The sequence below is a fragment of the Dendrobates tinctorius genome, unplaced genomic scaffold (assembly GCF_039654945.1).
Source record: "Dendrobates tinctorius isolate UK_male_01 unplaced genomic scaffold, ASM3965494v1 ptg000039l, whole genome shotgun sequence".
Taxonomy (NCBI): Eukaryota; Metazoa; Chordata; class Amphibia; order Anura; family Dendrobatidae; genus Dendrobates; species Dendrobates tinctorius.
This window is the reverse complement of record NW_027361707.1, coordinates 39,795,278-39,867,366: the sequence shown is the minus strand read 5'-3', so window position 1 is coordinate 39,867,366 and position 72,089 is coordinate 39,795,278. Positions and strand designations below refer to the sequence as shown.

Genomic DNA, 72,089 nt, shown 5'->3' with positions numbered 1-72,089 from the left:
AACTTTATTACATTGTCCCAGGTGGGACATCACTGTCGTGTGACGGATCGCTGATCTGTCACATCACAGATCACTGTGACAGATCAGCGATCTGTCACAGGCACTGCTGCAAACTTCCTCATGCCTGCGCTTTGCAGGCAGTGAGGAAGTCAGCTCCCTACAGGCCCCCAAAGGTCCCCGTCGCCATCTTGGATCCGGGGACCTGTAGGGAAAGAGCCCCGCGCAGCAGCGCTGCACATTGCGCTGCCGTGGGGGGCTCAGGGAAGCACGGAGGGAGCCCCCTCCCTGCCGATGCTTCCCTTTAACCCCCGGTACACCGCGATCGTGTTTGATCGCGGTGTACAAGGGGTTAACGTGTTGGGGGCGGTCCGTGACCGCCCCTGACACATTGTGCCGGGTGTCAGCTGTGATAATCAGCTGACACCCGGCCACGATCAGCGGCGCTCACCACGTGGGCGCCGCTGATCGCGCTAGACGTACTATCCCGTCCCTGGGAATAAAGTCACAGGGCACATGGATGGGATAGTACGTCTTATGGCAGAAAGGGGTTAAAAAGCCAACCCTCGACCCAACCGCTATGTCCAGCTATCGCCCAATATCGTTGCTCCCATTCGCTTCCAAATTCCTGGAGCAGCACGTCCATGCTGAACTTTCCTCCCACCTATCATCTATCTTCCTCTTTGACAATCTACAATCTGGTTTCCGCCCCATCACTCCACTGAGACAGCCCTGACCAAAATTACTAACGACCTACTTACAGCCAAATCAAATGGACAATACTCTATACTCCTGCTTCTAGACCTGTCCTCTGCATTCGACACAGTTGACCACTGCCTCCTAATACAGATCCTCTCCTCCTTTGGCATCAAAGGCCTTTCCATATCCTGGATCTCCTCATACCTTTTCAATCGCACATTCAGCGTCTCCCACTCCCACACCACCTCCTCATCCCATCCTTTCTCTGTTGGAGTACCCCAAGGCTCTGTTTTAGGACCCCTACTCTTCTCAGTCTATACACTTGGTCTGGGGCAACTCATAAAGTCCCACGGATTCCACTACCATCTTTATGCTGATGATACCCAGATCTACCTCTCTGGCCCAGACGTCACCTCTCTGCTGTCCAGAATCCCAGAGTGTCTATCAGCCATATCCTCCTTCTTCTCCTCTCGCTTCCTCAAGCTCAATGTGGACAAATCTGAACTCAACATCTTTCCTCCATCTCTCAGATCTTCCTTACCTGACCTAGCTATAAAAATTAATGACATCACACTTTCCCCAATACCAGAAGTCCGCTGCCTCGGAGTAAACTTTGACTCTGCCCTGTCCTTCAAACCGCACATCCAAGCTCTTTCTACCTCCTGTCACCTCCAGCTCAAAAATATTTCCAGAATCCGTCCTTTCCTCAACCCTCAGTCTACTAAAATGCTTGTGCATGCCCTCATCATCTCCCTCCTCGACTACTGCAACATCCTTTTCTGTGGTCTCCCTGCTAACACCCTCGCACCTCTCCAGTCTATCCTTAACTCTGCCGCCCGACTAATTCATCTCTCTCCTCACTACTCCTCCGCTTCTCCCCTCTGCAAATCTCTTCACTGGCTCCCATTCCCTCAGCGTATCCAGTTCAAATTACTAATACTGACCTACAAGGCCATCTATAACCTGTCTCCCCCATATGTCTCTGAACTAATCTCCCAATACCTTCCCTCATGTAATCTCCGGTCCTCCCAATACCTCCTTCTCTCCTCCACAGTTATTCGATCCTCACCCAACCGCCTCCAAGACTTCTCCCGAATAGCCCCTATTCTCTGGAATTCTTTGCCCCAACAAGTCCGACTATCAACCACATTTGGATCCTTCAGACGGAACCTGAAAACCCACCTCTTCAAGAAAGCCTACAGCCTGCAATGACCCCGCTACCTCCTTCTCTCTCACCACTACCGGTGATCTCACCTTAACCAACACCGAAACTGCTGCAACCCACCAACCTACTGTCTCCTTCCCCACCATCCTGTAGCATGTAAGCCCGAAAGGGCAGGGTCCTCTGTATCAGTCTGTCATTGTTAGTTTGTTTACTGTAAGTGATATCTCTAATTTGTATGTTACCCCTTCTCATGTACAGCACCATGGAATCAATGGTGCTATATAAATAAATAATAATAATAAAAAAATAATAATAATCGATGAAAACCTGTTTGACATATAACTTGTGAAGGGCCGCTCCTTCTCATTTGAGGGGTTTTCGCAGAACGAGGGTAGAACAATTTCTTGGTTGGTACAAAAGGCGTTCTTAATTTAGGATTATACGGTCATCCCAAATCTGAAGTTATGGGTCCCGAATGGACAAGGCCTGAATCTCCCCTACATGTTTTCCTGTAGTACCAGCTACTAGAGTTGAGCGAAACGGGTCGAAAAATTTCAAAAGTCGCCGACTTTTGGCAAAGTCGGGTTTCATGAAACGAAACCCGACCCTAGGATGAGGTCGGCCACGAGGTCGGCGACTTACGCGCCAAAGTCGCGTTTCAAAAGTTTGTTTTGCGCTCTTTTTCAGCCAATCAGGATCCACGGACACTGTGGGCAATGTGATGACATAGGCAGGGGTCACCACCATCTTTCAGAAGGGCATGCAAGTGATTGGCTTGCTTTGGTGGGCGTCACAGGGGTTATAAAAGGGCGTGCACGCCGACCGCCATCTTACTTCTGCCGATCTTAGCATAGGGAGAGGTTGCTGATTCTGTAGGGAGAGCGTTAGGCAGGGAAGAAGAAAAAAAAACTGCTTCTGCTGCTAGCGATTTTGCCTGTACAACACACCAGTCACTGTGTGTGCAGTGCAAGGGGAGGCTATATTGTGGTGGATCAGCGGTGATGGTTGTTAGGCTGCCTTCTAAGGCTTCCTGACAGCTGCATTGCTGTTTACCCACTGCTCTGCAAACTGCTTTTTTAAAAGCAATCCCAATTTTTTTTTTTGTCCTGCTGAGGTACTGAGCATGCATTTTTTCACACCATACAGCGTCAGTGGGCCTCACACAATCCAAAAGTGTCCATGGTCCACTAGTGTGTGCAGAAATTCAAAATCTCCCTTATCCTGTAGTCACTTTTTTCACACCTGTGCCATCGAGCCTGTGACATAGCGCTCTGATATTCAGTGGGCCTCACGCAATCCAAAAGTGTCCAGTGTCCACTAGTGTGTGCAGAAATTCAAAATCTCCCTTATCCTGTAGTCACTTTTTTCACACCTGTGCCATCGAGCCTGTGACATAGCGCTCTGATATTCAGTGGGCCTCACACAATCCAAAAGTGTCCAGTGTCCACTAGTGTCTGCAGAAATTCAAAATCTCCCTTATCCTGTAGTCACTTTTTTCACACCTGTGCCATCGAGCCTGTGACATAGCGCTCTGATATTCAGTGGGCCTCACAAAATCCAAAAGTGTCCAGTGTCCACTAGTGTCTGCAGAAATTCAAAATCTCCCTTATCCTCTAGTCACTTTTTTCACACCTGTGCCATCGAGCCTGTGACATAGCGCTCTGATATTCAGTGGGCCTCACACAATCCAAAAGTGTCCAGTGTCCACAAGTGTCTGCAGAAATTCAAAATCTCCCCTGTCCTATGGACACCTTGTACCTTGTTTTACATTACTATATAGTTTGTTGGATTTTGTCTACATTTCTACCAAAAATTAGGAAGGCTGGTGGAAGAGGCCGTGGAATTGGGCGGGGGTTGGCAGCTGGTAATGATGGTGTTGGTGGTGGATCTGATGGTAGTGGCAAAAGCAAAATAGGACTGAATGCAGGAGGTGTTGAGCCTGCGTCATCGTCTGGCTCCACAAGGCCTCGAAGGCTTAGTTTTCTAGGAGTTGGCAAACCGCTTTTAAAGCCAGAGCTTCAGGAAAAAGTTTTGTTTTACATTGCTGACTCAGCCTCCAGCTCTATCGCCTCCTCTTCTGAAGTTGTAAAAAATAAAAGCACTGAGTCATCATTGGAGGCTCATGTTCATGAACCACACCTTTCCTTGTGTCCTTCACCCCAACCAAGATTGAAGGATGACGCAGGCCATACTACTGATTACTCCATGGAGCTGTTTTCACATACCATGCCTGGATTATCAAGTGAAATGGTGAATTACCCAGGCCAAGATGAATCTGACATGGAGTGCACTGATGCACAGCCGCTGATAGATGATTCTTCTGGTACATTCACTCAGAGCACTACATTGTCCTCGCAGTGTACAGAGCCAGATTCTGACCCTGATGAGACTCAGGTGCCCCTTCCCGCACACTATACCACCATACACGGTGACACAGAGGAAGGTGCACATGACATTGAAGAGGAGGTGATGGATGACCCAGTTGTTGACCCAGATTGGCATCCATTGGGGGAAGAGGGTGCTGCTTCCAATAGCTCAGATGAGGAGGAGCATCCACAGCAGACATCGACATCGCAACAGCTGTTATCTGGCAGGCCCGGAGCACTCCAAAGACAGGTTCCAAAAATCAAAAGAGTTGCTGGACAGCTTGTCCAGAGGGTCAAAAGATCACAGCGTGCTAGGCCGCAAAATGTCTGCCAAAGTAGGAAGAGTGCAGTGTGGCACTTTTTTGAACAAAATCCTCATGATCAGGCCAAGGTTATCTGTAAGAAGTGCGCAAAGACCTTTAGCCGAGGGAAAAATCTGAAAAATTTGAATACCAGTTGCATGCTTAGACATTTAACCAGCATGCACTTGCAAGCGTGGACACAACACCAAACCTCAAGTGCCACATGTGCAACTGATCACAAAGAAGGTAGTCAGCAACGCTACATTGTTTCCCCCACTGTAAGTCCACCGGTTAGCACAGCAGCAAATGTTGAGGTGTCTTTGCAAGGCCACAGCAGTCAGGGAATCCCACTGTTATATCAACGAAATACTGAATCTAGGCCATCAGAAAGAACACCAACTCCATCATCATCATCAACCCTCTCTCAGTCCGCCCTGTCCACCGCTACTTCCACCATATGCAGCTCTCAAGTCCAGCTCACCCTCCCAGACACTATGAGTAGGTCAAGAAAGTACTCAGTCTCTCATCCGCGTACACTGGATTTGAACGCCCACATTGCCAAACTAATCTCGTTTGAGATGATGCCCTATCGGTTGGTGGAAAGCGCAGCTTTCCGCGAACTCATGGCCTATGCAGTACCACGCTATGACCTACCCAGTCGCCACTTCTTCTCTCGCAAAGCCATCCCAGCCCTCCACCATCATGTAAAAGACCGCATTGTCCATGCACTCAAGCAGTCAGTGAGTGGAAAGGTGCACCTCACAACTGATGCATGGTCCAGTCGGCATGGCCAGGGACGTTACGTGTCCATCACTGCGCACTGGGTTAATGTGGTGGATGCAGGGTTAACAGGGGACAGCGGTGGTGGGACAGTGCTGCCTAGCCCACGGTATAGGAAACAGTTGGCTGTAGGCGTTCAACCCTCCTCCTCCTCCAGAAGCGAAAGCTCGTCCACAGAGCGCAGTCGTACGAGCACTCCATCTGCAGCTGCCACTGTTGCACACGAGGTGTCCCCCTATCGAGCAGCTAGTGGAAAGCGTCAGCAGGCTGTGTTGCAGATGATGTGTTTGGGCGACAGACACACCGCCGAGGTGCTGGCCGAGTACTTGAAGCGACAAACTGAGTCATGGCTGGGCAGTGTACATCTTGAGGCAGGCAAGGTAGTTAGTGATAACTGCCGTAATTTTGTGGCAGCCATAGCCCTTTCAAAACTCAGCCACATACCTTGCTTGGCTCACACCTTGAACCTGGTGGTGCAGTGCTTCCTCAAAAATTATCCGGAGTTAACAGCCCTGCTCCAGAAGGTGCGAAGACTGTGCGCGCACATCCGCCGGTCGCCTGTACACTCCGTTCGTATGCAGAAGCTGCAGCGATTGCTCCACCTTCCCAACCACCGCCTCATTATCGACATTGCAACAAGGTGGAACTCCACCCTGCACATGGTGGAGCGGCTGTGCGAGCAGAGGCAGGCCATAATGCATTTGTGGGAGGATACACGGCCAGGCACTTTGAGAGCAGACATGGAGTTGACAGGTGTGCAGTGGTCGAAGCTGAAAGACCTCTGTAAAGTCCTTCAGCATTTTGAGGAATGCACACGGCTGGTAAGCGCAGACAACGCCATCCTAAGCATGAGCATCCCACTTATGCGTCTGCTCATGCAAACTTTGACGCACCTTAAGGAGCAGGCGTCTGCAGCCAATGTTGATGAGGAGGAAGAGGAGGAGGGAATCCTTGATGACATTCAGCCATTGTCTGCTCAGGGACCTCTCCTGGATGAGGTGGAGGAAGAAGAGGAGGAGGAGGATGATGATGGGGATGATTACTTAGGGGAGGAGGATGCATCTCGTGGGGCAAGTGAAAATGTTGGCGTGGCAAGGTCTGGTACAGGGTTTGTGCGTGACTGGAGGGATGTGGATTTGCCAGAAAGTGCTCCTCCACCCAGCACTCGCAGTGCATCATTGACACCGGGAACATTGGCCCACATGTCAGATTATGCCTTGCAGATCCTAAAAAGGGACCCCCGCATTGCCAAAATGATGAACGATGACGACTACTGGTTGGCCAGCATCCTGGATCCACGCTATAAAGGCAAATTACAAAATATCATGCCACAGGAGAACCTTGACCTAATATTGGCTAATAAACAAGCAACTCTGGTAAATTGGTTGCTTGAGGCATTCCCAGCACACAGCAGCGGTGATGGTTCTCACACGAGCCGTACGGGCCGGGGGCAGCTTGGCAGAGGTGTTCATGGTGCACACAGCAGAAGTGGCGTTGGAGACAGGGGTTTCATGACAATGTTGTGGACTGATTTTTCACGGACCGCTCACACAACTGGTAATACTGCATCGATGGAAAGTGACAGGAGACAGCAGTTGTCAACTATGGTTACAAACTACTTTTCCTCCCATATCGATGTTCTCCCACACAGGTCATTCCCCTTTGACTATTGGGCCGCTAAACTGGACACCTGGCCTGAATTGGCACAATATGCCTTACAGGAGCTCGCTCGCCCAGCTGCAAGTGTGCTATCGGAAAGAGTCTTCAGTGCAGCTGGATCAATCCTGACAGAAAAAAGGACCCGTCTGTCAACCCAAAATGTGGATGATCTAACCTTCATTAAAATGAACCATGCATGGGTTTCCAAGGATTTTGTCCCACCTTCCCCTGATGACACATAGGGTGACAGAAAAATGGCTTGCTTTGGTCCACCTCTTCCTGGGACTTGACCTATTTCGCCTTTTGCATCAGCTGAATGTCCAACATCAACATATGCTACTTTCTAAAACTCCCTAACTGTGCTGCCTCCCCCCCCCCCATGGCCGGGGTCACCACCTAGCGCACGACACCGTGCGAGTGCCGTTGCCCTGGACAGGTGGGTAGGCCGACTCTTGGGCGCGGGCACAGGGTCCCTCATAGTGCAATCAAGTGTCTCTGACGGTGGTGGTGCACACCCGCCGTCAGACACACCGCCGTACTATGAGGGGCCCAGTGCCAGTACCGACGCCCACGAGTGGGCCCCCCTTGCTTGGGCAGGGCCCCAGCATTTGCAATCTTTACCTCTCCCTGCTCCTCCGCTGTGTAGTCTGGGCCGTCAAATCCATACTGTGCCTGACATGTTATCCGGGGATACGGTACCCTTTCTCACCTTTGTGCAATCACGTGGAAGCCATACTGGGCCTAACACCGTCTGAGCCTGCCTCCTGATGTATAGACATATATTTTGAATGTGTACGCTATCCATACATGTTATCCGGGGATACGATACCCTTTCTCACCTTTGTGCAATCACATGCAAGCCATATTGGGCCTAACACCGTCTGAGCCTGCCTCCTGATGTATAGACATATATTTTGAATGTGTACGCTATCCATACATGTTATCCGGGGATACGGTACCCTTTCTCACCTTTGTGCAATCACGTGCAATCCATACTGGGCCTAACACCGTCTGAGCCTGCCTCCTGATGTATAGACATATATTTTGAATGTGTACGCTATCCATACATGTTATCCGGGGATACGGTACCCTTTCTCACCTTTGTGCAATCACGTGCAATCCATACTGGGCCTAACACCGTCTGAGCCTGCCTCCTGATGTATAGACATATATTTTGAATGTGTACGCTATCCATACATGTTATCCGGGGATGCGGTACCCTTTCTCACCTTTGTGCAATCACGTGCAAGCCATACTGGGCCTAACACCGTCTGAGCCTGCCTCCTGATGTATAGACATATATTTTGAATGTGTACGCTATCCATACATGTTATCCGGGGATACGGTACCCTTTCTCACCTTTGTGCAATCACGTGCAAGCCATACTGGGCCTAACACCGTCTGAGCCTGCCTCCTGATGTATAGACATATATTTTGAATGTGTACGCTATCCATACATGTTATCCTGGGATACGGTACCCTTTCTCACCTTTGTGCAATCACGTGCAAGCCATACTGGGCCTAACACTGTCTGAGCCTGCCTCCTGATGTATAGACATATATTTTGAATGTGTACGCTATCCATACATGTTATCCAGGGATACGGTACCCTTTCTCACCTTTGTGCAATCATGTGCAATCCATACTGGGCCTAACACCGTCTGAGCCTGCCTCCTGATGTATAGACATATATTTTGAATGTGTACGCTATCCATACATGTTATCTGGGGATACGGTACCCTTTCTCACCTTTGTGCAATCACGTGTAATCCATCCTGGGCGTGAGAACGGCTGGCGAGCTGTTAAGCAAGCTACAGCACCTGTGGTTTGCACACGTAAGTTTTTCATTTTTTCAGGAATGACGGTTAGGCCTAATTCCGGAACTGCGGTTGACCTGCACTTACTGGGAAATCATTGTTCGCGGGTAATAATTGTAATCAGTGATCCCCATCACTAACGTTGTTCAGCGGGTTATCTGCACCTGTAAGCGACAAACGCTGGCCTTTTCAGTGTAGCGCACATGCAGCCACGGACATGTAAGGGCATGACACACCAGTTATTGGCCAATCTCATGTGCCAGAGCCTCACGTGTCCCTCTAGTAAGCCGGACTCGGACCGCGGGGCATGACGGAGTCTTGTTCGTTAACGGAATTAAGCTTGCAATTTGTGCATCTGTTCTGTAGCTGGCATGGTTGAGGTTTCCCAGGTGGAGTCGAATTTAACCGTAGGCTCCACTCCTGGTGGTGCCCTTCTGGACATTCCTTTAAGGTTCAGCTTTGCAACCATACTGCCCATGTAAAACAAACACTTTGCCTTCATGAACGCTGTTTGGAGGGTCATGACTCGTGGGAATAACGCCGCCCAATCAGTTAACCTGCTAGAGAGATCCTTCGTTGCTCCCAAGCATGACATCACACGCCCTAGGAGGAAGGTAATGCCACTGTGGCGACCGTACTCCTGGGGGCGACACAAGTGCACTGATGCCCAGCCACTGCTCGATGAATCTGCTGGTACATTGACCCAGACCACTACATTCCCCTCGCACGCTACACGGCCTGAATCTGACCCTGATGAAACTCAGGTTACCCTTCCCATATACAGTTCCATCTTACATGGTGACAAAGAGGAAGCTGCAGATGAAAGTGCAGGTTCGGCCCACCCGCCATCAGACACACCACCGTACTATCAGGGGCCCTGTGCCAGTGCCGTCGCCAACGAGTGGGCCCCCCCTGCTTGCTCAGGATCACAGCACTTGCAAGGTTGAAATACTGTGCAGTGAGATGGAAGATGGGGACGACGAGGAGTCCAGACTAGTACAGGGATTCCCTAGCGAGGAGACTTATTTTTTGATTGTTTTCAATGTTGGGACAGCAATTTTTGGGGAGCACTATACTCTGTAGAATGATAGATGGGGCCCACCATACACTGGAACATTTCAAAGGTGGACATCAGACACTGGAGCAGCATTTACAGGGCCCATTATACACTAGAGCATTAGAAATGGGGCCCACTATGTTTGGAGCATTATTTGGGCCCATAAGACAGTGGAGCTTCATCCATGGGGACCAACATATACTGTAGCATTATGTGGAGCTCATCATATACTGTTTCAAACATTATATGGGACCAATGATTCTGTATGGAGAAATAGATGGGCCTCGTCATGAGATGTAAAAAGTGAAGTATTTTTCATTGTACTATACCGCTATTTCTCTGCCGTATCGGAGCATGATGAGTTGTGGTATGTGTTAAAGGGACGCTCTTTCCCCCAGGGCACATGAAAACCTGGAGCCAGCCCTACCCCCCCACAACTTTAGCCAAATAACCCCCATTTTTCAGTGCATAACTTGTATTATGAAGTTAATTAAGGTTGACAAGCTTAAGTAAGAAGAATTGATGCTTTTGGCATTCAAATTGGCACTGTAGGTGTGTTTCCTGTCCTCCTCTCACTGCCGACTTTTATTCCCCATTGACTTACATTGGGTTTCGTGTTTCGGGATGACCCCGACTTTTCCCTATAATCGGCCGATCTTGCTCGACCCGACTTTTGGAAAAGTCGGGTTTCACGAAACGAAACTCGACCCTAAAAAACCAAAAGTCGCTCAACTCTACCAGCTACCAAAAATGCTGTTTTTACGGTATGCTGTGAAATGGACATCTTTTCCCCAGGGACATAAGGCTTCAAACATGGGGACCTAAGGACCAAATCAAGATCCCAGGAGGGGACTGACCACCTGATTGTGGGGCACAGACACTGGTTTGCCCTGACAAACCTTATTACCCATGGGTGAGTGGCCAGAGAGTAGGCAAAGAAAGTGCTTAAGGTCGGGGTCAGACTTGCGAGAAACTTGCATGAGTCTCACATCTCAATATCCGGCACTGCCACTAGTACTCGGGACCGGAGCGCTCAGCTGCATGTATTTCCATGCAGCTGAGCACTCTGGTCCCACGTGCCGGTAGCAGTGCCGGGTATTGAGATGCGAGACTCGTGCGAGTTTCTCGCAAGTCTGACCCCGGCCTAACATCGCTATCTGGACTTTTAAGGTACTGGGTCTAAGCCCCTTATTAAAACCAGCCTGAAGGAAGTCTAAGACCCTTGGGATATCGGGCTTCCCCGCAATAAAGTCAGAACTGCCACTCTAGAAACAGATCTTCTTCCAGATCTTATAATATATTGCAGAAGTAACTGGCTTCCTACTGGCCTGGACTGTGGTTATAACCTGGTCTGACAGCCTCCAAGCTCTCAGGATGTCCTGCTCAGGATCCAAGCTGAAAAATGAAGCCTTTCCGGATCCTGATGGAAGACTGGGCTCTGATGGATGAGGTCTTTACTCCATGGAAGCAGAACCAAGTCTTCTAATGCCATAGTTACCAGCAGCAAAAACCAACTTCTTTTTGGCCAGTACGTGGTGATCAGAAGTACCTTCGCCTGATCCTCCTGTATCTTCTTGAGGATGGCTGGAATGAGTGCTATGGGGGGGGGGAAGCGTATGACAGGGACCGTCTCCATCTCTGACTTAATGCGTCGACGTCTTCTGGATTGTATGATGAGTTCAGCGAGTATAATCCGTCTGTCTTTGCATTTTTCCTGGTCACGAACAGATCTCTCTGAAGCCTTCCCCAGAGATGACAGAAGTACTGGAACACCTCATTTAGCTCCCATTTCGTTGCCAAACCTTTCGTCTGCTCAGGTAGTCCGCCACAACATTTTGAGACCCTCGAGATGAACTGCTGTCAGACTGTCTTCTATGCCCATGAAAAAAATCTCTTTTGCCAGATCCTGGAGCATTCAATGTCTGGGACCCCCTTGGAGACACAGGAAGGACACCGCCGTCACATTGTCCGACAGAATCTTGACGTGCTTGCCCCTTAACAGTGCTCGATTAAATCTTTGGGCTTCCGACACAGTGTAGAGTTCTCTGTAGTTGGAAGACCTGGAACGCATGTCCGATGGCCATTCTACCTGGAGAATACTTCCTACCAGGTGCGCTCCGCATCGCTACTTGCTGGAGTCCGTGGTAATTACCACCCATGAAGAGGCAATCCAATGAATGCCCACTTTTAGGTTTCCTGGCTGAATCCACCAAAGTAGTGACCTCCTTTCTGCCGGGGATAAGGATATTCTTCTGTCAAGGGTAGACTATCGTCGATCCCAGGCTGACAGGACCTCTCTCTGCAGGGCTCGATTGAAACTGTGCCCAAAGAACACAGGGGATACAAGCCATCATGAGGCACAAAACTCTCATTGCGGATCTGATGGAAACGTGACCTTTCAGGAGCTCTCTCATTCTGCTCCTCAACGATTTCTGTTTCTCTACTGGCAAGAAAGATGTTCTGTGACTGGAGTCCAGCAACACCCCTTAGAAAATCTTCCTTCTCTCTGGTTCGAAATCTGATTTCTGTCTTTTTCTGCGCAAAAGAGGGAACCAGTCAGGGGCTGTGATCAGAGGCAGCGGATTGCGCACAGCGCCCTTACCCCTTCCTGCTCAGTCCTGCCCGGATTCTCCATTGCACTGCTGTTATTCTGTGCCCCGCGAGATTCAGGGAAGGCACCACCTGTCTTGCCGAATTCCGTGTTCCTTTTTGGAACGCACACCGACCTTTTGCCCCGACGTCTTGCTCTGACGTCACTGGAATTGCGACGGCCTTCTCCACCGCGCAACTTCCGGTAGTAGCGATGACTTGCCGACCGGTATCGGAGCCGAGAGCCTCCCTGTGGGAGGAAGCGGCTCTTCTGAGGAGCCTCGTCCGCTCACTGATCTCTGAGGCTGAGGGACTCCCACCCAGGGAAGTGTCAGTCCCGGATTCCTTGAAAGGGGGAAGGATTGGACAAGCTGCATGATCCCCCTGGGCCCATCCGGTAAGCAAACTTCCCCTTGTGCATTCCTCCATGCAGAGACAGGAAAAACACTGAGGGAATTGGGGTGGGGAGGGGCCTTTTATCCTCTTGTGTGCTTTCCTGTCCCTGTCAGGAGGAGGAAAACCTCCATGGTGCTGTCAGGAGGAACGTCCTGGAAAAGAACAATTTTACTTTCATCAGTCCATAAAATGTTTCTCCATTTCTCTTTAGGCCAATTGATGTGTTCTTTGGCAAACTGTATCCGCTTCAGTACATGTTTTTTTTTTTGTTTTTTTTTTAACAGTGGGACTTCACAGAAACTTCTTGCTAAGATATTAGCTTCACTCAGGCGTCTTCTGTCACAGTGCTCACAGGTAACATGAGACTGTCTGTGATCATCCGGGAGTTGATTATTGGCTGAGTCTTTGCCTCCTGGCTTTTCTTCCGTTTCCTTTCACGTCTCTCTGGTTTGGCTTTCCATTTTAAAGCACTGGAGATCATTTTAGCTGAATGGCCTATTATTGCACTTTTTCATAAATTTAACCCTCTGCAATCATCTTTTTAATCAAAGTATGCTGTTCTTCTGATCAGTCCCATATTTCTTTGGCTTTCAAACAGAAATACATGTACAGTGCTGTGCAAATTAATTGGGACAAAGCATTTTTTTTAAAGTAAAATCGTAAGTTGGCTACCAGTCAGTGATTCAAGCCAGTTTTAACTGCTTTGAGCTGGTGTGAATGCCAGTTCAAAGCAGTTAAAACTGGTTTGAATCACTGACTGGTAACCAACTTACGATTTTACTTAAAAAAATGCTTTGTCCCAATTAATTTTCACAGCACTGTACAACATGTCCTGGCTTGACCCTTAAATAAGGAAGAAAAGGGGGAAATAGGGGAAGGGGAGTTGTTAATAAAATTGTCCTTTATTATAAATCAAATTAAAATATTAAATTTAAATGAAATTATCATACATCATAAGATGTACATTGGATCATAGTATTTATTTTATAAGCACCACTATGATCACTAGTTCCCAAGTGACTGTCTCAGAATTATGATATGATATCCCAGCCACTGATCCTATAATAATAGGCTGGGTTTCAATTTAATATGGGCATTAAGAAGATCCAATGGCTTGATGTTGGATTGCCATCATTGATGTCACACCCTAAACGTTCCCGTTATTGTATTAAATTCAGAGGCTTGTATTATGCAGCACTTGGATAATTATTATTATGTATTACCTGCAGATACATAATTGTGGCACTGTAAAGCTGTGGGCAGAGAAGTACATCGGTGTCGGCTGGGGGTATCATCGGCACTGCAACTCAAACCACTCTGCTAGTTGCACAACTGCAAACTAAAGAAGATAGGCAATTGTGCCGCCGTCTGGCAATAGTGTAGTAAGTATGAATGCCGGTGATCTCCGATCCACCTGTCGGTGTTAACTACGGGGATCGTCTGCGCTGCAATTAAGATCGCTCTTCTTCACGTCTCGTGTCAGGAGACCATGTGAGGATTGATATTAGCCCGCCAGTCCCTAAATCTCATTACCCGTGTCTCAATCAGAGATCTGACGGGGAGTAGCGTGGCGGTGGATATACGAATAGTGCCTTCATTAGTCTGAGATAATATTCTACTTGGGATGAAGTCACTGACGTGCATTTCGCCGGGGTGGCCAGCTTTCTCTAAGGGCGGCGCTCATAGCAATACGGCAGTGACAATCATAGATATCTACCGGAGACCTATGGTAGTCATGCCAACCCATCGGTGACCCGCAATCACGTGACGGGGGTCACCGATAGGCGGATTTCCGGCTCGCTTGCTGAAAGTGCGTGTTAAATGCCGCTGTCAAGAGTTTGACAGCGGCATTTAACGGGTTAATAGCCGAGGGTGGATCGCGATTCCAACCGCGGCTGTTCTGGGCACATGTCAGCTGTTCAAAACAGCTGACATGTGCTGGAAAAGAAGTGGGCTCACATCAAAAGGTTGTCTGACATTGGCGTATTATTATGCCCAATGTCGGAAAGGGGTTAAGGACCAGGCAGATGTGCGGCAGCTTTGCACAACTCAGAGCCTGTGAGCACAAGCCTGGATTATAATGCAAAAATTATTGTGTTCTCATTTCCAGATGGACAATTATAAGGATCTGTTGCAACTAAGACCGTTCTTTCTATTTCAACGGTAGCACCCTCTGGTCTGGGTGTCAGCTAATTTGCCAACAGATCACAAGTTGGATTCATTTGATATATGTTCTATAGGAGCGTATAAAATCATGGGTATTCATCGTGTATATAGTCCAGCCTGATGAAGGGGCTAGACCGTCTCAGAAACACGAAGCAACGATGAAAGCTTTTATACAATGACCCCAGTGGTACATCACCTCATCATCCATGGCAGCACTGAACCAAACCCCGATTTTTCTCCCTTCCTTGGATTTCTGCCTGGATGTCAGAGTCCAGCAGGTGGAGCAACAGAAAATCAGAATCACCTCATTATTCCTCAGCGCTGTGCCTGCTCTGACACAACACGCTCAGGTAAAAAACAACACTCTTACTACGATCTGCGCAAGGTACGCTTTCCTTTCTCTATCATGTACTCAGATGGACACTTCTATTATTTTTGCACCACCTCAGTTCTCTGCCCGTCATACATGTGACACTTACTGCGCAGGACAGAGTATTTTAGCTTTTTTAAATCTGAGACTTGGAAACATTAAGAAACACTGAAATACACCAGTTTATAGAAGCATTTTTTAATTGAACGATGACACAAAAATTCCTCAGAAATCTTCCCCAGTCCAAACCGATGACTCCCCTTTCCAAAATATAGTATAAAAAACAAACAAAAAATTCTTTACAATTTGTCCTTCAGGTCACGTCTGCTTCATTGGCGCAGGGATATTGGCAGAGGCTTGCTCCAGGAATGCCAGAGGCCCTTGTGGCATTTCGCTTGGCTTCTTAGGCGGACCATTAATCTCCTCTAGGACTTGCTGCCAGCTCCGTAGCTTAGCCAGGTGCTTCTGAATGAGCGCTTCCTTCCTCTGCAGCTCGCTCCTCAGTTCTGTCACATCCTATCAGGAGCAAATGTAGAAAAAAAAAAAGGCAATTTATATTGTAGCAAGGGTTTGATGATGGCAAACAGCAAACAATGCTTCCTGGCAGGAGGAGGTTTGCTGTTATGTCTACCAGGGCTGTGGAGTCAGAGTCGTGGTCGGTGCTCATTTTGTTGGAGTCGGTATAAAATGGACCGACTCCTAAAATATATAATAAATTGGGTACAGTAGTTCAATGCAGAATGTGCTGAATATTTTTTCATATGAATTTGGGAAAGTTATGAAATGTCCTATAAATGGCTGTTCTATTCCTGATTTAAGGCTACATTCACACACAGCGTTTTTCCAGGATACGTTTTTCAGTTGCAAAAGCAGATCAGCTTTTTAAAAAAACCGCATCACGAGCTCATAGATAATGTTTTCAATAGCAAAAGTAGATTAGAAATCTGCTCTATCTATCCATTTATCCATATCACATCTGTACCAAAAAGAATGAAAGCTGGATAGCACACAGACTAACACTCCTTTTTTTAGCACCAGTCAGGTACATCTCATAGCTGCCCAAAAGGACGCCCAGGACAGGCATTGCTCATCTTCAGTAACATCAACTGATAGTTGGAATAAATAGACTGCATTTATCACCACATCTTCTTAAGATGCAGGCTTTATTTTCAAGTGTAGGGGTGTGAAGTATGAGGTTCTGCAGCAGCTGAGGTGTGCAGTATGAAATTCTGCGGAACAGTATGAGATTCTGCCTCCCCCCCTAGGTTTGATCCTGGCTACGCCCATAGTGTGAATGAAGCCTGAGGGTCTAGGGTTTATCTTAGCCGAGATAAGTCATAGTGTGTGTGTTTATTATACACACACACACACACACACACACACAGTACAGGCCAAAAGTTTGGACACACCTTCTCAATCAAAGCGTTTTCTTTATTTTCATGACTATGAAAATTGTAGATTCACTCTGAAGGCATCAAAACTATGAATTAACACATGTGGAATTATATAATTAACAAAAGAGTGTGAAACTACTGAAAATACTGTGTCTTATTTTCTAGGTTCTTCAAAGTAGCCACCTTTTGCTTTGATTTCTGCTTTGCACACTCTTGGCATTCTCTTGATGAGCTACAAGAGGTAGTTACTGGAAAAGGTTTTCACTTCCCAGGTGTGCCCTGTCAGGTTTAATAAGTTGGATGTCTTGCCTTATAAATGAGGTTGGGACCATCAGTTGTGTTGTGCAGAAGTCTGGTGGCTACACAGCTGATAGTCCTACTGAATAGACTGCTAGAATTTGTATTATGGCAAGAAAAAAGCAGCTAAGTAAAGAAAAAGGAGTGGCCATCATTACTTTAAGAAATGAAGGTTAGCCAGTCCGAAAAATTGGGAAAACTTTGAAAGTGTCCCCAAGTGCATTGGCAAAAACCATTAAGCGCTACAAAGAAACTGGCTCACATGAGGACCGCCCCAGGAAAGGAAGACCAAGAGTCACCTCTGCTGCGGAGGATAAGTTCATCCGAGTCACCAGCCTCAGAAATCACAGGTTAACAGCAGCTCAGATTAGAGACCAGGTCAATGCCACACAGAGTTCTAGCAGCAGACACATCTCTACAACAATTGTTAAGAGGAGACTTTGTGCAGCAGGCCTTCATGGTAAAATAGCTGCTAGGAAACCACTGCTAAGGACAGGCAACAAGCAGAAGAGACTTGTTTGGGCTAGAGAACACAAGGAATGGACATTAGACCAGTGGAAATCTGTGCTTTGGTCTGATGAGTCCAAATTTGAGATCTTTGGTTCCAACCACCGTGTCTTTGTGCGACGCAGAAAAGGTGAACGGATGGACTCTACATGCCTGGTTCCCACCGTGAAGCATGGAGGAGGAGGTGTGATGGTGTGGGGGTGCTTTGCTGGTGACACTCTTGGGGATTTATTCAAAATTGAAGGCATACTGAACCAGCATGGCTACCACAGCATCTTGCAGCGGCATGCTATTCCATCCAGTTTGTGTTTAGTTGGACCATCATTTATTTTTCAACAGGACAACGGCCTCAAACACACCTCCAGGCTGTGTAAGGGCTATTTGACCAAGAAGGAGAGTGATGGGGTGCTACGCCAGATGACCTGGCCTCCACAGTCACCAGACCTGAACCCAATCGAGATGGTTTGGGGTGAGTGAAGGCAAAAGGGCCTACAAGTGCTAAGCATCTCTGGGAACTCCTTCAAGACTGTTGGAAGACCATTTCTGGTGACTACCACTTGAAGCTCATCAAGAGAATGCCAACAGTGTGCAAAGCAGTAATCAAAGCAAAAGGTGGCTACTTTGAAGAATCTAGAATATAAGACATATTTTCAGTTCTTTCACACTTTATATAATTCCACATGTGTTAATTCATTGTTTTGATGCCTTCAGAATGAATCTACAATTTTCATAGTCATGAAAAGAAAACTCTGAATGAGGTGGTGTGTCCAAACGTTGGTCTGTACCGTATACATGTACATGTATACAGTGTATTACATATTTACAATTTATTACAGTTTTGTGTTCTAAAGTTGTATTCCAATAAATATTATGTTCTAAATATCTTGATTATTGGATCATAGAAATGATTAAATGTCTGATGTTCACATTGTACTACAATAAATTTTTCACTTAAATATAAGCAATATATGTGGGAGTCGGAGTCGTGGAGTCGGTGTAAGGGAAATTGAGGAGTCGGAGTCGGTGTAAGGGAAATTGAGGAGTCAGAGTCGCAGGTTTGGCTTACCGACTCCATAGCCCTGATGTCTACTATGGTTATATTTAAAGGGGTTTTCTAGGATCTAAAATACATGGCTACTTTCTTCTAGAAAGTGTCATATCTGTCAGCCAGGAATGTCTGGTACTGCAGCTCAGCTTCGTGGAAATTAACGTGGACAGCTGTTTCTGGAATAAAGCAGCCATGGTTTTCTAATCCTTCTGGACAATCCCTGTAGGATATCTCCATGAATAGCAGATTTGCATTTGATTCTTCTGCATCTTATCAGTATGTAACATGAGCTGTTTTGCTGGGAAATTGAAACAGATTTCAGACTATGCGTTGCAGAAAGTGAAATCTACAATTCCACAACACGGATTAACGCGTCAATTTCTGCACAAAAATGATCAGCAACGTACAGTTAGGTCCATATATATTTGGACAGAGACAACATTTTTCCAATTTTGGTTCTAGACATTACCACAATGAATTTTAAACAAAACAATTCAGCTGCAGTTGAAGTTCAGACTTTCAGCTTTCATTTGAGGGTATCCACATTAAAATTGGATGAAGGGTTTAGGAGTTTCAGCTCCTTAACATGTGCCACCCTGTTTTTAAAGGGACCAAAAGTAATTGGACAATTGACTCCAAGGCTATTTCATGGACATTTGTGGGCAATCCCTTCATTATGTCATTCTCAATTAAGCAGATAAAAGGCCTGGAGTTGATTTGAGGTGTGGTGCTTGCATTTAGGATGTTTTGCTGTGAAGGAAACATGCGTCAAAGGAGCTCTCCATGCAGGTGAAACAAGCCATCCTTAAGCTGCAAAAACAGAAGAAACCCATCCGAGAAATTGCTACAACATTAGGAGTGGCAAAATCTACAGTTTGGTACATCCTGAGAAAGAAAGAAAGCACTGGTGAACTCATCAATGCAAAAAGACCTGGGCGCCCACGGAAGACAACAGTGGTGGATGATCGCAGAATAGTCTCTATAGTGAAGAGAAACCCCTTCACAACGGCCAACCAAGTGACCAACACTCTCCAGGAGGTAGGCGTATCAATATCCAAATCTACCATAAAGAGAAGACTGCATGAAAGTAAATACAGAGGGTTCACTGCACGGTGCAAGCCACTCATAAGCATCAAGGATAAAAAGGCTAGACTGGACTTTGCTAAAAAACATCTAAAAAAGCCAGCACAGTTCTGGAAGAACATTCTTTGGATAGATGAAACCAAGATCAACCTCTACCAGAATTATGGAAAGAGAAAAGTATGGCGAAGGCGTGGTACAGCTCATGATCCAAAGCATACCACATCATCTGTAAAACACGGCGGAGGCAGTGTGATGGCTTGGGCATGCATGGCTGCCAGTGGCACTGGGTCACTAGTGTTTATTGATGATGTGACACAGGACAGAAGCAGCCGAATGAATTCTGAGGTATTCAGAGCCATACTGTGTGCTCAGATCCAGCCAAATGCAGCCAAACTGATTGGTCGTCGTTTCATACTACAGATGGACAATGACCCAAAACATAAAGCCAAAGCAACCCAGGAGTTTATTAAAGCAAAGAAGTGGAATATTCTTGAATGGCCAAGTCAGTCACCTGATCTCAACCCAATTGAGCATGCATTTCACTTGTTAAAGACTAAACTTCAGACAGAAAGGCCCACAAACAAACAGCAACTGAAAACCACCGCAGTGAAGGCCTGGCAGAGCCTCAAAAAGGAGGAAACACAGCGTCTGGTGATGTCCATGAGTTCAAGACTTCAGGCAGTCATTGCCAACAATGCGTTTTCAACCAAGTACTAGAAATGAACATTTTATTTACAATTATTTAATCTGTCCAATTACTTTTGGTCCCTTTAAAAACAGGGTGGCACATGTTAAGGAGCTGAAACTCCTAAACCCTTCATCCAATTTTAATGTGGATACCCTCAAATGAAAGCTGAAAGTCTGAACTTCAACTGCATCTGAATTGTTTTGTTTAAAATTCATTGTGGTAATGTCTAGAACCAAAATTAGAAAAATGTTGTCTCTGTCCAAATATATATGGACCTAACTGTACAAATGAGATTTATCATGTCAGTTAGCTGGTACTGTATTACTTTCTGTATTTCCACATGCAAATCCACACGGGACATCAGCCACAAACATGCAAAGTGTGGACATAACCTTTAGTTCCCCCACAGCGCTCCATCAGCCTTACAATGGATACTATTGCCACCTGAGCGACCATGTTGTCTTACAGTAAGGTCTGTTAGGGTACACAGGTAGATAGATAACCCTCCAGGTAAAGTGATATACGGTTTTATTTCTTGGGCATGGCTGGATGGGGCCGCACATGTCTTATATAGCGTGTTATGCCTGTAAGGCTAAGTGCACACGTACCGGAACTCTCGCGGAAATTACCGCGAGAATTCCGGAATTCCAGTCCGCGGGAAAATCGCATTTTAAATTCCCGCAATTTTCCAGCGGAAAAACTAGCATTTTGCAAGCGTAATTAGCTTGCAAAATGCTAGCGTTCTCCAAGCGATCTGTAGCATCGCTTGGAGAACTGATTGACAGGTTGTCACACTCATCAAACATAGTGTTTGACAAGTGTGACCAACTTTTTACTACTGAGGCCGCCTATGCAGCATCAGTAGTAAAAGATAAAATGTAAAAAAAATAAAAAATGGTGTTATTCTTACCCTCCGACGTCCCGCGCATCCGTTCCCAGTAATCCTTTGCGAAAATGCCCGCGATGACGTCAGTTCTCGCGGGATCGCGACGTCTCGCGGTAATTCGCGATGACGTCGTGCGAATGACCGCGAGACTTCGCGATCCCGCGAGAACGGACGCCATCGTGGGCATTTTCGCAAAGGATTACTGGGAACGAGAGCGTGAAGAGAAGCGGGAAGACTGCGCGGGACGCCGGAAGGTAAGAATAACAATATTTTTTATTTTTAAATTCTATTTTTTACAGGACAGTCTCCTCTCCTCCGGACCGTGGGTACCATCCGCAAATGCTCTGCTTACTTTCCGCATGGTGTGCACAGCCACATGCGGAAAGTAAACGGAACAATGCATTCCTATGGGTGCGGGATCGCCGCGATTCCGCAAATTAATGAGCATGCTGCGGTTTTTACCACGAAGCGATTCCACCGCGGTAAAAACCGCAGCATTAGTACAGCATTGCGGAATCCCATAGGAATGCATGGGATGCTTATTTTTCGCGTTTTCGCGGCAAAATCGCGCGGTTAAAACCGCCGCGGAAACGCGAAAAAAACGCCACGTGTGAACTCAGACTTAGTGGCACAACTCCCTTATTGCAGCCCTGTACATACAAGTGTGGCGGTGAATGGGGCTGCAGCTTTGGCCCTTTCATAGCACTAATCAGTACGGGCCCTAAGGACAGGTCATGAATGTTTAAAGGGAATCTGTCAGCAGAGAATGACTATTCTGATGTGGCAAACAGTCCCGTGCAGTTTCCCACCATCTTCACCCCCTCTATTTTGATTGACAGCTCTGGCTTTATAAAGTCAGTAAAAGGGCGCTGATAAAAGTGAAAACAAGTATGTGAAAAGGTGCACTGAACTGTTTGGCCACACCAATGGTGCACCAAGCGCCTGTTCATGGTTGGAACAGTCTTCAGCGCCAACAGTCTCTTTTAAACATGTTTAACACATTGGATGTCTGTTGGCTGAGCAATCATTCAGATGGCAGACATTCCAGCCGCCTCTCTCATACACATGAGGCGCGCGTCCCGCGTTTTCTATGAGGGAGCCATCGCCTGGCACGTCTGGCTGCAGATTATCTCAGGGAGACAATGCGATCGGCAGGCCAAAAATCAGACCTTCCATTTCATTATGCCCCCCCAACAAACTGTCAGAGGAATTCCAGACACAGACTGTGGGACAATCCTGGAGATATCAGTGGGCTCAGCTGACATTAATCAAATGTGTATGGGGTTTAAGTCCTGGAGACCTCTTTGAGATAAGCCAGTTTGCTATGGAGACATCATCCTTAGGAGTAGTGAGGAGATGACATGGTCCTCACAGTAGGATATTCACCTCCTTAATAACCTGCTCCGGCTTCTGGACAGACAGCTGCAATCTCTTCTGTAGGAAGAAACATTCTGTTTGTCTGGCCACATCCAGGAACTTCTGAATACACTGTTCAACACCTGAGGAGGAGAGAAGAAGACCGGGAACGTTTCAGACTGGTGCTACCACATAACAGACGCAGCATGGACCCCTGGGCTGGGGCTGTAGACAGACATTTGCAGTAAAGCGCTTTCAAAACATTTCAGCAGTAAGGGGACCGTCTGCTACGTCTCTGTGCCTATCTGGAATAACGGACACTTTCAGAAAAAAAAAAAAAGTATAAATGGAGCTCACATGAGTTTATGGTGATTTATCTAAATTCTCTCACAAATGCAGTCACATTTCCACGCTCCTGGCATTTATTCCCTCCTTGTATTACGTCCAGTACGCTGTAATCTCCCCACCATCGAGTACAGGCCGTCACACATCATAAACCTCTCTTTTCCACTGATCCCACATCTCTCCTCAGCCTCCATGTCTCTTAATGGATTGTGTTTCTCAAGCTGGGCAGCAGACTGAACAGTTTCAGTACCGGAGCTGTGTTATGTGAGTAATTACTTTTTAACTATAAGAAATGTCTGTGTGGTGGAAGAGGAATCATTGGATCTGTAGTTCTTCACATACAGTGAGGGAAAAAAAGTATTTAGTCAGCCACCAATTGTGCAAGTTCTCCCACTTAAAAAGATGAGAGAGGCCTGTAATTGACATCATAGGTAGACCACAACTATGAGAGTCAAAATGAGAAAACAAATCCAATTACGATTTCAGTAAGTCTTCACAAGGTTGGCGACACTGTTGGTGGTATGTTGGCCCATTCCTCCATGCAGATCTCCTCTAGAGCAGTGATGTTTTGGGCCTGTTGCTTGGCAACACAGACTTTCAAATCCCTCCAAAAGTTTTCTATGAGGTTGAGACCTGGATACTGACTAGGCCACTCCAGGACCTTCATGTGCTTCTTACGAAGCCACACCTTCGTTGCCCTGGTGGTGTGTGTTGGGATCATTATGCTGAAAGACCCATCCACGTTTCATCTGCAATGCCCTTGCTGATGGTAGGAGATTTGCACTCAAAGTCTCACGATACATGGGCCCCATTCATTCTTTCGTGTACACGGATCAGTCGTCCTGGTCCCTTGGCAGAGAAACAGCCCCAAAGCATGATGTTGCCATCCCCATGCTTCACAGTAGGTATGGTGTTCTTAGAATGCGGAGTTGCATACAGTCTCCTCCAAACACGACGAGTTTTGTTTCTACCAAACAGTTCTACTTTGGTTTCATCAGACCATATGACATTCTCCCAATACTCTTCTGGATAAACCAAATGCTCTTTAACAAACTTCAGACGGCCCCGGACATGTACTGGCTTAAGCAGGGGGACACGTCTGGCACTGGAGGATCTCAGTCCCTGGCGGTATAGTGTGTTACTGAAAGTAGCCTTTGTTACGGCAGTCCCATTTCTATGCAGGTCATTCACTAGGTCCCCCCTTGTGGTTCTGGGATTTTTGCTCACCGTTCTTGTGATCATTTTGACCCCATGGTGTGACATCTTGCGTGGAGCCCCAGATCGAGGGAGATCATCAGTGGTCTTTTATGACTTCCATTTTCTTATTTTTGCTCCCACAGTTAATTTCATCACACCAAGCTGCTTGCCTATTGCAGATTCAGTCTTCCCAGCCTGGTGCAGGGCTACAATTGTGTTTCTGGTGTCCTTCGACAGCTCTTTGGTCTTCACCATAGTGGAGTTTGGAGTGTGACTGTTTGAGGTTGTGGACAGGTGACTTTTATACTGATAAGTTCAAACAGGTGCCATTACTACAGGTAATGAGTTGAGGACAGAGGAGCCTCTTAAAGAAGAAGTTACAGGTCTATGAGAGCCAGAAATCTTGCATGTTTTTAGATGACCAAATACTTATTTTCCTCCTTAATTTGAAAAATAATTCTTGCCAAATCAGACAAAGTGATTTTCTGGATTTGTTTTCTCATTTTGACTCTCATAGTTGTGGTCTACCTATTATGCCAATTACAGGCCTCTCATCATTTTAAGTGGGAGAACTTGAACAATTGGTGGCTGACTAAATACTTTTTTCCCCACTATGTAATTTAGACAACAAAAGCCAAAGCAGCATCAAAAAAGGTAATAATGAGTAATAACGACCTCTGAGCCATGGTGCCATCACCTGGTTTGTATGGAGAGCTATTTGGATAAATTTGGTAAAAGAAGTAAAATCCCTATAAACGACAGAGACTCAGCATCTCGGCGTATGTTACCTGTGCGGATCTCCTCCTGGTCTGTGCCGTTCACATAGTCCTGGCTCACGAGAGAAGCAAAGCAAGCCTGTAATAGAGAGGAAAACGAATTACATCTACAATGGATTATACCATTTCTGAGGCGGCCATGTTACAGCGTTGCCCCGACTAGAAGTCCTTCTCTGTGGAGCAAGTGTGAGTGACAGCTGCCATCTCCAACATGCTGCGGAAAACCATGAAACTGACAGTGGGCAGGAACATGGCTGCCCTGCAAGCACCCAGAAGAGGACGGGACATGTCTGATCTCCATGCACGGCCGGGCAGTCAGGGAAGGATTGGGGTGAAACACCCCTAAAGTAGAAACATTGTAGTAAGGGATGCTGTGTATAGCTCAGGGCGCACAGACCAGACGTTGTCCCAATGCGCCGAGTACTGGAAACACTAACAATTTCTTCCGTATTTCAGTGATTTCCAGCTGTTACAAAACTACAACTCCCAGCACGCCCTAACACATTATTAATATACATTTATATAGCACCATTTATTCCAAGGCACTTTACATGTGAAATGAGAAATATAGACAAGTATAATAAACATTTGTAAGACAAGGGACACACAAGTACATAAGGAGAGGGGACCCTGCCCGCGATGGCTCACAGTCTACAGGGATGGGTGAGGATACAGTAGGAGAGGGTAGAGCAGGTCGTGCTGGTTGTGTGTCGGAACAGGTGGTTCTTCAGGTTCTTCTTGAAGGTTTCCGTTGTTGGTGAGAGTCTGATGTGTTGCGGCAGAGCGTTACAGAGTATGGGGGAAGCACAGGAGAAGTCTTGTATGTGGTTGTGGTGGGAAAAAGATACGGGGGGAGTAGAGGAGGAGATCTTGAGATGATCGAAGGTTGCGTGCGATTAGGTACCGGGAGACCATGTGACAGATGTATGGGGGAGACAGGTTGTGGGTGGCTTTGTATGTTATGGTTAGGGTTTTTAACTGGAGCCTCTGGGCAATAGGAAGCTATTGAAGGGCCTGGCATAGGGGGGAGGCTGGGGAATAACGGGGAGACAGGTGGATTAGTCGGGCAGCAGAGTGCAGGATGGATTGGAGTGGTGCCAGAGTGCTGGAGGGGAGGCCAGAGAGTAGGGGGTTGCAGTAGTCGAGGCAGGAGATAAGGGCATGCACTAGTGTTTTTGTGGTTTCATGGTTGAGGAATGCGCGGATCCGGGAAATAATTGAGTTTGAGGCGGCATGAGGAGGTAAGGGCTTAGATATGTGGTTTGAAAGAGAGGGCAGAGTTGAGGAAGACCCCAAGGCACAGAGCATGCGGGACTGGGGAAAGCGAGCAGCCATTCACAATGATGGATAGGTCTGGTGTAGGAGTAGAGTGAGATGGGGGAAAGATGATGAATTCTGTTTTGTCCATGTTCACTTTGAGAAAGCGAGCAGAAAAGAAGGCTGAAACAGCAGACAGACATTGTGGGATTTTGGTCAGTAAGGAGGTGAGGTCAGGTCAGGTCCAGATAGGTAGATCTGCGTGTCATTGGCGTACAGGTGATACTGCAAACCGTGGGATTCTATGAGCTGTCCCAGGCTGAAGGTGTAGATGGAGAAGAGTAGGGGTCCTAGAACTGAGCCTTGAACACCAACAGACAGGAGGCGCAGTGAGGAGGTGGTGTGTGAGAGGGAGACACTAAATGTTCGGTCTGTTAGGTATGATGAGATCCAGGATAGGGCCAAGCCTGTGATGCCAAGAGATGAGAGAATTTGTAGCAGGAGAGAGTGGTCCACGGTGTCAAAGGAGAAAGACAGGTCCGGGAGAAGGAGGACAGAGTAGTGTCGCTTGCTCTTGGCGGTTAGTAGGTCCTTGGTGACTTTAGTTAGGGCAGTTTCAGTTGAGTGATGTGGTCGGAAGCCAGATTGTAACCGATCACATAGGGAACAGGAGGAGAGGTGGGAGGACAGTTCAAGATATACATGCTGTTCCAGTAGTTTTGAGGCATAAGGGAGAAGAGATATCGGGCGATAGTTAGACACAGAGGATGGGTCGAGGGAGGGCTTTTTGAGGATGGGTGTGATTGAGGCATGTTTAAAGGATAATAATCTTTATTTTTATATAGCGCTAACATATTACGCAGCGCTTTACAGTTTGTACACATTAAGAGGGAAAGACACCATTTGTAAGTGAAAGGTTGAAGAGGTGTGTTAGAGTTGGGATGAAGACTGTGGCAAGGTTAGGGATGAGGTGGGACGGGAGTGGGTCAAGCGTACAAGTGGTGAGGTGTGATCTTGACCAGGGGCGGACACTGACAGCTTGGGGCCCCTGTGCAAGAAATGTGTCTGGGCCCCCCTCCTTTTATGGCGTCAAAGCTACGTGTGTATATAGCCACACACACACATACATGTATATATATTACATAATCTCCTTTATTATGTATATTGCTGTCCCTTACAGTGTGCCCTCTCGTTATGTACAGTACGGTCCCTTGCATTTTGAATTATATAGAGCCCTGTTTTTTATTACTTACCGTCCTGTCTTGTTAGCTGTATAATGCAATGATGGCTGATGGAGCATGGGAAAGCTTCTTTTCTAATGGAGGAGCTGATGGACTGGTAGCCTGGTCACCGGCTCCTCGATCAGCAGTCATTTTATATCTAAAAAGATAGGGGACTATGTAATAAAAGAGGGCAAGAATACACTATGTAAGAGACAGCACTGTACATAACAGCAGAGGAAGGTATATAATAAGGGACGGCACCATATATAACTAGAGAGGATGGTACGTAATAAGGGACGGTGTTATACATAATAAAAGAGGAAACTATGTAACTAAGGATGATGTTATACAGAATTAGTGAGTACACTATATAATTAGGGACTGTGTTAGACATAGTAAGTAATAATAATAATGTCTTCCTCCACCTCCCCCTGTTCCTAAGGCAATTATAAGTCCCCCTTCCTCCCATCCCAATCCCCCACACGCCTCATTGTTCTCCTCCCCTCACATCTCATTATTGTCCTCTCCCCCAAGCCATCATTTTCTTCTCCCCCACCACTATTTTGGCTTTCTCCCCCACCACTCCCATCATTGCCCATTCCACCACCTCCACCTCCCCCATTCATTGCCCTTTCCACCACCATCATTGCATTCTCCCCCACCACCCCATCATCATTTCATTTTCCCCCACCATCCCATAATTGCCCTCTCCCCATCACGGCCTTCTCCCCATCACCCCATCATATCATTGCCCCTCGGGCCCGGAGAAATCGGCCAAATTGCCCTCCTCATTAGCCGCCTTGCAGGGCCCCCTGGAGGCTCTGGGCCCCTGTGCAGTTGCACAGGTTGAACCGGCGGTATGTCCGCCCATGATTTTGACAGGAGGGTGGAGAGCTGATCTTCACATGCAGAGAGTTGTGATTTCCTAACAGGTTAGACACCATAGATGTAAATTGGCTGCACTTACATGTAAGTGCCCTGTTTCTCCTCCTGGAGAGCGACATGCCAGGGTAAGGAGGCTTATAGGCCATACAATGCTCCTCTGGGAAATTAAATATGCAAATTGTCTCTTCAGAGAGTAAGAGGACTTGAACTCTAGCGCCATCTACTGGAAGTAGCGATCCTAAAATTAAGTATCGACCCTTTAACGAGCCTTGCCATATGACTTTGGATAAAAGTCAAACCAAAATCTCAACTTGCAGACGTGTTTTGAGATATTACCCCTCCTCAGTGCAAAGCATGAGATCTAATTTTGCTGTATGGAGAGGCCTCTGACTGAGGTCTAAAGGGTGGCATCTCTCTTTGTGGAGAGTGACATACCTCCCAGGAGCATTGTATGGCCTTTAAGTCTCCTTACACTGGCATTCTAGACATGTCACTCTAAACATGGAGATTGTTACCCCGTAGACCCAAGTCAGATGCCTCTCATACACCAAATCAGATCTCATGCTTTGCACTGAGGGGGAGTTACACCTTCCAAACATGTGTCAGCAAACAGATTCTGGTTTGGCTTTTATCCTAAGTCAGTAACCGATCTCAGACTGCGCCAACTTGTGTGATGGAAAAAGTCTCTGTGTGGCCGCACCCAGCATCACCCTAACAAACCACTGGAAACCATTAGGACACGTTCACACAATACTTTCTTGAGTGGAAACAAGTCCAACAACTATGTTTTCAGAGAAATCTGATTTCTTCTCCTCCTGGACTGATCACTTTAAAAATAATCAATTCTTGGTTAAAATTGGAATTCATTGTTACATTAATGAGACGGAAGACAGTTGGTGCCGATAAGATTCTATGTAGATGAGGGAGGAGGGGCTAAAGGCAGAGCTCCTCCCCCCTCCTCTCTACAGTGAACTGTCTTCTGTCTCAGTAATGGGATTTTGAGAATAAGAAAGAAGCAGATTTCTCTGATGTATTACAACGTGTCTAATCTTCATGTGTCCTATCAATTCATGACATAGAAATGAAAACAGCAGCTACTCTAAAAGGAAAACCCTCATCATATGAACAGCACAGAGGATTTCCCATAGAAATGAATAGGAAGTTTTCCAATTGTTTTTCACTCAGTGTGAACATACCTTAGGGTGCCTTCACATTGCGTCTATCCCCCCGGTCAGCGGCGCTGTCGATGGTTACTTCACCGTCCCCCACAAAACAGGATTCGGACATATTCGCCAACAGGGCCATAGACTACAATGGTGCTGACAGAGCGAGCATGGGCTCGAACGTCCATCATTTTCGGGCGTGAACACCTACTAGACACAGTCTCCTCTGTCCGAGCGGCCGCCTCCAGTAGTCACATACACCTGAAAATGACGCACGTCAGAGCCCACGCTCGCCCTGTCACCACCATTATAGTCTATGGCCCCGTCAGCTCATGCGTCCGAAACCCGTTTTTCGGGGAGGTTCGGACATAAGCCCCAACAGGGACAAGGAACGGTGACAGAGCAAAATGTGAGCACACCCTTAGAACAGAGGGAATGCTGGTTATTGTGGTGCATAGACCCCGGTGTTCCCGACATGGCGGCCTGCAGACCCCTCCATCTAACTCCCCGGTAATACACCGGAGCCGCCGTTACAGAAGTCAGCGGGGTCTGCCATAGAGGAGGCAAAATACAAATCATCTCTTCCCTCAGACCAAGATGTTAGGTATACAGCTCCAGAGCCGGGGGGGGCTGCAGTGCTCCAGAGCTGGGGGGGGGGGGGGGGGGGGCTGCAGTGCTCCAGAGCTGGGGGGGGGGGGGGGGGGGGGCTGCAGTGCTCCAGAGCTGGGGGGGGGGGGGGGCTGCAGTGCTCCAGAGCTGGGGGGGGGGGCTGCAGTGCTCCAGAGCTCGGGGGGGGGGGGGGGCTGCAGTGCTCCAGAGCTGCTGGGGGGGGGGGGGCTGCAGTGCTCCAGAGCTGCTGGGGGGGGGGGGGCTGCAGTGCTCCAGAGCTGCTGGGGGGGGGGGCGGCTGCAGTGCTCCAGAGCTGCTGGGGGGGGGGGGCGGCTGCAGTGCTCCAGAGCTGTTGGGGGGGGGGGGCTGCAGTGCTCCAGAGCTGCTGTGGGGGGGCTGCAGTGCTCCAGAGCTCGGGGGGGGGGGGGGGCTATAGTGCTCCAGAGCTGCTGTGGGGGGGGGGGGGGGGGGAGGCTGCAGTGCTCCAGAGCTCGGGGGGGGGGGGGGGCTGCAGTGCTCGGGGGGGGGGGGGGGCTGTCGTGCTCCAGAGCTGCTGGGGGGGGCTGCAGTGCTCCAGAGCTGCTGGGGGGGGGGGGGGGCTACAGTGCTCCAGAGCTGCTGGGGGGGGGGGGGGGGCTGCAGTGCTCCAGAGCTGTTGGGGGGGGGGGCTGCAGTGCTCCAGAGCTGGGGGAGAGAAGCACCAGTGTCCTGTGTGCATGCTGGGACTTGTAGTGAGGCTGCAGACTACTAATATACACCTGTCCCTCCTCCATCATCTGCAGTGCAGACTGTGCAGCTGCTGTGGAACTACAACTCCCAGCATGTTGACGTCATCAGGGAATGCTGGGAGTTGTAGTCGGACGGCCCCAGTTTCCAGTCTGCACGTTCCTACCTCGAACGAGGACTCCAGCTCGTCCACCAGGGTGCTGTTGGTGTTCTTCGCCCCGGGAGGAGTGGACATCAGGCCAGGCCCTGCTCCAGGCTGCATGGGCGGCGGAGGCCCGGGAGGCTGCCCGGAGAACATCCCGCTGAGAGAAGACGCCATGAGACAGAAGAACAGAACAGGGCTACTGACGTCACCGGACGTCTTCCTGCACAACCACTACTGGCATGCGCCCTACGCCGCCATCATTGATTTGGTAACTGATTTTTTTTAATGCTTTATTTTCGGAAGAGAATGTGCTTCCCAACAACAAAGTATGTCCGGAGCTGGGAATCGCCACACAGCGGCAAAGCGTGGAATAACAGCTACAGCCGTGTTTTTTTTTTAGCCACCAGATGGCGCCATAGCACAGGGAAACGAGAGCAGGGCCCGAGCGGCTCAGACTGGTGGGGAGTCATGGATACAGGGCTGGACCGTCCCGGCCTGCACTTGTGCGCATGAGCAGAAGATGACAGTCACTGCTCTACAGTCATAGATGTAACAGCCAGAACTTTTTTCCTTTCCTTTTTTTTAGGGGTCAAAGAACCAGACTGGAGTCTATATTCTACAGTTGTGATAAGATACATATCACGTCGCCATTTTCCTGTAGAGTTCTCATTTTTCGGGGGCTGAGGGTTATTCTTTGCCCCCAGGGGTTTTTATTGATGCCACTTTCCAATGTTGCAGCGACCAAAAAACCCCATAATCCTGGCGGTTTGGTTCTTATCTCGTTCCGCTGCTTTCTGAGCGGATTAGTTTCTATTTTCATACATCGTATTTTTACGAATTATTATTATTTATATAGCACCATTGGTTCCATGGTGCTGTGCATGAGAAGGGCTGACATACAGATCACAGATGTCACTGACAGTAACAATGACGGACTGATCCAGAGGGAATGCAGCAATAGGGAGAAGTGGGGAGATCCGAACTTCTGTGGTTCCCCCATATTTTTACCCCCAAGGGTGGTTTGCTCGTTCATGACCGGCCAATATTTACAATTCTGACCACTGTCCCTTTATGAGGCCATAACTCTGGAACGCTTCCATGGATCCCGGTGATTCTGACATTGTTTTCTCGTGACATATTGTACTTCATGTCAGTGGTAAAATTTCAACGGAAATTTGGCAAAAATTTTGAAAATTTCACAATTTTCCAACTTTGAATTTTTATGCCCTTAAATCACAGAGACACAGCACACAAAAAACTTACTAAGTAACATTTCCCACGTGTTTACTTTACATCAGCACAATTTGGGAGCAGCAAATTTTTTTTTGTTAGGAAGTTATAAGGGTTAAAAGTTGACCAGCGATTTCTCCTTTTTACAACACCATTTTATTTTTACGGACCACATCACATATGAAGCCACTTTGAGGGGTCTATATGATAGAAAATACCCAAAAGTGACACCGTTCTAAAAACTGCACCCCTCACGGTGCTCAAAACCACATTCAAGAAGTTTATTAACCCTTCAGGTGCTTCACAGGAAGTTTTGGAATGTTCAAAAAAATGAACATTTAAATTTTTTCACAAAAAAATTACTTCAAATCCAATTTTTTTTTTTTTTACCAACGGTAAGACGAGAAACTGGACCCCAAAATGTGTTGTGCAATTTGTCCTGAGTACGGTGATACCTCATATGTGGGGGGGAACCACTGTTTTGGCGCATGGCAGAGCTCGGAAGGGAAGGAGCGCCGTTTTAGGCCATGTGCACACGGTGCGGATTCTGCTGCGGATCCGCAGCGTTTCTGGTCCTGTTGGTCCGCAGCAGATTTAGCTGCGTTGTACAGTACCATTGCTTTCAATGGTAAACTGGAAACCGCTGTGCACATGCTGCGGATTTTTCCGCACGGTTTTGCTGCAGTTTACAATCCGCAGCATGTCAATTCTTTTCATCCATTATGAGGTGTAAAACCGCACATAAACCACAGGACTTTAATCCTGCAGATTTATCTGCAGTTTTCACTACAAAATCCGCAGAGGCAAAAAACTCCGTGTGCACATAGTCTTACTTTTCAATGCAAAGTTGGCTGGAATAGAGATCGGACGCCATGTCACGTTTAGAGAGCCCCTAATGTGCCTAAACAGTGGAAACCCCCACAAGTGACCCCATTTTGGAAACTAGACCCCTTACGGAACTTATCTAGATGTGGGGTGAGCACTCTGAACCCCCAAGTGCTTCACACACATTTATAACGTAGAGCCATAAAAATGTAAAAATAATTTTTTCCACAAAAATGATCTTTTCGACCCCAATTTTTTATTTTCCCAAGGGTAACAGAAGAATTTGGACCACAAGAATTATTGTGCAATGTGTCCTGAGTACGCTGATACCCCATATGTGGGGGTAAACCACTGTTTGGGCGCATGGCAGAGCTAAGAAGGGAAGCAGCGCCAGATTTTACTGTTATGGTTTGCAGGTGCCATGACTCACTGGGAGAGCCCATGAGGTGCCAAAACAGCAGAACCCCCCATAAGTGACCCCATTTTATGACTTACACCTCTCAGTGAATTCATCTAGGGGTGCAGTGATCATATTGACACCATGGGTATGTCACAGAATTTTATACCATTGGACAGCCATGTGAAGAGACTCAGGAGGAACGGAGCGCTATTTGCCTATTCAAGTGAATGGCTCTGTGCACATGTCAGTGTGTTCCACAGACCATGTGTCCATGGGCAAAACATGCTGACATGTCCGTTTTTCAATGTCGTCGCTGGCCACAAAACATCCATCACACGTGCATACGCATAACACACATGGATGTCATCCATGCGACACGCATCGGCGCCGGGGAAGAAGCATTACAGCAAGTGCTGTTCCCCGGCGCCGGGTGCTGATTATAGCTCTCATCAGTCTCCGCTTCTTGTGCTGATCGCCCGCAGAGCAGGGGAGAATGACAAGATCAGCATCCGGCGCCGGGGAACAGTGCTTACTGTAACGCTTCTTCCCTGGCGCCCGTCCATGTGGTACTGATGCTGCACACGCATGCCACACGTGTGCCATAAGTATTACACACATGGACACTGACATCTCCGGTACCGGAAATATCAGGAAGTGTGAAAGAGGCGTTATAGCGGGTTTTTATGTTTGGCAGCTGTCACACACTAAAAGACGCTTTTTATTGCAAAAAAATAATTTTTGCATCACCACATTTCGAGAGCTATGATTGTTCCATGTTTTGGCCCACAGAGTCATGTGGGGTCTTGTTTTTTGCGGGACCATTTTTTGGCACATGACGTTTTTTGAGAGACAGAATGAGCAAAAGCCAGCAATTCATGAATTTCTTTTTTTTTTGGGGGGGGGGGGGCGTTTACACCGTTCCACGTGTGGTAAAATTGATAAAGCAGTTTTATTCTTTGGGTCAGTGCGATTACAGCAATACCTCATTTATATCATTTTTTGTGTTTTGGTGCTTTTATACAATAAAAACTTTTATATAAAAAATTATTATTTTTGCATTGCTTTATTCTGAGAGCTATCACTTTTATTTTTCAGGTGATGGAGCTATATGGCGGCTTATTTTTTTTTGTGGGACAAGATGACGTTTTCAGCGGTACCATGTTTATTTATATCCGTCTTTTTGATCGCGTGTTATTACACTTTGTTTGGCAGTATGATGATAAAGCATTGTTTTTTGCTTATTTTTTTACTGGGTTCACTAAAGGGGTTAACTAGTGAGACAGTTTTATAGGAGAGGTCATTACAGACACAGCGATACCAAATATGTGTACTTTTATTGTTTAGATTTTTTTAATTCAAATATTTATTTAGTGATAGAATATTGATTTTTTTTATTTTTTAAATATTTTTACAATTATAGAATATAGATTTTTTAAAAATATTTTTACAGTTATTTAAACTTTTTTTTTACTTCATTCTATCTCTTACATGTTGTCCCACCATGGGACAATCATTTTTTGCAGGCTGATCGCTTAGACTATAGCATGCAGATGAAGATCTGCATGCTATAGAAGCTGTCAGCGCTGCACTTTCTGCACACTGACCTGAGAGACTTCCTGATCATGCACTGCGCATGACAGGAAGTTTCTCAGCTCTGGTACCCGGGTGTTGTCGGATTGCCATAGCAGCGATCGTCACGCCGCGGGGGTCTCCGATCCAAAGGCAGAGGGGCTGTCAGCCCTCTGCTTGCTCCCAGGATGCTGTGATCGCATTCGATCACAGTATTCCGGGGGATAAAGTGCCGGGAGCGGTCTGTGACCAGTGGTGTGGGGGTCCCACCAGCCCAGGGAAAATTGCCCCATTATAATCTGCCACCATAGCGCCACGCCCCCATGTATCAACCCTTTCCTCCCCCTCCCAGACCCACCGGCCACCGCAGCGCCAGCCCCTCACTGATAAATCCCTGCTCTGTGCGCACACGACCTGTGATGAGGTCACAGGAGGAGTCAGGGGTTTCAGTAGAGGCCCCTGATCATGTGACCCCTGACTCCTCCCCTCCTGTGACTTCATCACAGGTCCTGTGCACACAGCCATCATTGTATTGTATGCGGGACTCTGCTGTGCTGGTTGTCATGGTGCTGGATGAGGAAAGTATGTGTGGGGTCAGGAGGGGTTTACAGGATGGATGTAGCTGCATGTGTGTGCGAGGTGTACGGAGCAGACCCGCGAATGTGCGAGGTGTACGGAGCGGAGCCGTGTGTGTACGAGGTGTACGGAGCGGAGCCGTGTGTGTACGAAGTGTACGGAGCGGAGCCGTGTGTGTACGAAGTGTACGGAGCGGAGCCGTGTGTGTACGAGGTGTACGGAGCGGAGCCGTGTGTGTACGAAGTGTACGGAGCGGAGCCGTGTGTGTACGAAGTGTACGGAGCGGAGCCGTGTGTGTACGAAGTGTACGGAGCGGAGCCGTGTGTGTACGAAGTGTACGGAGCGGAGCCGTGTGTGTACGAAGTGTACGGAGCGGACACGTGTGTGTACGAGGTGTACGGAGCGGAGCCGTGTGTGTACGAGGTGTACGGAGCGGAGCCGTGTGTGTACGAGGTGTACGGAGCGGAGCCGTGTGTGTACGAGGTGTACGGAGCGGAGCCGTGTGTGTACGAAGTGTACGGAGCGGAGCCGTGTGTGTACGAAGTGTACGGAGCGGAGCCGTGTGTGTACGAAGTGTACGGAGCGGAGCCGTGTGTGTACGAGGTGTGCGGAGCGGAGCCGCGCGCGATGTATGGAGCAGAGCTGCGCACGCGAGAGGTGTACGGAGGGGAGCCGCGCGTGTACGAGGCGTACAGAGCTGAGCCCTGTGTTTACAGAGCTGAGCTGCACGTGTGCAAGGTGTACGGAGCGGAGCCGCGTGTGTGTACGAGGTGTACGGAGCGGAGCCGCATGTGTGTACGAGGTGTACGGAACGGAGCCCTGTGTGTACAGAGCTGAGCTGCACGTGTGCGAGGTGTACGGAGCGGGGCTGCACGTGTGCGAGGTGTACGGAGCGGAGCCACGCGTGTACGGAGCGGAGCCGTGTGTGTGTACGAGGTGTACGGAGCGAAGCCGCATGTGTACCAGGTGTACGGAGAGGAGCCGCGTGTGTACGAGGTGTACGGAACGGATCCCTGTGTGTACAAAGTGTACAGACCTGAGCCATGTGTTTACGGAGCGGAGCCATGTGTGTATGAGGTGTATGGAGCAAAGCCGCATGTGTACAAGGTTTACAGAGCAGAGCCATGTGTGTACAAGGTGTACAGAGTGTGGCCGTGTGTGTATAAGGTGTACGGAGCAGAGCCGCATGTGCACGAGGTTTACGATGTGTGTACTGAATGGAGCTGTGTGTGCGAGGTGTACGGAGCGAAGCCGTGTGTACGAGGCATACAAAGCGGAACAGTGTGTGAATGAGGTGTGCGGAGCCATGTGTGTACAAGGTGTATGATGGGGAGCATTCATACCTCCCAACCGTACCAGATTTTGAGAGTCTGCCCCACTGCCCCGACCTGGAGCTTACTTTTCCCGTGGACACAGGAGTATATGGCGGAGCCCCAAGGAGCACTTGAAAACTCGCACATGACATTCTATCGGAAGTGACGTGATGGAAAATGACCAGAGGAGATTGTGGCGGAACCATGGAGGCTCTTCAGGGAATGCTTCAGATCATCACCATGTCCTCCTTTGAGAGCGCGGACAGCGGGATCGCCTTGGACTCGGGGATGTCGGCCATGTGAGTGGATCATGATATGTCCTGCACCAGGAGGCTCAGGTGGGCACTACAATGTGAGCTGGTATAGTATCTTTATAGAATCTTTCTTTCCCCTCTTTCCTTGTCTTTTTCTTTCTTTCTTTCTCTGTTCTTTCTTTCACTTTCTGTTCTTTCTTTCCCCTCTCTTTCTCCCTCTCTGTTCTTTCTTTCTTTTTTTCTCTCGTTATTCTTTCTTTCACCTTTCTCTTTCTTTCTTTCTCTCTTTGTTCCTTCTTTCCCCTCTTTCTTTCTCTCTCCCTCGCTGTTCTTTCTTTCCCCTCTTTCTTTCTTTCTTTTTTTCTCTCTGTTCTTTTTTTCTATCCCCTTTCTTTCTCTGTTCTTTTTTCCTTTCTCTCTGTTCTTTTTTTGTTTCTCTCTGTTCTTGCTTTCTCTCTTTTCCTCAGTACCAGTCAATGTGCCCACAGTACCAGCCACTGTGCCCTCAGTACCAGTCAGTGTGATCAGCAGTGCTAAATGGGTGTGGTTGGGGCATGGACATGGGTGTGACTAGTTGTGAAATGGGTGTGGTCGGGCGGCCGGTAGCCAATCATCATAGTGGAAGGCATCTGTTTCCATCAACTTTGTTATATGTGGGCAGTGGGCACCTCTAGTAAGGTGGGCACAAGATGGCGGGTTCTTGTCACCTGTGCCTCACACAAGTTACTATGAGATGTAAATGACCAGAGGAGATTGTGACGGAACCATGGAGGCTCTTCAGGGAATGCTTCAGATCATCACCATGTCCTCCTTTGAGAGCGCGGACAGCGGGATCGCCTTGGACTCGGGGATGTCGGCCATGTGAGTGGATCATGATATGTCCTGCACCAGGAGGCTCAGGTGGGCACTACAATGTGAGCTGGTATAGTATCTTTATAGAATCTTTCTTTCCCCTCTTTCCTTGTCTTTTTCTTTCTTTCTTTCTCTGTTCTTTCTTTCTTTCTTTCACTTTCTGTTCTTTCTTTCCCCTCTCTTTCTCCCTCTCTGTTCTTTCTTTCCCCTTTCTTTCTTTTTTTCTCTCGTTATTCTTTCTTTCACCTTTCTCTTTCTTTCTCTTTGTTCATTCTTTCCCCTTTCTTTCTCTCTCCCTCGCTATTCTTTCTTTCCCCTCTTTCTTTCTCTTTCTTTTTTTCTCTGTTCTTTTTTTCTATCCCCTCTTTCTTTCTCTGTTCTTTTTTCCTTTCTCTCTGTTCTTTTTTTGTTTCTCTGTTCTTTCTTTCTCTCTTTTCCTCAGTACCAGTCAATGTGCCCACAGTACCAGCCACTGTGCCCTCAGTACCAGTCAGTGTGATCAGCAGTGCTAAATGGGTGTGGTTGGGGCGTGGACATGGGTGTGACTAGTTGTGAAATGGGTGTGGTCGGGCGGCCGGTAGCCAATCATCATAGTGGAAGGCATCTGTTTCCATCAACTTTGTTATATGTGGGCACCTCTAGTAAGGTGGGCACGAGATGGCGGGTTCTTGTCACCTGTGCCTCACACAAGTTACTATGAGATGTATTTTATTCCTGCTATATTTCTTGGCATACTGAAATGTTTTGACCAGTTGGAAGTTGTACAACCTGAGGATTGTGCATGTGTGCACTGCCCGCATGTAGTAATATGTGTCTGTGTGTATATATATATATATATACTTACTCCGACCCCTATATAAACCCTGCCCCTCCAACCGCCGTCCACTTTCCCATGCTCCTGTTCCAATCCTGGGGTCTTTTTTGGTCCCCCTTGGTCCTCCACATGCTGAACATCTGGGACATGACTAACATTGCGCAATGTGCGCTTGTTCGTCGCCAGATGCAGCGTCGTGTTCAGTGTGTGAGGAGACGGCGACTTGTCTGTGGCGTTAACCCCTCTGCTGCCATGCTGGACACAGCCTGTGACGAGGAGCGTCTCTTCCTGTGTATCCGGCCACAGGCTGCACATCGGAGGCTGCTTCTTCTATCTGGGGAAGTTCATGAAGCAGAAGCCTCTGTGTGACTCATGTGAAGTAACTTGTCTGACAGGTCATGGGTCCAGGTCAGCAGGTGATTGCAGGCTATTAGCTGGTTTCGATGTTAGGTACAGGTGAGTCAGGACTAGATGTTGGGTGGAAGCCTTCCACTATTTGTAAGACCTCGTGCACACGCTGAGTATTTGGTGAGTTTTTCACTCAGTATTTGTAAGGCCTCATGGACACACTGAGCATTTGGGGTTTTTTACCTCAGTATTTGTGAGGCCTCGTGCACACGTTGCGTATTTGCAGAGTTTTTTTACCTCAGTATTTAACCCCTTCCCGCCACGTATGCGTCATGAAAACTAGTGACTTCCCGACCCCGTCACATGACCGGAGGGCCTATGGAGTCTGAACAGCCCGGGGCCCTGGCTACCCTTAATCCACCCCTGTGCATCAGCATTGCTGTGTGTAGCAGAGATCACAGTCTTCTATGAAAGCCAGCCATAAGCCGGTGCTCACAGTAGGATCGTAATGGCAGGTGCAGAGGTCTTCTGCCGACCCCCGGCTGTCACGACAATCCAATTGCGCCCCACGATCACGTGTCAGGTGCATTGATGGTCAAGGTGCATGACGCACTTCTGGCCGGCACGTGTTAAATCCCACCGTTAGTAATGGACAGCGAGATGTAACCGGATAACAGCCACGGGCAGAGCACCACTACACTCAAGGCTGTTAAAGGCACATGGTGACTGATTAAATCTGCCATCATGTGCGGGGAAAAGTTGTGGGTCGGTGTGCAAGCCCGCATCAAAGACAGGCACAAACTTTGACGTAAATGTACGTCAAAGGTCATGAAGGGGTAAATGATCCAGCAGCTCTCAGGAGATTAATTTTCTCCCTATATCTGAATGTTCAATAAGGCGGACAGGGAACATTATATTGCTATTAAAGGGCAGATTATTCTTCTAGCACCATTACGTCCATGACACCTTACATGTTAAAAGAGTGTAAAAAAAAAAAGTACAATAATCATGAATACAAGTCATCGACTGGTACAGGAGGAGAGATAGGACCCTGCCCGTGAGGGATCACTGTTTACAAGGGATGTGTGAGGCTACAATAGGGAGGGTAGAGCTGTTTGTGCAGCAGTATGATGGAACAAGGGTTACTGCAGGTTGTCTGAAGAGGTGAGTCTTTAGGTTTCTTATGAAGGTTCCCATGGTGGGTGAGAATAGATGTTGGGAGACTAACTCACAACAGCTGTATGGAGGAGACAGGTTGTGGATGGCTTTGTATGCCATGATTGTGGTTTTGAACTGGAGTCTCTGGTCAATCAATGAGGAGCCAGTGAAGGGATTGACAGGGAGAAGAGGTGGGGGAATAGGTGTATTAGTCGGGCAGCAGAGTTTAGGATAGTATTGAGGGATGCAAGTGTGTTAGAAGGGAGGTCACAGAGCAGGAGATTGTAGTCTTTGAGATGGGAGATGATGGGGGCATGCACTATTGTTTTTGCAGATTCCTGAACCAAGAATGCATGAATCCAGGAAATATTTTTGAGTTGGAATTGGCAAGAAGTGGAAAGGGCTTGGATATGTTGTTTGAAAGAGAGATGAGAGTCAAGGATAACCCCAAGGCAGCGAGCAAGTGAGATTAGGGAGAGTGAACAGGCGTTGACTTTGATGGCCAGGTCGGTTGGGAGGCGGGTTGAGAGAGATGGGGGAAAGGTGACAAATTCTATTTTGTTCATGTTAAGTTTTAGAAATTTAGCTAAGAAGAAAGATGAAATAGACAGATGTTGGGATTCTGGTAAGCAAGAAGGTGACATCAGGTCCAAAGAGGTAGATCTGTGTGTCATCAGCATAGAGGTGATACTGAAAACCAAAGGTGTAGATTGAGAAGAGCAGGGGTCCTAGAACTGAACCTTTGGGGACATCTATAGATAGGGGGTGATGAGGTGGTGTGCAAGAGGGAGACAATGTCCGGTCTGTTAGGTATGACAAGATCCAAGATAGGGCCAAGTCTGTGATGCCAAGAGATGAGCGAATCTGTAGTAAGGGGGAGTGGTCCACTGTGTCGAAGGCAGAGGACAGGTCTAGGAGGAGGACAGTCGTGTCCCTTGGCTTAGGCAGTTAGTAGGTCATTGGTGACCTTAGTCAGGGCAGTTTCAGTGGAGTGATGCAGCTGGAAGCCAGATTATAAGTGGTCAAAGAGGGAGCAGGAAGAGAGGTGGGAGGACAGTTCAAGATGGACGTGTTGTTCCAGTAGTTTTGAGGCATAGGGGAGAAGTGATACGAGTCGATAGCTAGATACAGAGGATGGGTCAAGGGTGGGCGTGATCAAGGTACATATAAAGCATAAGGGGGAAGACCCCAGTTGTTAGTGAGAGGTTGAAGAGGTGGGATGAAGACTGGTGAGGTTTAGTATGAGGTGGGACAGGATCAGTCAAGTGCACAGGTGGCGAGATGTGATCTGGAGAGTAGAGAGGAAAGTTGGTCTTCTATAATGGCAGAGACACTGGTTTTGGAGGAGGAGGGCTGAGTTATGAGGAAGGGCTGTAGGCCTGAGCTTTCTCAGATGTTAATTTTCTGCTTGAAGAATTAAGCAAAGTCTGCAGCTGATATGAGAGGAGAGAGAGGGGGTGCTGGGGGATGGAAGAGACAACTGAAACTACTGAATAGCTGATTAGGGTTGCGAGACAGGGAGGATATAAGATATGAGAAGCAGATTTGTTTTGCTGCAGTGAGTGTGGACTTGAAGGTGGCGTTTTCCAAGGAGACAGGTCCCCATTAACTATACAAAAGGAATCTACTGAGAACAAATGCCAGGAAGATCCCTTCCACTAATATATTCAGTAAATCTACATCAGGAGAAAACAGCATCCTGAGTGAGAAACTCCACAACTGCTTTGCAGCGTGACCAGGAGCTGAGCAGATTGATATATAGAAGATTCAGGGAAACCCGTGACTTAATCATTTACACTTTGCGGCCCAGCTCCATACACATATGACTTGCACAGTACATGTACGGCAGATAGTAAAATATACCCAGCTTATGATGAATTGAACCCTTTAAGTCTTTCAACTTGTGGTTTTTGCTGACTTTGTTGCACTAGATTCATCAAAATGGCACATGAGACTCGAGTTTTGAGCATAACCTCAAGCTGTCTTTTTCCTAACTGGTTCTGCGAGTGCTTAAATGGGAAAAGTTGCAGCCAAATAACTGATATATTCACTCCAGGGAGGACTAGAAGAGTAGAATTGTGCCAAATTTTGCAACTTTTTTTTTTTAAATAGTCGCATTTAATGAATCTGTTTAATTCATCTGGAAAGTCACACTGACATAAAAATCAGAAACCGCTTGGAGGAAAAAAAAAAAAAGTACAAATAGTTTGATTAATTTGTCACGTCCAAAATGCAATGATGAATCGTGCCTAAAGCGTTCAACACCTATAAAACAAATGTGTGAGATATGACTGGCAGATAAAATTTTTGATTTTTTCTTTATTTTCAGACATTTCTCCACTCAGCACATAGATGTATTAAAATTGCAGAATCATCTGAAGATGGAGGCGCAGATTCTAGATTTGCTTTGGTCGTGTTAGTAAAAAAATAAGTGCATAGCAAGGTCATTGCGCTTTAGTTCATTACGTCCACATAGGACGAAGCAGATCCGGTAACTGATGTCCGGATTATTTGGGCTTCTTGTCCTTACTCAGCCGATCGGCGAATTCTACCAGAGTCCTTGTGGGGCGGCCGGACATGCCCTTGCGCAGATAAGGGACCTCATCCTTGTTGGACATGACTCCGGCTATATCCAGGTGAGCCCAGTGCGGGGACGTGACAAACTCCTTCAAGAAAGCCGCGGCCGTACACGCACCCCCAGATCTGCGAGAAGAAAACCTTTCATTAGTTTCTGTGGAGCAAGATACATTACCTCATGTATACTACTGATGTGGAAATTGTAGGTTTATTTTTTAATAAAATCCACATAAAAAGGAAAAAAAAAACCCCAATAATAATAATAATATTCCCATGATAGAAATTGATGACATATCCTGTAGGGGTGCACCCATGTGGTTAGGATCTCACCAATCATTTCTATAGGAATTCCAACAGATGAGCAAATCTGGATCTCCGTTTTGGTGATGGATGGAGGTCTCAGAGGCGGGGGTCGCTCTATGAGATACTTTAGAAACCTACTACAACCACCATATTTACATCCATTACCTGCTGTACTTCCCGACATTATTAAGGTCTGCGAGGGCCGACTCAGTCACTTGTTTAGTGTAATGATCAAAGAGAGGCATTCTCCATACACGATCCCCAGTCACAACGCTGGCCTGGAAGGAACATGAAACATCAGCAGTAAATTCAGCAATGTGGAGGACATCCCACAGGTCTAGAATACATACTTGGTGCCTTCCCACAAAAGGTGCAGGTGTACGGAGTTCTCTCAGGAGCTGAGCCGCCCCCATACAGAACAGATGCTGGCAGTGTTACACAGCTGGCAACTGCCTCTAGTAGCAACAACTGGAGCTAGCTCAGATCGCTGTATGACAGCTGAAATAGTGCTGAATGGGAAGGTGCTGATGGTTTCGTTGGCAGCCAGACACCTTCTGAAGCCCTCATTGCCTCCATCTTTGTGCTCCTACGCAGCCTTGCCCTATCTTAATAGGCGACTGGTAATTTTTATTATATATTGCTGCAGTATACAGAACAAGTTCAAGTAAAGAAAAACACACCCTGACAGTATGAATTGAATTCCTTTTCCTGATCTGAATCTATTTGGCATTGCTGCAAAATGAAGGAAAAACAATGAAAAATGTTAAGAATTACAATACTGGAAAAGACAAAAAATAAAGCCAAACTGAACATTTTTTTGGTCAACATAACCTCCAAAAAATGCAGTGAAAAATCAAAACGTTGCATGGACCCCATAATTGGGTCAAGGAAAAGAGAGAAAAAAAAATCTCGCCATGTGAAAAACAAGCTCTTGCACAGCTATATGAATGGAAGAAATTTTTTTTATTCTTTTTATTTATTACAAAAGTTCCAAATGTTTTCTTTAAGACCAAACAAAGGGGGGAGCCCAAACCTATGCAGCTTTGGCACTGTTGTAATTGCACTGACCTGAATAATTGTGTTCCAGGTCATTTACTGCACAATGAGCGCTATAAAAAAAAAATTAAAAAAAAAAGACAAATATAGTACAAAAAGTGAATGGTGTCTTTCAAAACTAGAACACACCCTCCTCCCAACCCAAAAAAAAAAAAAAAAAAAATCTCTCGTACAGTTATGTTAGTGGACAAATAAAGAGCTACTGGAATAAGGAAAGGGGGGGGAATAAAGTGAAATGAACAATGATTCAGACAGAAGAGCATGTTATGACAAGAAGATAGAAAGTAAAATGTTTCCGACCTCTTGAAGGTGATTCCAAAGCCAAGAAGAATTGGTGAAGACTCCAGTGGCTGCAGATCCCAGGGCTACGTCCATTGCACCTACACAACAATTCCCGGTGAGCCGCGCTCCTCGTGAGAAGACACAGGCAGACATCTACATACAATAACTGCATACAGCTGCAGTACAATCCCACAAAGTGAAACGGATAAAGCCGGGCTCCATCTGCACCAATCACATCCTGGTAGCTGGTTGTGTCTACTGACACTTCTTCCACCATTCATATTCCACCCAATTGCAGCCGCCATAAAGCACAGACCACCAGACAGACAATGCAAAACTAATAAAATATACAGCTAAAGAAAAAACAAACATTATTTCTCTACGACATACATTAATTATATTTTTTTGAAATCCAAATTAAAAGGGTTCTCCAGTTATTACCGATCCATAGGACTGGTGATTAGAGTTGAGCAAATTTGTTCGGGTTCCCTCTTATTCGGCAAGCTATAAGCGCTTACCAAATAAGCTGCAGAGGGAACCCGGCTTCCTGGATCACACCGGCTGAACGGCTCTGCAGCTGCATGTGTCGCGCCTGTGTCAGTCACAGCATGTGACATATGCAGCTGCGGCGGCGATCAGCTGATGGGCAGGCGTGATCCAGGAACCCGGGTTCCCTCTGCAAAGTCGCCCAAGTCTACTGGTGAAATCTTACTGATCGGTAACCGTATTGATCGGCAAAATTGGAACTTTTATCTCTGGTTAAATAGAGCGGCAATGCAGATACCTGACCGCTGCTCTGCTCATCCTATGGGGGGCTGCCCAGTGCTGCACTCGGCTTTTTCTGGCAGCCCAGTAAGAGGAGGTATGGAGCAGTAATCAAGTATCCAATCTGCCACTCAATTTTGTAACTTGAATTAAAAAAAAAAGCTCAATCAGGGACAGTTATTCCCTGGTCAGACCCTCACCGATCAGTAACGGATCATCTATTCTGAGCTGGTGAAGGGGGATGGGGCCTGGCTACACCCGCCCATTAAATTCATCAAAAGTGGGGGGTGATTCTTACTCTACAAGTGTTACTCCAGTCCTGTTTCTTGCGAGGTGCATGGATCCGCACAGCAGTGATAACGAGTTTGGGGCATCCTAAGTGGCGCGCGCCTCTCACGTTGAGACCCCACACTTAATGAATCGGAGCCCATGTGTACATTCTTCCAGCCCCTTCCATCATGTGTACGCAGCTCCCATACCTGTTAATGTCGCTGCATTTACGATCGCTCTTGCATTAAAGTTGTGTGCGTAACACAGAGCGTCCGCCAACAGCAGCCGTCCCTCCGCGTCAGTGTTATCTACCTGTGAGGAAACAGCAGCAGTCATGGATTTACTACTTTGCCATCTATAAAATAAAACAAACTAAATTGCTGTTCAGATCTGATCAGTACAGGGCAAGGGATCAATACTTATTAGAGGAGAACCCTTCATCTTGCGGTTAGATATCTGTATTCTATTGAAATATAGGACTCGCACTTTATCTATAATAGTCACAAAACTGGTGGCATTAGAGAACAATCCGGCTCTATCGTGGTCTATTCTAGAAAGATCCTGCACTGTAATAAATCTAAACCCTGAAGGACTGAATACAGCAATTTATCCACTATTGTGGGATGGGTTTATATTTTGCTCGTGTCCCCCTTCTGTGGAGGCTTCTTGCCTTGTCTTTTCAATTGTAATTTGTTTTTATATATCCATCGAAAAAGTCAATATTTTAATTATGAAGCTGGAATCTCTTCCTATCTGACAGCTACTGACTATTGCAGGAACAGATATAGGTGGTGTATTGAATAGTGAAGTGTCTACCATTATCCTCCTTGGATATATAGGATTCAGCATTACCAGTGTTGCTTTATATAGGAAAAAATCCCGCTCTCATTGGAGCACCACCATGACAGCCATAAGGAGTCTTCAGCAGACCCCCAGCTGTCATGGCAACCCATTGTGAGACCGCGAGCACCTCGCATTGGAGCCAACAGCCAATTAGAACAGCGCGCTCCTCAGGACGTGAGCTGTGAATGCCGCTGTCAAAAGACTGGCAGCTAAGTTTAACAGGTTAACACCTGTGGACAGAGCTCCGCTCTACACAAGGATGTTAGAGGCAGATGATGGCTGAATAACACAGCCATCATCTGCTGGGAAAGATGCAATCTCAGTTCCTGAGCTCGCATCAAAGACAGGGTGCCGACAGATATCAGTAAGGGGTTAAAAAACAAAAACAATAATATGTTTGGGGGTTCAGTACTGGATTAGTGTAAGGGACTCTATACTAATACTACACAGCACAATGAAAACACTTGCCTTACCGGGGCCCCCAACACACGCTACGCCATTGACTATACATGACAAATGTATGGCCACTCCTCAGTGCCACTTTGAACTGGATAGCACTACTAACAATGGCTCAGGGTGGCGAGTTTTGAGCTGGTTCTCCATTGTTTGGTGGTGTTGGTACAGAACACTTTCCAGCTTCACACTGACCATGTACATCTAATGGTCCAACCCATCACAGGCCCCGCTACACATTGCCTTGGGTTACAATGAGATAAGAGCATAAACCCAGGGGCCAGATCTCCATTTATATCATGTTTACTAGGGAGCCAAAAGCTGAGGAAACCTAGGGCAAAGCTGATATTTGTATTCGTCACCCTACTAAACTCCTACTAGTCAGGATAATGGCCGTCACCACAGCCGGCAATGGGTGAAGATTACCTGGATGGTCTTCCCCGTTCTTGGCCTTCACCACATCCCCAGGCTTATTAGCTCTGCCGCTGGGCATATTTTCACACAGTGGAGCCAAACCTTACAGGACGAGATTAACACCATCATTAGTTTTACAGAAACATATTACATACAAGATAAAAAGTATCAGACAGGAGTAGAGATGCCATAGAAAACCTAGGACCAATGCTGAGTAACTACAATGGCCGCTGTTTGGGAGCCTCTTGGCAACAGGATCAAAGACTTGGCCGACTTCCTACTGTTCTGATAAGCCGCTGCGTGACGGGTGTTTTACTTTGTACCAAATTGATTTTTTTAAGTAATTTACTGCAGAATAATCAAATATAAAAAAAATGTCCTAAAAAGTGGTCCATGGGATGGGACAAGAAAGTAATCCATTATCGCATTTTGCCTGTTTTAAAGTTTATTTTTGTGTGTTTACGTGTCTATTTTTCTGTTTTTGCTGTCCCCGCCATTGTTGCCAGAGTTTGGGTGGTTTCGTGGAGTTTTTGTCCGATTCATCAATGGATTTAAAAAGAAAAAAATGCAGGTCAGCTATCTACTCCAATCTCCCTCTTCAGTTTTTTTTTCTTTTAGAGAAACTTCACAAAAAAAAGTGCCACAATTCTGGGCAATTCTCCCCCCCTCCATGGAAGACAAAAAGCAATTTTAGAGAACTTTTTATATGTCACACTTAAACGCTTTAAGTTTTGATCAGTGAGGGTATGCGAGTTTAGCACCCCCCCACTGATACATAAAACAAAAAGGTCAGGGGCACTATAATCAGAATTGTGCCCTTTTAGCTCATTTTTGGAGGGGCAGGGTTAGCATTGTATATGCTCACAAAAGTATATAAGTGGTCTGCGAAGGTTTCAGCACTCCGACACCATTAATCAAAACAGTTGATGTGTCGGAAGTTACCGTACTTAAATTGGGAGGGGAAAACATTTACAGCCAGATTTTTAAAAATTGTTCCACTGCATTTAAAACAAAATTAATTTTCAAATATTCCACAAATTTGTGTACACAGCTCATACCACGGTATGTGGTTCAATTGGTGGCATAAAAGTAAAAGTGAATAAAACTGTCATTTTCATATAGCCTTTATATAACTAAAATTGAAAGATAAATACTGTATTATTTTGCACTACACTCTAGGTTTAGAGAGCACAAAATAGGAAAAACATTTTTCCTACTAACTAAAACTTCCCGGGTAAAATGGAGAGGTCATGATCACTAATTTTAATGCACTAGGGTAGAATAGGAATGTAATAGATCAATTGTTAATGTGTATTATACACACACAGATCTGCTACGTATAGACACAGCTCTGAAACATTTGCACATTTATAGATGCACACAGCTCTGCTACATTTCCACATTTATAGATGGAAAACAGCAAAAGAGCAAAAAGGTTTACCGGTACAGGCCTCCAGACAAATGCACCATCAGGATGCAGTGGACCCATACAATTAACCCCTTCATGACCCAGCCTATTTTGACCTTAGCGACCTGGCCATTTTTGACAATATTGACCAGTGTCCCTTTATGAGGTAATAACTCAGGAACGCTTCAACGGATCCTAGCGATTCTGAGAATGTTTTTTCGTGACATATTGGGCTTCATGTTAGTGGTAAACTTAGGTCGATAATGTTTGCATTTATTTGTGAAAAAAACGGAAATTTGGCGAAAACTTTGAAAATTTTGCAATTTTCACATTTTGAATTTTTATTCTGTTAAACCAGAGAGTTATGTGACACAAAATAGTTAATAAATAATATTTCCCACATGTCTACTTTACATCAGCACAATTTCGGAAACCAATTTTTTTTTTTTTGGGAAGTTATAAGGGTTAAAAGTTGACCAGCGATTTCTCATTTTTACAACAAAATCATTTTTTTTAGGGACCACCTCACATTTGAAGTCACTTTGAGGGGTTTATATGGCAGAAAATACCCAAAAGTGACACCATTCTAAAAACTGCACCCCTCAAGCTACTCAAAACTACATTCAAGAAGATTATTAACCCTTCAGGTGCTTCACAGCAACTAAAGCAATGTGGAAGGAAAAAATGAACATTTTAATTTTTCCAACAAAAATTTTCTTTTAGCATCAATTTTTTCATTTTCACAAGGGCAACAGGATAAAATGGATCCTAAAATTTGTTGGGCAATTTCTCCTGAGTACACCGATACCTCATATGTGGTCATAAACCACTGTTTGGGCGCATGGCAGGGCTCAGAAAGGAAGGAGCGCCATTTGACTTTTTGAATGGAAAATATACTGTAATATTTAGCGGTTGCCATGTCGCGTTTGGCGTGTCCCTGTGTGCCTAAACACTGGAGCTCCCCCACAAGTGACCCCATTTTGGAAACTAGACCCTCCAAGGAACTTATCTAGATGCATAGTGAGCACTTTGAACCGCCAGGTGCTTCACAAATTGATCCGTAAAAAAAAAAAAAAAAAAAAGACTTTTCTTTTCACAAAAATTTTATTTTAGCCTCAGTTTTTTCATTTTCACATGGGCAATGGGATAAACTGGATCCTAAAATTTGTTGTGCAATTTCTCCTGAGTACAAGGATACCTCACATGTGGTCATAAACCACTGTTTCGGTGCACGGCAGGGTCCGGAAGGGAAGGAGCGCCATTTGACTTTTTGAATGGAAAATTAGCTCCAATCGTTAGTGGACACCATGTCGTGTTTGGAGAACCCCTGTGTACCTAAACATTGGAGCTCCCCCACAAGTGACCCCATTTTGGAAACTAGACCACCCAAGGAACTTATCTACAGTCATGGCCAAAAGTTTTGAGAATGACACAAATATTATATTTTCACATTATCTGCTGCCCTCTGGTTTTTATGTGTGTTTGTCAAATGTTTTTATCACATACAGAAATATAATTGCAGTCATATTATGAGTAGCAAAAGGTTATATTGACAGTTAGAATGAGTTAATGCAGCAAGTCAATATTTGCAGTGTTGACCCTTCTTCAGGACCTCAGCAATTCTCCCTGGCATGCTCTCAATCAACTTCTGGATCAAATCCTGACTGAGCAGTCCATTCTTGCAAAATCAATGCTTTTATTTTGTCTGAATTTGAAGGTTTTTGTTTGTCCACCCGTCTCTTGTTGATTGACCACAAGTTCTCAATGGGATTAAGATCTGGGGAGTTTCCAGGCCATGGTCCCAAAATCTCTATGTTTTGTTCTCTGAGTCATTTAGTTATCACCTTTGCTTTATGGCAAGGTACTCCATCATGTTGAAAAAGGCATTGTTGATCGCCAAACTGCTCTTGGACGGTTGGGAGAAGTTGCTCTTGGAGGACATTCTGGTACCATTCTTTATTCATGGCTGTGTTTTTAGGCAAGACTGAGAGAGAGCCCATTCCCTTGGCTGAGAAGCAACCCCACACATGAATGGTTTCAGGATGCTTGACAGTTGGCATGAGACAAGACTGGTGGTAGCGCTCACCTGGTCTTCTCCGAATAAGCCGTTTTCCAGATGTCCCAAACAATCGAAAAGGGGATTCATCAGAGAAAATGACTTTACCCCAGTCCTCAGCAGTCCACTCCCTGTACCTCTTATAAAGAAGCAACTGAAAAAACAGTGCATAAACATCCAAAATAGGCAGAAATAACATGAATCTTTATTAAGGACACAGATAAAAATTGGCATGACAGAAGTGACACAAGCAGAACGCACAGAGGTACAGAGATTCCCTAAGGTATATCAATATGGTATAATGTATCTCCATTAGTGGTATATACAAGCCGACTAGTCATAGTGAAATAAAGGGTAAAATCCCCAGACCGTCAGGCAACCCCAAAGAAGGAGGTTATGAGAGATCAAAATACAAACATAATACTCATACCTAAGGGGGCACTGGACCACCGGCGCAAGGAAGACAGCCCAACGTATGTTTCGGAAGCTACACCGCTTCCTTCCTCAGGGGGTGTGTCATAAAAGGCCACCGGGTGTACTATAAATAGGGGTCCAAATAAACCTGAGCGCCAATCAGGGGAGCGACCAACCACCCACCCACCAACACGTCCGGGCTGGCGCTGACAATACACGGGGCCCCGTGACGTCAGACGCCAGACCACGGGCGGATGGGGGTGGAGTTAGGCGCGCGTCACCCACGCATGCGCAAACGGCCACAAAATGGTCGCGGCCATCTTGACTGGGGGCATAATAGATGGCAAACAGAAAAATATGATATCTAACATAGTATTTGACCAAAAAAGAGCGCCAAATGTTTTACCAGTATCTAGTGCATCACATAGCGACTATATTAGGCACCATGGATAAGTATCCAATAGCATAGGTGGATAAGGTAACCGCACATGCGCAAATGACCATAAAAAATTTATATACGGCCATCAAAGATGGAAACACACCTAATAGTAAGCGTAAAAAATACCAATGTATTTATATGAAAATTTATAGATTGTTACAAAGCATCAAAAATGATTAAACACGAGGGTTATAAGGATATAGGGTAACCCAACGTATTCCAGTCCTATACAGGTTTATGACAACAATATATATACCCCATGCATTAGTTTAGTCAAAAATTATAGCCATAAAAATGTACATAGTCCTATTATAATCTAAATGGAATAAGTTAGCCCAAAAATAATGCTATTACAATGAAATATAAAGAATAATCTCTATCAACCGCATTATTATGCATTGCCCCCATATATATAACTACATATGCTTGTAAATAGAGGTGTATACAGCCATATATCAATGATCACCACATAGAAGTCCACCCATAAAAAATGGAAAAAAAATGGGCAACAAAGAGAACACATCTTCATCTTCTTGTATAGGAGAATGTTGATATATTCATAGAAGAGACGATCATATTTATCCAAAGCCTCCAGAAGATATTTCGGACCCAGACAACCCAACCAAAAAGATGCCAAATCTAAAAGACTAAAATAAAACAAAGTTAAAAAAGTTAAAAAAGACACAACAAATGTCACTCCAGAAGTGTAACAGTACCACAACGGGGGAATAGGTGGAGGAGAAGAGGGAAAGATAAAAGGAAAACTCACAAAAATGGAACGAATGAAAGACATTCGTTAAGGCCATATGGATGGACTGTTTTCAATTTCCAAATCCATTTAGCTTCTAATTGACTCAATCTTTTAGAGAGACCCCCACCTCGAATATCAATTTTCAGGGCCTCAATGCCCCATACCATAAGTGAGGTGGAATCACAGCCATGGTGCTCCTTGAAATGTCTAGGTATAGTCCTCAGGGTGGAAGCATCCGTGTGGCCACGAGCCGCCTGAATCCCCAACACGTGCTCCCTGACTTGGACCTTGAATTGTCGCGTAGTAAGGCCTACATAAATAAGGCCACAGGGACACGTAGCATAGTATATGACATACCTAGTCGTACAGGTAATGCGTTGTCTAATACTGAAGACCTGATCTCCACTCGAATTGTTAAATTCAGTACACCGCATAATGTTGGGGCAGGCGACACAGTGGCCACACGGATAACAACCAACCCCGGGAATGTGACCATCCAGAAAGGTAGTTTTAGAGCCCACAGCGTAGTGGCTCATAACCAGATGATCCCTTAAGTTTCTAGACCGTCGGAACGCCATGGCTGGTCTCTCTGTTGTGATCCTGTTAATGACCGGGTCAATGCGGAGGATAGGCCATGCTTTATCAAGGGCAGAACGAACAGCCTCTGATCTAGAGCTAAAAGTAGTAATAAACCTAACAGTTTGGTTACCCCTAGATGTATTGGACATCCCTGATCTATATAATAAATCCTGCCTAGTAGCATGCTTAGCTCGATTGAAAGCAATTTTGATGGATCTCCGGCTATATCCACGTTCTAGAAATCGTTGACGAAGCTCATCCGCCCGATGAAAGAATGTCTCATCTGTAGAACAGATACGGCGCAGTCGTAAAAATTGACCGATGGGTACCACCTTAATGACATGTCTCGGATGTGCGGATGAGGCGTGCAGCAAGGAATTTGTCGCGGTAATCTTTCTAAATATGTCTGTTTGCACCATCCCATAGGGGTCCCTCCTTACGGTAACGTCCAAAAAGTCCAATTCATTAGCATCAGATGTGAACGTAAGTATAATATTACGGTCATTGTTGTTCAATTTTGAGATAAGCTGCGCAAGGTCGACGGAGCTGCCTTGCCAGATGAAGAATATATCATCAATGTACCGCGTCCAAAGGGGGACACGGCACATTGACACATCCTCATCTGACAAAAAGAGGTCCCTCTCCCACAGCCCCAGGAATAGGCCAGCATAGGTGGGCGCAAAGGCCGCACCCATGGCGGTCCCCTGGAGCTGGAGGTAGACCTGTTATAGAAAATTGACCTATAACCCCCTCTCATACTTATCTCAGCTGGAAACAATTCTGAAAAGATCTCTACGGGATGGCGTTATCACCAAACCATTATTTTCAGCATTAATGGTTCCTGAACCCAAGATCCCAACTCTGTATCTGCTCCCTAAGATACATAAGAGCTCCTCGGTGCCACCCGGACGACCTATAGTGTCGGGACGTGGCAACTTTCTGGAAAATATAAACAAATGGATAGATTACCACCTGCAACCTCTTGTTATGAGCCTCCCTTCCTTCCTCCGTGACACTGGGGATCTGCTGCGCAGGGTCAACAGACTCTGCCTTGAGGGTGACACTCTTCTAGTTTCAGCAGATGTGGAGTCCCTATATACTAACATCAGACATTCGGATGGCCTGAGAGCCGTGAAATTCTTTTTGGAGACTTCTCCTTTGGCTCCCAGGCTTAGGGACCTTCTGCTGGAACTATTAGAGTTCACCCTCACGCACAATTTTTTTGTGTTCAAGGGGTCCTTCTACCTCCAGCTCCAGGGGACCGCCATGGGTGCGGCCTTTGCGCCCACCTATGCTGGCCTATTCCTGGGGCTGTGGGAGAGGGACCTCTTTTTGTCAGATGAGGATGCGTCAATGTGCCGTGTCCCCCTTTGGACGCGGTACATTGATGATATATTCTTCATCTGACAAGGCAGCTCCGTCGACCTTGCGCAGCTTATCTCAAAATTGAACAGCAATGACCGTAATATTATACTTACGTTCACATCTGATGCTAATGAATTGGACTTTTTGGACGTTACCGTAAGGAGGGACCCCTATGGGATGGTGCAAACAGACATATTTAGAAAGATTACCGCGACAAATTCCTTGCTGCACGCCTCATCCGCACATCCAAGACATGTCATTAAGGCGGTACCCATCGGTCAATTTTTACGACTGCGCCGTATCTGTTCTACAGATGAGACATTCTTTCATCGGGCGGATGAGCTTCGTCAACGATTTCTAGAACGTGGATATAGCCGGAGATCCATCAAAATTGCTTTCAATCGAGCTAAGCATGCTACTAGGCAGGATTTATTATATAGATCAGGGATGTCCAATACATCTAGGGGTAACCAAACTGTTAGGTTTATTACTACTTTTAGCTCTAGATCAGAGGCTGTTCGTTCTGCCCTTGATAAAGCATGGCCTATCCTCCGCATTGACCCGGTCATTAACAGGATCACAACAGAGAGACCAGCCATGGCGTTCTGACGGTCTAGAAACTTAAGGGATCATCTGGTTATGAGCCACTACGCTGTGGGCTCTAAAACTACCTTTCTGGATGGTCACATTCCCGGGGTTGGTTGTTATCCGTGTGGCCACTGTGTCGCCTGCCCCAACATTATGCGGTGTACTGAATTTAACAATTCGAGTGGAGATCAGGTCTTCAGTATTAGACAACGCATTACCTGTACGACTAGGTATGTCGTATACTATGCTACGTGTCCCTGTGGCCTTATTTATGTAGGCCTTACTACGCAACAATTCAAGGTCCGAGTCAGGGAGCACGTGTTGGGGATTCAGGCGGCTCGTGGCCACACGGATGCTTCCACCCTGAGGACTATACCTAGACATTTCAAGGAGCACCATGGCTGTGATTCCACCTCACTTATGGTATGGGGCATTGAGGCCCTGAAAATTGATATTCGAGGTGGGGGTCTCTCTAAAAGATTGAGTCAATTAGAAGCTAAATGGATTTGGAAATTGAAAACAGTCCATCCATATGGCCTTAACGAATGTCTTTCATTCGTTCCATTTTTGTGAGTTTTCCATTTATCTTTCCCTCTTCTCCTCCACCTATTCCCCCGTTGTGGTACTGTTACACTTCTGGAGTGACATTTGTTGTGTCTTTTTTAACTTTTTTAACTTTGTTTTATTTTAGTCTTTTAGATTTGGCATCTTTTTGGTTGGGTTGTCTGGGTCCGAAATATCTTCTGGAGGCTTTGGATAAATATGATCGTCTCTTCTATGAATATATCAACATTCTCCTATACAAGAAGATGAAGATGTGTTCTCTTTGTTGCCCATTTTTTTTCCATTTTTTATGGGTGGACTTCTATGTGGTGATCATTGATATATGGCTGTATACACCTCTATTTACAAGCATATGTAGTTATATATATGGGGGCAATGCATAATAATGCGGCTGATAGAGATTATTCTTTATATTTCATTGTAATAGCATTATTTTTGGGCTAACTTATTCCATTTAGATTATAATAGGACTATGTACATTTTTATGGCTATAATTTTTGACTAAACTAATGCATGGGGTATATATATTGTTGTCATAAACCTGTATAGGACTGGAATACGTTGGGTTACCCTATATCCTTATAACCCTTGTGTTTAATCATTTTTTATGCTTTGTAACAATCTATAAATTTTCATATAAATACATTGGTATTTTTTACGCTTACTATTAGGTGTGTTTCCATCTTTGATGGCCGTATATAAATTTTTTATGGTCATTTGCGCATGTGCGGTTACCTTATCCACCTATGCTATTGGATACTTATCCATGGTGCCTAATATAGTCGCTATGTGATGCACTAGATACTGGTAAAACATTTGGCGCTCTTTTTTGGTCAAATACTATGTTAGATATCATATTTTTCTGTTTGCCATCTATTATGCCCCCAGTCAAGATGGCCATCTATTATGCCCCCTTTTGGAAACTAGACCCCCAAGGAGCTTATCTAGATGTGTAGTGAGCACTTTGAACCCCCAAGTGCTTCACAGAAGTTTATAAACGCAGAGCCATGAAAATAAAAAATCATTTTTTTTTCCTCAAAATGATTTTTTTAGCCCGATATTTTTTATTTTCACAAGGGTAACAGGATAAATTGGACCCCTAAAGTTGCTGTTCAGTTTGTCCTGAGTACGCTGGCACCCCATATGTGGGGGGGGGAACCACTGTTTGGGCGCACGGCAGGGCTCAGAAGGGAAGGAGCGCCATTTGACTTTTTGAATGGAAAATTATCTCCAATCGTTAGCGGACACCATGTCGTGTTTGGAGAGGCCCTGTCTGCCTACACTTTGGAGCTTCCCCACAAATCACCCCATTTTGGAAACTAGACCCCCTAAGGAAGTTATCTAGATGCATAGTGAGCACTTTGAACCCCCCAGGTGCTTTACAGAAGTGTATAACGCAGAGCTGTGTAAATAAAAATATTTTTTTTTCCTCAAAAATTTTTTGATTTTTTGATTTGATTTTTTAGCCCGCTATTTTTTATTTTCACAATAGTAACAGGAGAAATTGGACACCAAAAGTTGTTGTCCGGTTTGTCCTGAGTACGCTGGTACCCAATATGTGGGGAGGGACCACTGTTTGGGCACATGTCGGGGCTTGGAAGGGAAGTAGTGACGTTTTGAAATACTGACTTGATGGAATAGTCTGCGGGCATCATGTTACGTTTGCAGAGCCTCTGATGTGCCTAAACAGTGGAAACCCCCCACAAGTGACCCCATTTTGGAAACTAGACCACCCAAGGAACTTATCTAGATGTGTGGTGAGCACTTTGAACCCCAAATGCTTCACCGAAGTTTATAACTCAGAGCCGTGAAAATAAAAAATCATTTTTTTAGCCCCCAATTTCTTATTTTCCCAAGGGTAACAGGAGAAATTAGACCCCCAAAGTTGTTGTGCAATTTTTCCTGAGTACGCTGATACCCATATGTGGGGGGTAAACAACTGTTTGGGCACACGTCGGGGCTCGGAATGGAGAGAGCGCTGTTTGACATTTTGAACGCAAAATTGGCTGGAATAAATCGTGGCGCCATGTCGCGTTCGGAGACCCCGTGATGTGCCTAAACAGTGGAAACCCCTCAATTCTAACTCCAACTCTAACCCCAACACACCCCTAACCCTAATCCCAACCATAACCCTAACCACAACCCTAACGCCAACACACCCCTAACCCTAATCCCAACTCTAACCCTAACTACAAGCCTAATCCTAATCCCAGCCCTAACCCTAATTCCAACCCTAACCCTAATTTTAACCCTAATTCCAACCCTAACCCTAGTCCTAACCATAACCCTAATTCCAACCCTAACCCTAATTCTAGCCCTAACCCTAATTCTAGCCCTAACTATAACCCTAATTACAACCATAACCCTAGTTCGAACCCTAAATGGAAAAAAAAAATATTTTTTTTATTTTATTATTTGCGCCTGGCTATGGGGGTGATAAAAGGGGGGTGTATTTACTTTTTTTTCATTTTGATCACTGTGAGAGTGTATCACAGTGATCAAAATGAAAAATGAACGGGCAGCCGGCAAATTCATGGGCGCCGCCATCTTGGACAATGGTAGGCGCACTGCGCATGCGCCCGCCATTTTCCAAGATGGCGGGCCGCTGGGAGCCACGGCGGGACACCGGGAGCACCATCGGAGGTCCCAGGGGGGATCGGAAGGTGGGAGGGAGCGATAGGAAGGGGAGGGGGAGCAGATGATGACGGCGGCGGCAACCGGTTGTTTCATCGGTATTCTTGCACCTGTGTTGCCATCTTAACCCCTTCACGACCCATGACGCCTACGTAGGCGTCATGAAAAGTCGTGCCCAAACGACCTATGATGCCTACGTAGGCGTCATGCTATAAATAGCCCCCCTGCGGGTCGGGTGACCGGGGTCAGTCGGTGTGGGGGGGGTCGGGTGTCGGTGTCTAGCCATGTCCGATGCTATTGCAGCATCGGCCATGGCTGGATTGTAATATTTCACCAAATTTCATTGGTGAAATATTACAAATCGCTGATTGGCTGTTTCACTTTTAACAGCCAATCAGCGATCGTAGGCACGTGGGGGTTAAGCCACGCCCCCTGGGATTAACCGTAGAGTGTCCTCTGTGTGCGGGTCGGGTGACCTTTCAGTGACCCCGGTCACCCGACCCGCAGGGGGGCTATTTATAGCATGACGCATACGTAGGCGTCATAGGTCGTTTGGGCACGACTTTTCATGACGCCTACGTAGGCGTCATGGGTCGTGAACGGGTTAAGATGGCAACACAGGTGCAAGAATACCGATGAAACAACCGCTCGCAGCCTACCAATACATGGAGGGGGCGGTTGCCTGGTATGTTAATGCACAACAAAACACTTGTATGCGGCGCTGTTCACACTATGGCCATGCACAGCATCCAGGCCAGCCTAGTAGAGACACCCTTCTATGAGCTCAGGCGGGCTGGCCCAGCGCTATCAAAATGCATGCCATGTGAACAGACACCGCAGTTTACAAGACCAAATGGGCCCAAGTGCACCCTGAATAAAAAGTGCAAAAAACACATTAAAAAATGTGGAGCATTGGCTGACATTTTGGCCAAAATACGCGAGCCCGTAACCTGCGTCAAAAATCTCCACGTTTACGGGTACCCAACACTAAATCCTAAGCTGATATTTTGGCCATCTTAATTATATGGGTCCACTGCATCCTGACTGCATTTGTCTGGATGCCTGGACGGGTAAACCTTTTTGCTCTTTTGCTGTTTTCTATTATTGGTGGATTTTCAAGTCTGTGCCGTATCACATTTATAGATGCACACAGCTCGCTACATTTGCACATTTATAGTTGCACACAGCTCTGCTACATTTCCACATTTATAGTTGCACACAGCTCTGCTACATTTGCTCATTTATTGATGCACACAGCTCACTACATTTGCACATTTATAGTTGCACACAGTTCTGCTACATTTCCACATTTATAGTTGCACACAGCTCTGCTACATTTGCACATTTATAGTTGCACACAGCTCTGCTACATTTGCACATTTATAGTTGCACACAGCTCTGCTACATTTGCACATTTATAGATGCACACAGCTCACTACATTTGCACATTTATAGTTGCACACAGCTCTGCTACATTTCCACATTTATAGTTGCACACAGCTCTGCTACATGGGCACATTTATAGATGCACACAGCTCTGCTACATTTGCACATTTATAGATGCACACAGCTCTGCTACATTTCCACATTTATAGATGCACACAGCTCTGCTACATTTCCACATTTATAGATGCACACAGCTCTGCTACATTTGCACATTTATAGATGCACACAGCTCTGCTACATTTCCACATTTATAGATGCACACAGCTCTGCTACATTTCCACATTTATAGATGCACACAGCTCTGCTACATTTGCACATTTATAGATGCACACTGCTCGCTACATTTGCACATTTATAGATGCACACAGCTCTGCTACATTTCCACATTTATAGATGCACACAGCTCTGCTACATTTGCACATTTATAGATGCACACTGCTCGCTACATTTGCACATTTATAGATGCACACAGCTCTGCTACATTTGCACATTTATAGATGCACACTGCTCGCTACATTTGCACATTTATAGACACACAGTGATTGGAAAGGATGCGGTGTCTAGTAATGGGCAGTCTGACTATTTCGGGTGACCTGGATAATTTGGCTTCGCTCAAAGAGAGCAGGGCTCCTTTGGATCCCAATTAAATGTGAGATCACCCTAGAGGACACATACACACATTTAAAATGGACTTTATACTGCCGAAACCCCGCAAACGTGTAGCCAACCAATACAACTGCTGGCAGGGTTTCAGCCACCAAACACTGTAATTTTACCCCCAGTGAGAGCCATTCAGAGACTTCAGGTGGCCCTCACTGGGATGCTGGCTCTCTTCGTTCACAGAGCCAGTTCTTTGTACGGGGTCGCTCGTGAACCACTAGAGTTTGCGTTCTCCTCCATCACAGGAAGCTTCCTCCGGAATTTAAGACACACACTTTTTAGTAGTAAGTTTTTCTTACTAAAAAGTGCATCTGATAATTTTTGGGGATAACCACACTTACTTACCAATGAGGTTAATGGGTAATTTGAGAGTCGCAGCAGTCAAGATGGCAGAACAGACCGTCGCTGCACCACCCATATCCGCTCTCATTGCATCCATTCCAGATGATGGCTTCAAGGAAATCCCACCACTTAGAAAAAGAGACATTTTGGGGTCAGTGGTACTTTCAACAAGGCACAAAATGCTCTGTAGTTTTAGTCTGCACATATTCATCAGGAGGATGTGCGCCCAGCTGATAGTTGCTGCCCGGGGCAGGGACTGTGCTAGTAGTAATACATTGCTTCCATCATCTAGGTACACACAAGTAAAAAAACCTCCATACTGTCCAATAGTAGTCAGCAAGTGTTTTCAAAGGTTGTGCAACCCAATGTCATACCGTACGTGATGTGTCTCTGACCTGTCAAAAGTAACTCCTTTCCCCACAAACACAAGAGGAGGCTCGTTAGGATCACGGCTGCCAGTATAATGGATTTCCAGGAACACCGGCGGCTCATCAGATCCTTTGGCCACACTTAAAAACGCTCCCATTTGTTGCTCTTCTATCCAGGACTTTGATCTAGGAAACCAAAGTGGAAGCATATCACTGCATGGCATACAGTCGCTGTAACTATAGTCTACTGGTTAAAAAAAAATGCAACATTGTATGTATTCAAATAACCAAAATTCAGTCCTAGTTACAAGAGTTCTAAATTGCACAAAAAAAGCCCAAAAAAGAAAAAACTCAAAACATGAAATACATACAAGAAAGGTATACTGCAGAGAATGATGGGGTGGTTGTATTAATACATTTAGAATATCCCCTGGAAGAAGCATTTCTTGCGAAACACTTCATCTCACATCTCATCCTTTCTGCAATATTTACAGCAGATATGTCCGCAGTCTTACCTAGTGAGCACCTTAACCCCGTCCCCCAATGCTCCAGTCTTTTGTTGAATTATCTCAGCAAACTTTGACGGAGTCACATAATTCGCTGGAGATTCCATCAAGTAACGAGCCAAGTTCTGCCCCTTCGCGTAGGAAACTCCTTTTTGCCAGGCATCTAGTTCTTCACTAAATAGAACAAATCATTCTGGGTAAACACACTGCAGGCTAGATACAAAGATGATTTTTTTTCCAACTTTATGGAAGCCGTCCACAGATTTTCTAATATGCAGCAAATACGCAAAAAAAGGGAAGAAAAAAAAAAAGATACAATAACAAAAGATGTACCTGTGTAAGATTGCAACCGCATTCTCCACATCACCACTAATACTATACAACTGAAGTACTAATCTGCCACCAATATTTCCTTATTTTTACATTAGGACGATTTCCAATGTATACTTATTATATTGTTATCCCAATATTTGTGCCATATGTACAATAATGTGACAATTTTGCTGAATGTTATCACATTTGCGCACACACAAAAAACAAAAAACAAAAATACGGGAAAATAACCAAGGAGTATATACTTTTAGGCTATGTGCCCACGCTAGCGTTTTTAAACGCTCAGGAAAAGGATCCCCTTTCCCAGAAAACGCGCGTCTTTTTCCGCGATTTGACGCGTTTTTGACGTGTTTTTTTGACACGCGATTTCTGGGATCATTGGGGATGGCTAAAAACGCTGAGCAATGCGGGAATTAATGAGCATGCTGCGTTTTTAGCTGCTAAGCGATTCCTGAGCGGTTAAAAACGCATGCATTGGCACAAAAAGCCAAAAATGCATGCAAATGAATTAGAAGCATCTTGTAAGCATTTCTGCAGCGTCTGAGCCGGCACAAACGCTGCGGAAACGCATACAAAAATGCAACGTGGGCACCCAGCCTTAAAATGTTTATTATTTATTATTATTATTATTATTATTATTATTATTATTCATGTTAAAATTGACACAACAAAAGAAGAACAAAGGAACTACTGGACAGTCAATAGTGGGGACGCTATAAAGTACCGGTGACATGAGGTAGTACGCTTATCATACAGTTAGGTCCATATATATTTGGACAGAGACAACATTTTTCTAGTTTTGGTTCTAGACATTACCACAATGAATTTTAAACAAAACAATTCAGATGCAGTTGAAGTTCAGACTTTCAGCTTTCATTTGAGGGTATCCACATTAAAATTGGATGAAGGGTTTAGGAGTTTCAGCTCCTTAACATGTGCCACCCTGTTTTCAAAGGGACCAAAAGAAATTGGACAATTGACTCCAAGGCTATTTCTTGGACAGGTGTGGGTAATCCCTTCATTATGTCATTCTCAATTAAGCAGATAAAAGGCCTGGAGTTGATTTGAGGTGTGGTGCTTGCATTTGGAAGGTTTTGCTGTGAAGGAAACAGCGGTCAAAGGAGCTCTCCATGCAGGTGAAACAAGCCATCCTTAAGCTGCAAAAACAGAAAAAACCCATCCGAGAAATTGCTACAACATTAGGAGTGGCAAAATCTACAGTTTGGTACATCCTGAGAAAGAAAGAAAGCACTGGTGAACTCATCAATGCAAAAAGACCTGGGCGCCATGGAAGACAACAGTGGTGGATGATCGCAGAATAATCTCCATGGTGAAGAGAAACCCCTTCACAACAGCCAACCAAGTGACCAACACTCTCCAGGAGGTAGGCGTATCAATATCCAAATCTACCATAAAGAGAAGACTGCATGAAAGTAAATACAGAGGGTTCACTGCACGGTGCAAGCCACTCATAAGCATCAAGAATAAAAAGGCTAGACTGGACTTTGCTAAAAAAACATCTAAAAAAGCCAGCACAGTTCTGGAAGAACATTCTTTGGACAGATGAAAACAAGATCAACCTCTACCAGAATGATGGAAAGAGAAAAGTATGGCGAAGGCGTGGTACAGCTCATGATCCAAAGCATGCCACATCATCTGTAAAACACGGCGGAGGCAGTGTGATGGCTTGGGCATGCATGGCTGCCAGTGGCACTGGGTCACTAGTGTTTATTGATGATGTGACACAGGACAGAAGCAGCCGAATGAATTCTGAGGTATTCAGAGCCATACTGTGTGCTCAGATCCAGCCAAATGCAGCCAAACTGATTGGTCGTCGTTTCATACTACAGATGGACAATGACCCAAAACATAAAGCCAAAGCAACCCAGGAGTTTATTAAAGCAAAGAAGTGAAATATTCTTGAATGGCCAAGTCAGTCACCTGATCTCAACCCAATTTCGCATGCATTTCACTTGTTAAAGACTAAACTTCAGACAGAAAGGCCCACAAACAAACAGCAACTGAAAACCACCGCAGTGAAGGCCTGGCAGAGCATCAAAGAGGAGGAAACACAGCGTCTGGTGATGTCCATGAGTTCAAGACTTCAGGCAGTCATTGCCATCAAAGGGTTTTCAACCAAGTACTAGAAATGAACATTTTATTTACAATTATTTATTCTGTCCAATTACTTTTGGTCCCTTTAAAAACAGGGTGGCACATGTTAAGGAGCTGAAACTCCTAAACCCTTCATCCAATTTTAATGTGGATACCCTCAAATGAAAGCTGAAAGTCTGAACTTCAACTGCATCTGAATTGTTTTGTTTGAAATTCATTGTGGTAATGTCTAGAACCAAAATTAGAAAAATATTGTCTCTGTCCAACTATATATGGACCTAACTGTATCTTATAAAGCAGCATAGACAACGGTACAAGGGGCAAAACATCCAACAGTTCAAGCCAAATAGCTTACAGCATGGAAGCATTACTTACATAAAAGGTCCTACTTGTTAAAGCGTTCCCACCGCCCCAACATACGTTTCATCCAGTACTTCCTCAGGAGGCGTGTGAAGTACTAGATATCTTATTTATAAGATATGATAAGCATACTACCTCATAAAATCCCTGGTCTCTGCTGCAGATGTAATAGCGCTGTGAACCCTGAGCTGTGTATAATCCCACCCACATCCCTGACTGGCAACTTACTGTGTATAGGCAAAAAGCTGCCAATCAGTGGTGGAGGTTACATAGATTAGCTGGACTGCCTGGCACGCTACATCCAGTCCCCCAATGATCATCTCTTTGCTGATAAAACAATGATTGTATTGAAACTACAGCAAGCAGCTGATCAAGTGACACATCGCCGGAATCAGTCCCTATAGTATGCTGCTCTCAGATTACATACCAAAACCTGCTGATGGATTCCCTTTTAATACTGTGATAAATATATATAGATTTTCGACAATGCAGCTAATTCTGGAACACGTTTACTGCAAACGTCTTGGGAAACATTATGCAAAATGCTATAAAAGTGTCATTCCATGTGGGGTACAGTTAATCCTGTGCTTTTCCTATAGCGGCACAGACGTTGCAGCACAATTATGATGTTCCTGCACTTGACTCGCAGTGTTGAGCGCCCAGAGAACATACAGTGCCTTGCGAAAGTATTCGGCCCCCTGGAACTTTTCAGCCTTTTCCCACATATCATACTTCAAACATAAAGATACCAAATGTAAATTTTTGGTGAAGAAACAACAACAAGTGGGACACAATTGTGAAGTTGAATGAAATGTATTGGTTATTTTAAATTTTTGTGGAAATTCAAAAACTGAAAAGTGGGGCGTGCAATATTATTCGGCCCCTTTAATGTAACACTTTGTTGCGCCACCTTTTGCTGCGATTACAGCTGCAACTCGCTTGGGGTATGTCTCTATCAGTTTTGTACATCGAAAGACTGAAATTCTTGCCCATTCTTCCTTGGCAAACAGCTCGAGCTCAGTGAGGTTTGATGGAGATCGTTTGTGAACAGCAGTTTTCAGCTCTTTCCACAGATTCTCGATTGGATTCAGGTCTGGACTGTGACTTGGCCATTCTAACACCTGGATACGATTATTTGTGAACCATTCCATTGTAGATTTTGCTTTATGTTTGGGATCATTGTCTTGTTGGAAGACAAATCTCCCATCCCAGTCTAAGGTCTTTTGCAGACTCAAACAGGTTTTCTTCAAGAATGGTCCTATGTTTGGCTCCATCCATCTTCCCATCAATTTTAACCTTCCTCCCTGTCCCTGCTGAAGAAAAGCAGGCCCAAACCATGATGCTGCCACCACTATGTTTGGCAGTGGGGATGGTGTGTTCAGGGTGATGAGCTGTGTTGCCTTTACGCCAAACATATCGTTTGCCATTGTTGCAAAAAAGTTCGATTTTGGTTTCATCTGACCAGAGCACCTTCTTCCACATGTTTGGTGTGTCTCCCAGGTGGCTTGTTGCAAACTTTAAATGACACTCTTTATGGATATCTTTGATAAATGGCTTTCTTGCTACTCTTCCATAAAGGCCAGATTTATGCAGTGTACGACTGTTGTCCTATGGACAGACTGTCCTACCTCAGCTGTAGATCTCTGCAGTTCATCCAGAGTGATCATGGGCCTCTTGGCTGCATCTCTGATCCGTCTTCTCCTTGTATGAGATGAAAGTCTAGAGAGACAGTCGGGTCTTGGTAGATTTGCAGTGGTATGATACTCCTTCCATTTCAATATGATCGCTTGCACAGGGCTCCTTGGGATGTTTAAAGTTTTTAAAATCATTTTGTATCCAAATCCGGCTTTAAACTTCTCCACAACAGTATCACGGACCTGCCTGTTGTGTTCCTTGGTCTTCATGATGCTCTCTGTGCTTCAAACAGAACCCTGAGACTATCACAGAGCAGGTGCATTTATACGGAGACTTGATTACACACAGGTGGATTATATTTATCATCATTAGTCATTTAGGACAACATTGGATCACTCAGAGATCCACAATGAACTTCTGGAGTTAGTTTGCTGCACTGAAAGTAAAGGGGCTGAATAATATTGCACGCCCCACTTTTCAGTTTTTGAATTTCCACAAATTCAAAATAACCAATAAATTTCATTCAACTTCACAATTGTGTTCCACTTGTTGTTGATTCTTTATCAAAAATTTACATTTGATATCTTTATGTTTGAAGCATGATATGTGGGAAAAGGTTGAAAAGTTCCAGGGGGCCGAATACTTTTGCAAGGCACTGTAGATGTGAAGAGCTTACTGAGCCTTTGCAGGAAAGGTTTCTGTGGCTCAGTGTGTAACACTTGCTTTGCAGCACTGGGGTCCTGGGTTGAATCCCGCCAATAACATCTGTAAGGAGCTTGCATGTTCTCCCAGTGTTTTTGTGGGTTTCCTCCCACACTCCAAAGACAGACTGATATGGAATCTAGATTGTGATCCCCATTGGGGACAGGGATGATGTCTGTAAAGTGCTGCGGAATTAATGGCGCTATATAGTGGAATAAAATAAACTCTACCTTCCATACGGCATTGTTGAGACTTTTTTCTTCTTTTTGGCCTTAAGCTCATCATATTCATATAACCCCAGAACGGCCCCTTCTGCCGCGGCCTGAGCGTCTCTGCAGGGGTCAACGTCAACATGTGCAATCTCCAAATCCTGCATGTGCCTACAGCCCGCTGGGTGGGAAAGCAACAAACAGTCAGAAGTCAGGGCAGGTAAAGCCCCCACACGCAATAGATGTCCGGCTGACTGCTAAGGCACCAGACCCCTCACTACATGGCCGAGTGTTCCTGTGTTCTCTATGGGGGGGCCGCTGTCGGACTCCTCCAGCGTCAGCTCATCTCCATGGAGAACAAAAGGGTTGATGCTTTTAAACAGGTGTCTGACCTGTCATAGACCCCCGTACACGGACTCACTGCTGACCTCTCACACATTGGCAGGGTCAGTCCACTTTATGCTGGTTTTACATTAGCATTTTTTGCGCAGCACAACGTGCGTGTCCATGGGCATGCCTACCTATGTTTAACATGGCGCGCGCATGGTCTTGCGTTTGCACGCGTTCATACGCATTTTCGTGCACACGTGTTTTTTCGCCGTGTGCGCCTAGGCGCGCCCGACGCAACCTGTTGCATTTTTTGGTCTGCTGAAAGGCGTAAAAACACGCATGCGCACAGAATGTGACAAAATAACGCATTACAGTCTATGGGAATGCAGGTGTGTGCATGGACATGCGTTTGTCTGTGTTTTCGTGCGCATGCGTTTTTGGGGTAAATATGTGTAGAAACTGGTTTTAACCCCTAGAGAACGAATGCGCAAAAAAAACGCAAACGCATGCAAAAACACATCATGCGTTTTTTGTATGCGTTTGTATTGGGCACGATGCGCTGCACAAAAAAACACTAAGGCCTCTTTCACACATCAGGTTTTCGCTGTCAGGCGCGATCCGGCGCTTTTGACAAAAACCGGATTCGGCGAAATGCAATGCCGGATCCGGTTTCCCCCCATTGACTTGCATTTGCGCCGGATCGCGCCGGATGGCCATGCGTTTCATCCGGTTTTCGCCGGATTTGGCAATGTGTCTCAATCCGGCGTCTGGAAAAACGGCTACTGTAACGTTTTTTGTCTCCGGCGAAAAAGCCGGACACGCCGGATCCGGCGCGTCCGGCTTTTTCACACAATGAAAGCCTATGAGCGCCGCAATGCGCCGGATTCGGCGACAGCCGGATCCGGTGGCCGGATCCGTTTTTTTTGGTCTGAGCATGCTCAGTAGCTCTGCCCACAAGACACATATATAAAAGCAAGACAGTGGGACCCTCAGCCACACCCAACATGCCACCCAAGACAGCAACCAGGCGCAGGAGAAGGCAGGAGACCACTGCAGCAGCACCATCAGCACCATCACCACGCCAAATGGAGCAGCAAATGGAACATGCTGAGGAGGGGAGTCCAGCAGCAGATGAGAGACGGTAATTATCAAATCCCCCATTCCTCCAAACTAGGGCCATGGAATATCAAGATATTCATTGGCCCTTTGTTTCTCTTTATTCAACAGCCGCCCAAGAGTTGCAGCAGCAGCACTGGCAGCAGCAACACCACCCACAGCCATGGAGTCTGGCCAGCAGGAAGACAGCACATCTTCTTCTGGGAGCCCTCCCTCTCATCGTCAGCGTTTGACGGTAAGTTTTTATTTCCAAAATCCATCATCTCTGGAATATATGTGTATTCATTGCCTTTTATTTCAAAACAGGAATCACAAGCTGAAGAGGAGCTCCCAGAAGAAGAAGGAAGGGGTGGACAGACACCTGGAGTGGGCTCACAATTGGTAAGTTTTTGGCATCAAACGCAGAAACACAACATCACACTACACACAACACATAGAAAACAATGTTCTGCAGACCACACACAGCAAACAAATGCCTACATCCTAAGAAATAACATTTTTTGTTTTCTTCTCTAGTCTTCCCAATCTGGTGCTCGGTCAAGAGGTCCTCGCAGTGCCTCCCAGGGTCGTCGGCGACAGCAACGCGGCGGTCACCAGCGTGTAAGTATAAATATTTTTGCTTTTTTTTTTTTGCACTTTTTATTTCATTTCTTTTGTGGAGGCCAATTATGTTATTTTTGTCTTTTTCTTTAACAGCCTTCACAGAGTGGTCCCGACTCTGACGGTGAGGATGGAGGACTCGATGTGGACCACCTCATCGATCTCGTCAGAGAAAGGGAGCCGCTCTGGAATATGGCTGACCGACGCCACGCTGACCTGATCGTTACCCGACGACTCTGGGAGGAAATCTGTTCGCTCCTTGTGGACCGCTGGGAGGACCTCGATGCTCGGGCCCAGATTAAAGAGCGTAAGTATATACAGTACCGGTTGCTTGATGTAAACCAGTGTTTCCCGAACAACAGTCCTCGTGGTCCCCACGGATCATGTGTTCAGGATTTCTATTTACTATGGAAATCCTGAAAACATGACCCCTGGGGACCATGAGGACTGGAGTTTGGGAAACACTGATGTTGTATACTAACCACTTTGTCCTTTCTCGTTTCAGGGGACAGAATTGTGAAGCGGTGGCGGTCTGTGAGGGATCGTTTCAAGAAGGAGTTCAATAAAGAGATGCGGGCCCCGAGTGGATCTGGAGGACGCAGGAGCAAGTACAAGTACGCACAAGCCCTGTCGTTCCTCCAGGATACAATGGTCACCAGAAGGTAAATATTACACACCACATGTGAAAAAAAAATGTTTAGATGTAACAATTTTTTTTCAGCCAGGGCCATACCATGTCACTATTTTAATTGTTTTTTTTTCTCTTTATTCCACAGCACGGTGAGCAGCACTCGGGAGCCTGCACGGTTGGACCCTACTGAGGAGATCCCTGAGGAGACCGGCACCGAGGGACACTTCGACCGCCCCGGTACATCTGCACCTTCACAGCCTTCCAACACATTCGACCCCTCTGTCCCATCCACCAGCACAGGAGCATCGTGGCCGCCTACATTACATGAAGCTGCTGGTGAGGAGATCGCTTTCCCTTTACCCCACCCTTCTGCCCCTGCCACCTCTAGTACACCTGCGGGTACTGGGCGGCAGCGGCAGAGGGGTCAGGAAAAGACTTATGCGCCAGAGTTCTTGCATCTGAATGAATCTTTCCAGAACTGTCTAAAAGTCTTGTCAGAGCAAATCTCCTCAGGCTTTCAGCAGATCAACTCCAGCATTCTGGAGGTGAAGACACTTCTGCAAACCATGCATTCAGAAGCAAGATCTTCGCCAAACCACACCTTTTTCAGGTCTGTTGTGGAGCGCATGGAAACGCTATCTCCTACCCAGCAGATGCATGTAATGCATTCATGCCACGGTGCTCTCCAGCACGTTACCTCCCAACCTCCTCCTCCCACCCCAGTAGTTCCTCCACCTGCACCCCCTCCAGCCACTTTCCATCCTCCCCCTCCTATTACATACCATCCAGCTCCCCAGTACCAGCAACCTCCCCAGTACCAGCAACCTCCCCACTTCCAGCAACCTGCCCCATACCAAACTCCTTCCCCATACAACTTGCCATCAACATCATCTGCTCCTACAGTCCCTGCCCAATCCTCCACTCCACCGCCCACCACCTCTTCTGCCTCCCACATGTCCACCCATTCTGTAGCTTTTTCCACACCTTCACCTCTAACTGTTCCTTCCCCACCACGATCCCAGTCCTCTCTCCACACTCCCAGTGTCGAAGTGTCCCGCAGCCCCTCCAGCAGTATTTCCACCCCACACTACACAGATTTATAATATGTGTATTTTAATAAAAATGACCAGTTTTATGGTTTCAAAGCTTTATTAAAAAAGTTTATTAAAATTTAAAAACAGTTTACTAAAAAAAACATTTTTCAATAAAAGTTAAATTATTTTACACTGGTTGTCTGTCATTTCTTTCTGCGGCCAAAAAGGTTAAATACAGGGTATTTAAAAGGTAAAAAGGTATTCAAAACTAGGTATATAACTGTGGGTAAATTTTAGCTTTTTGCCACAATTGTGTTCCTGGTTGTGTATGAAGCAAAGTATTTCACCTAAAAATCTTTAAAAAAATTAAAGATGTGTCTGACAGGATATCAGGAATCTTCAGACCTACAGATGACTTCCCATTCCTGCTACTACATGTGGGGACAAATGACACCGCAAGAAACGACCTGGAAACCATCTGCAGAGACTTTGAAGACTTAGGCAAGAAAGTGAAAGAACTGGGAGCGCAGGTGGTCTTCTCTTCCATCCTCCCAGTGGATGGCCATGGAACAAGGAGGTGGAATAAGATTCTGCAGGTGAACAACTGGCTACGTCGATGGTGCCGTCAGCAACGATTTGGATTTCTGGATCACGGAGTGAACTACTTATACGATGGACTACTTGCTAGAGATGGGGTGCACCTTACGAAGACTGGAAAGCATGTATTTGGAAGTCGCCTTGCTACACTTGTAAGGAGAGCTTTAAACTAGAACAACATGGGAAGGGAAGCAAAAGACCAGAAAAAGCCATACACCTGACAAATGCTATTGAGAACTCTGCTATTAGAAGTGGAAAGGAAGAACAAAGACGAAAGAATATAATTAATAAAAATATTGGAGAAAGAGAAACCAATCACAAACTAAAATGTTTCTATACTAATGCACAAAGCATGGGCAACAAACAAGGAGAATTGGAACTACTAACACAGGAAAAGAAATATGATGTCATTGGAATCACTGAAACTTGGTGGGACAATACACATGATTGGAATACAAGACTAGAAGGATACAACTTATTTGCAAGAAACAGACTTGATAAACGAGGAGGGGGTGTTGCATTGTATGTTAGAAACGCGTATATCTGCACAGAGATTGAAGCTTCAGAGACTGGGAGTTCTGTGGAAACTGTTTGGGTAAGAATACAAGGACAGAACAATGGAAAGGACACCATTGTAGGCATTTACTACAGGCCGCCTGTGCAAGCTGAAGATATGGATGAACTCTTTATGCATCAAATGGCCAAGTTCTCCAAAAAATATGACATAGTTGTCATGGGAGATTTCAACTATCCAGACATTTGTTGGGAATCTCTCTCAGGCAAAACTAACAGGTCAAGGAAATTCTTATCCTCTCTTGCTGACAACTTTATCTTCCAAAAGGTAGGGGAGAAAACAAGGGGAACTGCTACCTTGGATCTAATCCTTATAAACAGGGAGGAAATGGTTGAGGAGGTAAAAGTGGCTGGAACCCTAGGAGGTAGCGACCATGCTATTTTAGAATTTTGGATAACTAGAGGAGGAAGACCTGTGAAGACTCAGACGTCAAGGTTAGATTTCAGAAAGGCAGATTTTAAGGGATTCAGAAAGATAATTGGA

At 45.9% G+C, this 72,089-nt stretch overlaps 1 protein-coding gene and 1 pseudogene across 1 annotated transcript; both read right to left on the bottom strand.

Annotated features, from left to right (window-relative positions):
* Positions 1-15,545: 15,545 nt before the first annotated feature.
* LOC141088537 (mediator of RNA polymerase II transcription subunit 28) lies at positions 15,546-31,405 on the bottom strand. Its single transcript, XM_073574648.1, has 4 exons — positions 30,970-31,405; positions 24,953-25,019; positions 22,653-22,765; positions 15,546-15,879 (listed from the first exon to the last, which is right to left on the bottom strand). The coding sequence occupies exons 1-4, from the start codon at positions 31,120-31,122 to the stop codon at positions 15,682-15,684; spliced, it is 531 nt and encodes a 176-aa protein (XP_073430749.1). The 5' UTR covers positions 31,123-31,405; the 3' UTR covers positions 15,546-15,681.
* An 11,181-nt stretch (positions 31,406-42,586) lies between these two features.
* LOC141088536 (cytosol aminopeptidase-like) lies at positions 42,587-69,137 on the bottom strand (annotated as a pseudogene).
* Between the last annotated feature and the right edge of the window lie 2,952 nt (positions 69,138-72,089).

Coding starts and splice junctions, on each gene's coding strand:
- LOC141088537 (XM_073574648.1), bottom strand. CDS start 31,122: ATGGCGTCTTCTCTCAGCGGGATGTTCTCCGGGCAGCCTCCCGGGCCT. Junction 25,020..30,969: donor AGCTGGAGTCCTCGTTCGAG/GTAGGAACGTGC, acceptor TCTCTATTACAG/GCTTGCTTTGCTTCTCTCGT. Junction 15,880..22,652: donor CGGAGCAGGTTATTAAGGAG/GTGAATATCCTA, acceptor TGCTCCTGATAG/GATGTGACAGAACTGAGGAG.